The following is a 72,089-nucleotide window of genomic DNA, read 5'->3' as shown; positions in this document are numbered from 1 at the left end:
ATCACCAGAAGGTTTAATTAAACATTTAAATAAGGATATGTTGACCATATAGGGATGACATTGACAAATATGAATAGCTAAATCACTAACTCCATGTGCCACTACCAGGGATATAAATCTTGCACACTAAAACACATGATCAAGTGCAATTGCATATAATATCATAGTCAAAGAAATAAATGCATTAAATACCTAATTTAACCATTTATTTGATTATATTGAAATAATCCATTTACATCACTCATGTTCACATAAAGCATAATGAAACAATAATGAAGTAAATATCCATAGCATAAAATCCATCACATAATAGAATCAAAGATATGTCCAAATACCAGATAGCCAGATATCATCATAGACCTAGTGTCATCTCAAAATGGCATCAACATGCAAATATGATAAACTGAAGATCATAGTAGTGAAACATCTATGATACTAAAATCAAGGTATAACATTCAACCCTCAAATCATCTCAAAAGTAACATAACATGAGTACCAAGTATCTCTCAAATCAAAATATAACAAGGTTCAGACTGCAAACACGAGAGGCGCTAGATGTACATATAATAAACTGAAAATTAAGAAGTTTGGACCGTGCAAGATACTAAAAAGGCATGATTCTAGAAATGTCTATGAAGTAGAGTTGCCTCCTAAACTAAATATTTCACCAATATTTGATTTTTCATATATGATAGAGTATCATGAAGGAGGTGATGGAGATGAAGCTACAAAACTGCAATGGAGTATTCTAGTAGCTACTTCAGCTACAAAGGAGATTGAGGAGATATTGGACAATCATATTAGGAGCACAAGGAACAAAACATATGAAGAGTATTTGGTCAAATGGAAAGGGAGATCCGTAGAAGATTCATCATGACTAGCAAGGGAGGAGGTTAACCATCTTGGTTTTCCTTTGATTGCCTAAGATGTAACAGGTTCACTTCTCAAATTACCCTGGTTGTTTGATATAGGAGCATCTTGAGTGTAGGAGCAATATTGCATAACCCAAAAATATTTCCTTTCTATTTATTGAATAAAGGTTGTCTCAATGTAGAGTTGTTGTTTATGGAGGCTTTCTACTTAGTAAGTCAGTCATACAAGCTTAGAATGTCCTAATTTCAGAGGTGGAGGTTCATCTTGGATATATCAACTTGCCAGTTGAGGCTTAATGACATATAATGAGTATTCGAGATGTTATTGTGGCTTGTTGGTGTGTAATTTTGGTAGAAAAAACTTCAGGCTTAGTTTTCAAGGCCTTAAAGGCTCTAGATGGGCTTTGAAATAAGGTTGCCTGTGAGTCAAGCCCTACAGAACAAAAACTAGAAATTAGGAATTCCATAATGGGGTTATAGTAGCCAATCATATCAACAATTCATAGTTAAAACTATGAACTTCCGAAGCTGTGCCAGCTAAAATTTCAAAAATATATGTCATAATTGATTTCAGCCGACTCTATATGTAATTTTAGAGTTGGTTGGCCTAAAGTTTAAGGTTTTATGTCTAGAAACTTCCTTAGTAGTGTAAAATTGCCTATATAAGAAAGGCCTGTAGATTATCTAGGACAACTTTGGGTGATAGTTTGCAGCTCTATCTTTTGAATTGTTGTAAGGAAGGTGCCTATGTTGGTTTATACATTATATTCAAAAATTTGTAATTTTGCATTTGCAGTGATAATAAGAAGCCCATATTTTGTTCTCATAAATTATTGTTATTTCTTTATTTCTGTTATGTGTTTATGGTATTAAGGAAGGACTCTTCATCATAAATTTGTCAAGTGAAGACATTAAATGCATTCCACATGCCAACTTAATTTGATTGAATAAACTTGGACATGTGAAATTGAAGTCTTTTGATTGGTTGAAGATGAATGGTGCCAACTAAACATGCTTATCTTATAAACTTATTCAATTCAACTTCTCCATCTTCATGAAGAAGGATATGTGTCTTTAACAATATCTCTGATACACAACATTTTTCAATCTTTGTTATAAATGGCCCATATTCCCAAATTTCTTTATCTTCATGAATTTTCTCCATTCTTTTGAAGTTCTTCATTGTGAATTGTTTGAATTTTCCTGTACTTTTGATCTTAAATAATGTTCATGGTCTTTTGAAAGTGATGAGGTGCTTCTTTAAGTTGGATCCTTCAAAATTGAGCTTGGATGTTTGAAGCAAATTGAGTATATAGGAGTGTAGGCTTGTTCATTTTCCTTTTACATGTGTGCCTCTTGAATTCCACATTGATCTTGTTCTTGGTTTTGTATCTCAACTTTGACCTTTGATCTCAAACCACCATCTTGATGAACCATTTGCAAATTTCTAGTGCTTGAAGTGTCATGCTTCCTTTGGTATTGTAGCCTCTCCTTGTTTTTGTCCGACTTGAAATCCTAAGTTGGCAAGTATTCTTTTCACTTGAACTCTTCATGTAAGCATCCTTGCTGCTATCATGGTCCCTCCTTGTCATCAAAATATCCATCCTCTATTTCATGTGGAAAAATAAGAAGGTTCTTGCATTAAAATCATGCCAATGAATACAAATGACATCAAAATATCTCAAAATAATATTCTTAATAAATTTGATGTCAAATTTTGTAGAAATTGTATTTGTTCACCATCCTAATGATACTTACAAATAAACCTTAACTAGTTTAAAATTTGGATTTAAAATAATGATTTTCTAATTGCAATCATCTGATTGTCTATGTATTTTCCCAACAAATGCTTTTAAGTTCCTAGATTTATCATTATCCACTTACCCTTAATGAAAATTTTGGGTCCCTAAAGAGTTTTTCCTTTGATGTAGTGTCCATCTAGGGAGGAAAAATTTGTTTCTATGCTTGAAAATTGACTTTAAACCTTGGGGGAAAAAACCATGGTGATTGGAAATGAGTCAAATAAAGCGGCTTAAATTCATGAGTGGTTGGAAATCAACTTCTAAAAAGAGAGGGAGAAGATTAGAAAGGTGTTGGAAATGTTGGGAGGGGGATTTTTGGTAGTGGGCTAGCATCCCTCGCATGGTTTATGACATGGATTAATTGCCTCATTTGGATTGTATAAGTATAGTGGTTGTATCAAACATTGTTAGTTCAATATTTTGGTACAATGATAACCCTAGCTTGTAACAACTTCTCCTATGAAGCTTCAATAACTCATATCAATTGATGAAAAGTGTAAGATAAAATATTTGAAAGACTTAGATATTCAAAATACAATAGATGACTAAATCCAAAATGAGGATAAACCTCTATCAAATGATAAGGTCATTAAGAATCAATATCTAATCCATAAGAACCTCACAAAGAAATATCTAAGTGATAGATCGAAAAAATCTATTGAGAGAACACCAATCTATTTTGTATAATACATTATCATTCTTACAAGTATTAGTTGTACAGAGAAAACTAGAAAGGTAGAGATATGAGTATATGTTCATGGCTAATGAAGTGGTTATTATTGTAGAAGAAGGTGGAGGTGGTGATGTTGAAGCCCATCACCTACTAGAGAGAGACTACGTTTGTTGGTGCACAAACATAGTTTGTTGATATGATCTAAACATAGATATGATGGATCATCTACGAGCTTGGAAAAATTAGGCTTGCATAAAGATTTTGTAATTTCTTGAAAAAATATTCAATGAAATGTATTGGCCCTCTCACAATTTCATACTAATATCTTTATATTGGTGAGGTGAGAACATAGGTTAATTGGAATGATGATTTACTAGTCATAAGCTACACAATTCTATTATATTTGTAGCCCAAAATATCTAAATAATTAAGTATGTTTTGGTGGCATTACCATCAAGAAACATATTTCAAGGTAACCTAGCAACGAACTACATAGTCATTTACAATTTGAACAATAAAGAAATAAAATATTTTTCTATTTTTAATTCTAGGAATTACAACAAATAGTTGTCCAACAATTTGAAAAAGGGGACATTTTGTCAAATATTTGGAAAGCAAAATTTATAGAATGTAAAATATTTAGAATAGCAATTGTTATAAGTGAGAGTGTAAATGATGAATGAGTGCCCTAAAATGACATAAAACTTTATTTATATAGATCCAACCAATGATAGCTTTATTCTCTATATAGCTCACACAAGAAGTTGCAAAATAAATTATGAATAATTGTACAGGTTACAACCTCCTTCATAAACTATAGTAGGAAGGATGAAAATCCCCATTTGAGATATTTTGTAGCCTCCTATTTATGTGAGTTTTTTTACCACTTCAACATGATGAAACACTTAGTATTCCAAGAAGAAATACCAAATATCGAGTCCTCTCTTTGAAAAGTGACACCACTTTATATTATAAGATGAACAATGTATGCTAAAGGTTGCAAAATGATCATAGAAACAACTCTAAGGTTCCAACTATTGTTGGACATGAATCAACTTTATGATGTGGTTTGCTTGTAGCCATGTGTGGACTTGCACTTCTCGTTTAATGAAACATCAACTTTGCAAATGTGAATGATTTTTAAATTTGAGCTCATCACTACTTCTAGCAAAAAAAATTTGCCAAAGAGAAATGGTTTTAGAGATCTAAGATAATCTATCAATGCACAATAATATTGATGGTGAGGTAAGGCTAAACCAATACTTCACCAAATCAACTATGGAAAAGAGAGTGAAATCTTCTAAGTATGTGTGAATGATTTTCATATTGTTAGCACTCATTCAAATACCCAATGATTGCAAAATCTAGATGAACATTTCCAATTGAAGAATTGCTTGCAATTAGTAAATTAACCAACCTTACATTACTAATTACAATCAACAAGTACCAAAACGTATGAACATAAACTTCACCATAATTCTACCACCTTCTCTGTTATGGTTAATGGTTCTCCAACACCTTTCTTCTGGGCCTCTTGTGGGTTAAGGCAAGGAAATCTGCTATCTCCTATCCTTTTCATTCTTATGGCTGAATGTGTAGGTAGATATGTGGAAAAATGGTTACTTTAGGGGAATTTGTTGGACTCAGACCTTCCTCTAAGAATCTTACTTGCTCTCATCAGCAATTTGTGGATAACTCGATTGTTATGGGAGAAGCTTCTGTGAGAAATGCAAGAAACATTATGAAAGCTCTTGAGAATTATGAGCCGGCTTTTGGTCAGATAATAAACTAGAATAAGAGTGTGATTTATTTTATCAATGTTAATGATAATAGACAAAATAAAATTAAAAGAATTGTTGGTTGTGAGATTGGTACCCTTTCGGGCTCATATCTTGGCTTACCCCTTTGTCTTGACCCTCCTGAGACTTTCTGGGGTTTTTTTATCAAAAAAATCCACTCAAAATTAGTTGGCTAGAAAGGATCCCTCTTAGCTAGGCTGGTAAGGTTATTGTTCTTAAATCTACCTTACAGAATTTGCCTTTGTATGCTTTGAGTGTTTTTAAGATTCCTAGGAAGCTTGCTTTGGTAATTGAGAAATTCATAAACAATTCTTATGGACGGGTATGGAAAAGAAGAAAAGAATGACTTTAATTGCTTGGGATAAAGTTTGCATGCCTATTAACAAATGATGTCTTGATCTTAGAAGGGTAATATCTATGAATGATTCTCTTCTTGCTAAGCTTGTTTGGCAATGACATCAAGAGGAGGGAGAATGGAAAGACATTTGGAACGATAAGTATAATAGGGAGAATCATGGGTTTAAAATCTTCCTTAGTACTGAGGTTTCCCAAGGGGGCTCTGCAATTCGGAAACATGTTTAAAAAAAAAAAGCAAATTATAAATAAAGGGGTCAGATGGAAGGCTGGAAATGGTAGGACTATTCATTTTTGGGATGATATTTGGATTCTTGATCATACCCTCAGTTCTAATCAAAGGTGGAATGGATTTATGGATCAATGCAAGAACTTATTTGGAATCTTTGTTGCTAATTATTGAGAAGAGGAAAAATGGGTTAACCTCAATAGAGTGGATAACAATCTTAATGATCTTAGAAAAATCATGAATGTTGTCTTTTTAGTTCAAGAGGAGGATACTTTAATATGGAAATATAATTCCAATGGTTTGTTTTCTATTTCTTCTTTGTATGCTAATGCTTTTGAGGAATATCAAGCACCTTGCTAGGCTAAAGCTTGGTATAAAAGAATGACCCCTAAAGTTAATGTATTCTTTCTAGATTCTTTTGCAAGATAAAATTCTAGCCACTAATAATTTGATGAAGAAAGGTATGAATTTCCTCAACAGGTGCTATCTTTGCAAGGAAGCGGAAGAGTCAATTAATCATCTAACTATTCATTGTTCTTATACTAGAAGGTTATTGGAAAGGATATGTGGTTTGCTAGATTTGGTTTGGGTCTCCCCCCTTACTATTAAAGAGTTATTTAAAGGATGGAAGCCTCCTACTTGTAATATGTTGATTATGAAGCTATGGGATTTCATCCTCCCTTTTCTTTGTTGGGGTGTGTGGAAGGAAAGAAAAGATAGGGTGTTTAGGGGTAAGGAGACTAACTCTGTCTAGTTGTTCTATGAGGTTAAGCATATGGCGATAGAGAATATTATGACTATTGGGAAAGGGCATCGACCTCAAATTGAATGGGAAGAAAAATTGATTTAGAAATGGAACTTGGAAGGGTTAAGTGTTTCTCAAAATGGGAATAAACTTAGGAATTTGGCTAGGTGGGATTGTCCTCCTTAGGGTTGGTATAAGATTAATTTTAATGGAGCTTCAAAGGGCAACCCAGGGATAACGAGTGGTGTTGTCATCATTAGAAATATGAATGGGGATAGTTTGGGTGTGATGGTAATCCCTATTAGTGAACAAATGAATCATGTGGTAGAAGCTAGTGCTGCTCTCTATGGTCTTAGCTACGCCAAGAGTATGAATTTGGACAAGATTTGGCTAGAGTGAGACTCCCTCAATATTATTAATTATCTTAATAAAATTAACAAACCTTCTTAGACAATTTATAATATTATTTGTAAGGACATTTTTTTAATTAATTCATTTGAGACTTGTGTTATCACTCATAACTATAGAGAAACTAACGATGTTGTTGATTGGGTTGCAAAAGTGATGATAAGTTGATTTAGAATCAGGATGATAATATTTATTTGGAGGAATTATCCTTGATTGAGTATGATAAGGTGAGAAGTAGGGGAAAAAAAGTTTTATTAATGATGAATAAGGCAATAATGATTAATTATGATTTGGGCAGATTTGGGGTTTGGTAAATTATGATTAGATTAGCAGGGACTTTTCATTCATTTCCACATGGATTGGGGGCACATTTATTTATCAATTTCCTTTTCTTTGATATCAACACCGAGCTTTTCTTTCTGAATGTGTATTTTGAGATTGTGAGAACTTGCAACATATTGAAGAAGATGGGAGGAAGTAGAAAGAGGGTCGAACCAACTAGCTGTAAGGACTGGAAAAAGAAGATGAAGATTTGGGAAATTCTAGAATAGGGGAAGTTTACAGGTTTTATGGAGAAGCTTAAAGGTAGAAACCCTTCTATTACTCGCCAACTCATTAAAACATGGAAGGATGGGAGCATTCTAGTGGGTAATTAGAGAATGGAGGTTACTGAGGATATCATTGCAGAAGCTATGGGCCTTGATACAAAGGGAATCAATTTTTACAAAGACAAGAAGCTTTTGGATTGGGAAGTGGAAGAATTTGTGGAAATAGCAAAAGAGCAAAATTGATTGGTTAAAATTGGTAATTCTTATTTTAGCCCTAGCTCTATATCACATCCCTAGAGGTTTGTCATGTTCATTGTTATTGAATACTTAACTTTGGATAGCCACTTTACTAAGTTATTTGGGTACCATTTTATGTTGGTAAACCATTTTAAGCATAGGGTTAGGCTTAATCTTCCCTTATACCTCAGGCAATCATTGGGTAATACAATATTAGCTATTTAGAATGATCTTGAGGGTGACCATGCTTGTCACGAGGGTTTAATGGTGTTGGTTATGAACCTCCTGAAAACAAAACAAAAAAAAAAGGTGGATAAAGCCTGTTAAAATAAGAAAACACTGGAATGTGAGACTGAGGGGAGTGAATAGGATGAGGGATTTGATGAGGATATAGAGGATGAGGTTGCAGAGATTGAGGTTAAGCAGAGGAAAAAGCTTGAGCTTGGAAGATCATCTAGGAAGAAAATAAAGATTAAGGAGATTGATTATGAAATGGATACAAATTATGAAGAGGAGCAATGGGAAAAGTGTCATTGTTGGTAGGGTTTCTAAAAACAAAGGGAAGATTATGGATAGAGTTTCAAGCATACCTTATAATAATGAACCTTTGATTAAGAGGATGGAGGGAAAAGGGAAAAATGCAAATTTTCAAGGGAAGGTGGATGTTAAAGGGCTTGAGGAGACTGATTATGAAAGAGATTGTTAGGATTAAACCACAGACATAAATAAAAATTACATGCAGAAAATAATAGATCACACAAAAAATAACATAAGACACCAAGATTTAATGTGGTTCACCCAATCCCTAGGCTATGTCCACCAAAGAATAAGTTTGATATTATTATGATCCAGTGATTACAACCTGTAATCCCTTACAACTCAATATTGCCACAACAACTAATTTTTGCATCACCACAATGAAACAATCCCTAACCCTAAGCCCTTTTATACAAGTATTAAATCACTTTAGGGTTATAATTAATAATTACATGTTGGCCCAAAATCTCGATAAAATAGGGCCCAATTTTTTTTTCCAAAGAATTTATGAAGTATGTATAATACTTTCCTGATTAGTCACCACAATCTAACAAAGACAATGTAGGTGGGGATGAGGATGACCTTACTCATAACAAGTTCAATGAAGAGCATTGGTTTTTGAAAGGGATCTTTGGTAATTTGGGGCTTATGAAGAAGGACATCAGTAGTTTGCAATAGCGGATGCAGGACATTTCAAGAGAATTTGACTAGCTCAGCAAAACTACTAGAGGGGAGAGAACTCTATGGTGTAGGAGCACCCTTTCAAGGCTCCCACCATTTCATTTTTGTTGTGATTAACTTCTCTTAAGAATTATGTGAATACAATAAGAGCATATAGCTCATGCTTGTGTGTTCAAGCTAGGATAGGTTTGAAAGTTTCCCCCTTCATCTTTGTTGAGAATGATATCTTGACCTTGGGTTGGTATCATTCTTAGTTCTTTGTGTTTCCATGTTGGTGATTGGTTGAGTTAGGAGTTTTTATTACATTTTGGGCATATGTAGGCATTAGAAGACCTCCCAAGGTGGATTATTTGCTTGAAAGGCCAAAATGCTTAGACAATACAATATTTTGCAAAAATTGTCACCGTATGCTGTAGATGGTATTAAGAGCTTGGAGGTGTTAGATGAGGTAATTTGATGGAGTTTTAAAGCCCAATAATTCCTTGGGAAGACCTAGCAATGGTCTTAATAGTGTAGGAACAAAACTTGTTCGGGCAACAAAAAGTTGCTCCAAAGTTGTTAGCAACTTTCAAAGTTGCTAAGCAATTTTTTTCTTAAAAAATGCCTAACTTGTTAAATGGCTCAAATAAAAGCCTTAAACCTATTAAAACACTTAAGGGGAGACTATTTAAGGCTAGAAAAAACCCTAACCACAGGCTAGAAGTTATTTTTTTGTATGACATTGTACTGCTACAATAGACTGTGATTGATTTTAATGCAAATTTACTGGTTTTTGGTGTTGTTTTGGCAACAAATCTTATTGTTATTGTCATTTTGTTGCATGATATAGTTGGTATATTGTATATTATTCATTATCCATGCATTAGATCAAATCTGTAATCAAGTTTTGTAAGGGTTTTGTAAATTTCTTTAAACTTCATTGTTTGTTGTCCAATTGAGTTCTTTACAATGAAAGGTTTGTAGCCATTGTTTCCACCATGAGATTTCCATGGCCTCTTGGATTCTAAGACTATAGACCCTAATGTGTAACATAATGCAAGAAAGGACCCAGAAAATGTGTGCAAGCATTTGTTTGACAAAGCCCTAGGCAAGCTAGGCAATGCCCGTTTAGGAGCAATCAGCAAAGAAGTAGTTCTCAAGAGCAAAGCATGAGGATTCAAGACTTTCCCTTCATAAGGATTCAAGAGGGATATAAGAAGGTTATTTATTGAAGAGGATACATTTCTATGAGTTGAATAAGGTGTTTGAAAGTTGAGGACAACAGGCAGCCCTCAATACCCTCCAAAACCCTCATTTTTTTCATTACTGTTGTACGACCTTTTGGTGGCCTAAAACCTCAAGAATCTTTGAGTATGGACTATGTAAAACAAGGGTTATTAAGTCTAGGTCTGATGAATCTCTAAGTTTAATAAGTTATTAGCCCTACAAATTTGGGTGGAAGCCTAATTAGGGGCTCTTCTGGTAGCCTTTTGTGAAGAAACCAAGAAATCAGGTATGAACCCATTGTTACCATCCATTCAAGCATATTAAAAGTGTTCCGATAACACCTTAAAACTCATCCAAACCTTGGTTAGAGTAGGGATTTATTTAGAACCGTGGTAGACCTACATATGCCTTTTGGAAGAATTCCATTCCTAAGAGGATAATAGAGTCATGGAGCAAGATTTGATCATTTCACCTAGTGGGAAGGTTAGGGCAGGTCATGAGTTGTTCTAAGTTGCAGGAAATCCTATTGACCAAATTAATTGTTAGGAGAACACCAAGATCCTAGTGTGGGTCAGTGGCATAGACCGTTTACTCTACCCTATCTCTCCCATCACTCCGTAATAACATATTGATAAACTTTCTGAGGTGATTGGTAATGTTGAAGGGGTTAAGAATCTTATGAAACATGTTCCACCCTTGGAAGCCAAGAACGTAGTTTGGATCAGCTAATTAAAGATTTCTAGAAAAAGTTGGATGGTCTAGATAATAGAGTGGTTAATATGGAGAAGATGATTAAGAAACTGGTTGATCAAAATTGTTTTATTCTAAAGACTGTGGCAAACAACATTAATACTCTCTTGAATAAATTTAACAAGAGAAAGGTCAAGGCTCCAAGGAAGTGAAAGATGACTAGGGGCCTAGCAATTGCACTAGGGGCAACTCAAAAAAGATAGAGGGTGTCGAAGTCAAAGAAATGGATGACCTGAAGGTCTCTATAGAAAACATGAATATCCTTGTAGACCAGGCAGCGGATCTACTAAAGACCCTATAGCTAGTTTTGTGTTGTCTTTTTGCTTTCTTTTTACTATCTTTTCCTGCTGGTTATTTTTGGCTACTTGTTTTAGCTAGTCCTGTTCTTTGGTGGTGATGCACAATTCTTTTGGGGTTTTTAGCTTTGTTATCTTGCTAATATGTAAAAGGTTTTAGGTCCTTTAAAACCTGTTTTTACTTAATCAAAAAAATATCTTCCATTTATGTACTCAACTACTTTTGTGCAACATAAATAAATTCGTCTCCTAAGTGAGGAAACATAGAAATATACAATATTCCAAAATAACACAAGCATCTACCATAATAACAACAATGATTTAGGAATGATTTTGGTAGTGTTATAGCAACAATTGATGCAAATCCATCCTTTACAAATGAGAAGAACAAGCCTTGCATATTTGTTCTAAATATAATGAATGATTGAAATTAATTCAATGTCAATATATTCTAGTCACCGAAGGAAGATTGTCAACTCTTTATATTCTAGTCCCAGAAGAATTTGACTACTTACATGCACATGTTGTGTCATAGTCTCATACTAACTTGACCTCTCCACGCAATATGACTTAGTAGCTAGTAGATGACTGCTTTGTGATTATTCCTTTTTTAGTCTTCATGTGGATGAGGAAAACATCAACCAAGATCTTCTTTGCTTGGATACCTTTTTTCCAAGCATTGGGTTCCATCATCTAGTGACATGGGACTCTTTGTTATAGACAATGTTTTCTTCACAAGCCCATTTCATTGGGATTACATTAATGAAAATGGATTGACCATGGAATTTTTCTTTAGATTCCTGGGTATTTTTGTTTTTTTTGTTCATACTAATACCGTTGAATTATGGTTGCTTATTTTAACAAGAATAAAAAAAAGCTTCAGTACTAGATTGCAACACTTCCTTTGGATAGTAACTTTAAGGTCTATTCCAAAAACAAAAGTGTGTTGCACATACTAGTTTTTATTCTTGTTGGGTGTCTTCTAAGTCATCCTAATTAAAGGTAGAAAAATAATCTAAGAAAGTTTTAAAAACCTTTTAATTAAGGCCATTAAAGATTTTATTGTGTGGATTGGGAATTTCATTGCTTATGATGTTAGTCGATATAGTTGGGCCCACTTCTTGTTCATTGATATAATTTAGTTCTCTATTTCAAATGGGTAATCTAGGTGCTCAATTGAAATGAAGCCTAACATGTTTTAGCTTGATATTTCTTTCACTCTAGCCTTCCTTGAGGAAATCTATCATGCAAAGGCCCTTACTTTGGAAATATTCAAGACTATGCTAAGTTACTGAAAGGGGAGGGGTGAATCAATAACTTCTAAAACTTTGATAATTTCAATTATTAATCCAATAAATCAATTAGCACTTAGTTCATCATATCTGATCTAATTGCATGCATGTGAAACTGAAAACATGAAAGCATTCATAGCACTTGAACACAAAGATTTGGTGACCCAGAAACCTTCCAAATAGAAAGTAAAACTAGGGTGGCGATGATACCCACAAACTTTAGTACTGTAGCATAAATTTGGCCTGTTAAGGCTTACATTGATCACTTCTGATGATATGCCCTGTTACGAGCAAATAGGACTACTAGGTCCACCTTGTGAGAGGATTTAAAAACACACAATGAAGTATGCACTCGATAAAGAGATTTATAAAAGACTGTTAGGTCTACCTTGTTAAAGAATTTTGAATGGTTCACCTGTTAGGATGAAGCAATAGATCTTTGATTTGCAACTAAGTTTTCTAATAGAGATTCCTTAGTGTATTGATCACCTTTCTATGATAGATTTGTCACTATTGCTCCTTATATTGTTATGGCCTTTATAATTCTTTATTTTTTGCTATCATAACTTGAACTTTTTACATCCACATTACAATACATATGTTCACACATTCACATTCACTCTCCTGCTTACACTTTTTTTGATATGATACAATACATTACGTATATATACCAATCCAAATTACAAAATTACAAAGTCGACCATGACACAAGCTAACACAAATATTACAAATTTGGCCCACATCAAGATACTTGGGTTCTAAAGACTAACTCAGTGAGGTTCTGACACTCGACATCCATTGTTACTACTTGGCATCATCATGCTCTTGGTAGATGTAGAAGCTCAGTTCATACTGATCACTTTCAAGTAGTCTTGAACTTGATCTACACTGGTGACTCAGTAGATATTGTGCAACTCAACAAACATTGAATCACTTGGTTACCATGAAGTAGCTAGGTTAACACTGAATTCATGTCACATGAACTGAGAACTCGGTAGATACTACAATGCTCGGTAACCACTAATAAACTGGGTGAATACTAAAATACATGGTTTGAACTACTGTAGTGCCCGCCCCTAAGTCGCATTTCTATCATCCTTGCCAAACTCTTTTAGGCCAATTTATGTTTGATGATTAGTATTATTATTTTAGAGATTATCAGATGTTTTTTTACACTCAGTTTATTATATGATGAGATTACTTGGTACTCTATATTTCATGCATGTATGATGATTATTCAATGTTTTCAGTTATCGATGATGATTAGTTAGATGGTTTATTATCACACGTGCTTTCTTATGGATACTTACCCCATACTGCATGTGTATGGTGTGCGTGTTTGTTTTTATTTATGTATGGTGTTTCTGATGTGGTTAAGGAAGGGAGTCGTAGTCACCTGCTAGTCGGGATCTACACGATGCATCGCTTCCTGCCATTGTCTGTTTAGCTTAGAATATTGTGTTTGTGCATGCGTGGATTTTATGCAGGTTGCAGGTACCGGGTATCGACTTCCCTGAATTGCCAGGATGAGTGTACCCTATCGCATTGTCTCAATGGTAAGAGAGGGGAGATAAACTCTTAAGTCCAATTCCTAAACCCTTTAGCCAATTGTCCTAATTGATAATTAGGACAAGTATCTGAGTTAAGTACCCTCTGAATGCATCAAAAGATGTAATTTCGTGATTATAACCCTTTTTGTTTTGATTTAGTATATGCTTTTCTATGTAGGATTTTCGTATGTTGTTATATGAGTCCTTGATGTGTTTTCTATTAATTAAGTCTAATTAAAAAGATTAATTAATGATTTAATTTAATAGAGAATTATTATCATATCTTTAATATTTAATTAATTGAGAAATTAATTAAATAAAAGAATTAGATTTGGAGATAAAAGTTTAAGGATAATTTAGAACATTATAATATTTATGTAATTTAATAATAATATATTTAGAGTTCATTTTTAAATAAATGCTAAATATTATTATTAATTGAATTAATAAATATTTTATTAATTAAGTTTCTAAAATGAATTAAGAAGTGGAAAAGATATTAAATTATTAAAAAGATTCTACATTGCATGATGCGTGCATAAGTTTAAAATAAAAGAAATTTATTAAAAAGATTAATTAATGATTTAATTTAATAGAGAATTATTTTGATATCTTTAATATTTAATTAATTGAGAAATTAATTAAATAAAAGAACTAAATTTGGAGATTAAAGTTCAAAGATAAATTTAGAACAAGATAATATTTATTTAATTTAATAATAATATATTTAGAGTTCATTTTTAAATAAATGCTAAATATTATTGTTAATTAAATTAATTAAATATGTTATCAATTAAGTTCTAAAATAAATTAAAAGTTGAAAGATATTAAATTATTAAGAATTCTAGATCGCATGATCTAAGCATGAGTTTAAATATGAGAATTAAATTAAAAGATTAAATAATAGAAATTAATAATGTTATTTTAATTTCATGAAGTGCACATGAGATTAAAGTAATAAATTAATCTAAAATAGAAGTCAAGTAGAATATTAAATAAAGTTATTTAATAAATCAACTTAATGCACATGAAAGATGAATGCAAAATAAAATAAAAGATAAGAAAGGTTAATTGGAGTTAACTGAGTTATGCAATGAGTCTTCTCGGGTGAACGCACAATTAGTGCCCCGATTTGAGGAGAATTTTCTTATCACAACTTTGGGGGTTCATTTTTGAGAGAGACGAATTGGGACACAAATTTGGACAAGGAATTTGGGAAGACAGAAATTTTGAGAGACAACTTTTGGAAGCAAATTTCAGAAGAGGAATTCTAGGAAAAATTTTTAGAGAAAAGTAATTGAAGAGGAGCAAATTCTCTCACAGTTTTTCGGAGGTTCATGTTAGCATCAGGACCAGGTAGGGTCTTGTGCTTTGATTGTTGATTAAATACGTAATTTCTCTTTCCTGTCTTCTTCGTGTTTGTGGATTGTACATTTGAATTCTTTGTGATGAAAGCTTCAATATTTCAATATTGTAAATTATTAAATGCTTGTCAATATATTCGACATATGTAGAGATTAAAAGAGTGATCAGGAATCCTCGTTCGATAGATTAAAGAAATTTAGATTTGAATGGGGAAGGGTTGAATTTTAAATTTAAAAAAAATTAAAATTATAGATTGAAAATTTGAATGGTTAATATTGTTTTCTCTATTAGATTACATATGTGAATGTTTATAAAAAAAAAAAAATTTAAAAAAAAATTTAAAAATTTAAAAAAAAAAATAAATAAATAAATAAATAAAATAAAAATAAAATAAATAATAAATTTTTTTTTTAATATTAATGGGAGGGGGCGGGAATACCCACACCCCCCCTCGTACCTTTTTGGCAGCTCTGCCATCCCTGCCCGCAGAGTACTGCGGCAGTGGCAGTACAGAGTACTGCCGGCGGCCGCAGGCGGCCTTTGTGTATAAGCCGGCGGGCTTAAAAAAAATTACGCAACTTTTTTTTATATATTCGATTTTTAATTAAATTAATGTTATTCAAAAAGGTTTTTATTAATATTTAAAACTTTTATTAATAAATTTTAATATGTTTTTTTATTTAATAATGTTTTAATAATAATCTTTATTAATATTTAATAATTAAATATTAATGCATTTAATATAGTTTTTTTTATGTAAGTATTAATTTATTAATTAATTTTTGGATAAATATTAATAAATTAGTAATTAATGGAGATATTAAAATAAATAATTAAGAACAGTAATTATTGATTAAATTAATTGAAATTAGTTTAATTAAATTTAATTAATAATGAAAATTGTTAATAGAACTGTAGATTTATATAGGATTGATTTTTAGTTAAATTGAAATTTCTTATTTAAAATAATAGGTCATCATTTCAATAATTAAATAAATAAGTTTCTTCTAATTATATTGATTAATTGACTTAGAATCAAAAGTAAAGTAATTGTACAATTTTATTCGAATATCTATATGGGTTATATTTATATGTTAATTATGAGACACATGGGTTAACGAGTAGGTCAAACTATGAACTTATTTTCGTGAAAACATACATTAAACTAGAAACAAAAATATTACACTTAACCTGATTACATACGTTCAAATCAATCTAGCAGTGAGAATATGAACTATATTGTTTTGTTATATTGTCTATGTTTTGAGGTTTGTTCTAGTATTGACCAGTTTAGGTTGTTATCAGAGGCTCGGTGATTGTGAATGTGATGTTATGATGATTTGGTCTCGATCTTTCTTAACCCGACCATGGTAGTGTGATGGAGTGCTCTATGACATGATTGTATTTACTAGTTGTTATTGCTTTCAGTCTTCTTGTGTGAAGCTGAGGTGTATGTTTATGAGATACCTGACTTAACCATTTTCGAGTCTCGATCAGTTATATTTGATAACCATTTTTGAGTCTCGATCAGTTATACTTGGATTTTTTTTTCAGTCGCTTGAGAGGACTGAAGTGTTTGTTATGTTCTTGATGATGTCATGTTTTGACTTGACCATTTTGGAGTCTTCGATCAGTATTGTAATTTACTATTGGGATACTTTCTGGTTGCTCATTGGAGAGCCATTGGATTTTGTGATTTATCATTGATGCCTTCAGTTGCTGATAGAGAACTGTCGTGATCATATGATTATTATTGGATGCTTATCTGTTGCTCATGAAGAACTGATGTAATTTTGTGGCTTATCTTTTATGATGTTTGTCAGTTGCTTGTATAGGACTGAGGTGATTTTATTATGATTCTTGATTTGTGATTTCATGAGCCTAGGGTAGGTTATCTATGTGTAGAGTCAGGAAGTGGCTTGCAATGGGGATCGGGGCCCTAAGAGGCTTCCTGGAGTAAACCATTGTAAGTTGTTTTAATAAGTGAAAACATTTACACTAAATAAGGGAAAATGAACCTAATAAGATAATTGTATGTTCTCTCCCATGCCTTGAGTGCTAGTACAGACTAGGATGGGGTAGAGAGAACGCTTGGTTACGACCTTGCATTCCATAGTATGCCTCGTCAGTATGAGAGGATACTAATGGCCGCAGGGATCAGTAGGGACCCGGGATTCCTAAGGGATTGCTCAGGTAACTTCTACGTGACTTTTGCGATGACACTTTCCCGCTTGCATATTAGGTTTCCTACGTGTCTTGTGGTACCTCTGGGATTTAAATGTCGATCTTTTTAGGAACCCTTGAGTTAGCATACTTATAGGATTTCCTGGACTTAGAGAGTATTTATGATTATAGGTTGTGTTATCCTATTTGGGACTTGAGACTATCTCCTCAGCGCGGTGGGAGTGGACCATTTAGGTTCCACGCGGTCGGGTGGTAATGCTTTTTACTCTTACCATTGAGATCCATTTCGTGGTCACCGTGGCTGGAGATTTCGTGATGGGCATTTACCTTCACTATATTCTTGGATTATTATGATAGATGGTTAGATTTTATGATAGATGTTTTATCATTATGGATGTATGGATGTATCATGTATGGTGAATAGTTTCATATATTTTTATTGTACCTTGTATCATGGATTTGAGGATGTTGTATCTTGATCTTTACATATGTATATTCTTTTAAACCTTTCATACCCTGTGACATGTACAGTGGATGATGGAGCATTCCGAATTAATTTGCCAAGGAGCATTCGGAACAAATGTATATTATGGACATTGGAGTTTCTAATTATTCTTTCTTATCTATGTATTAGTTGTTAGACTTAGAATTTAATTAATTTTAAACGTGACTCAACGTCTTGGGATCTTTAAGAAATGTAACTTGCAATGTATGTTTGTCGATGATTTCATGTTATTGCTTCCGCTACTATGTGTTTGATGTGTATGTTATACATTCTTACTTTAAAAAAAAAAAAATGTTTAGCAAACTTAGTGAAACTTTAGGTTAATTCTTTTGGATCCCTTGGCGGGGCGTTACAACTACTAAACTTCACACTGACTAACTCTACTCGGTAACCACTGGGATTAGTCCAAAAGACTCGATAGCAATTGTAGAGCTCGATGGCTACTGAATTACATGGAAAACACTATAAATTGTTCAATGAGCTCGGTAGTTATACAAATTTTGAATAAGTGTGTGTCACCAATAACAAACTTGACTGATATGTCAACAATCTACCCCTTTGGCATTAGTGACAATAACACTTATTAACCCAAAACTAAATACCTTGTATTCATCACCACGTAATACTAGCTCAATATATTTTTGAAATTTTTCAAAATTGATCTTTGTAAGGTATATACAGAGTAGTTCTCCACCATAGCATATTTCTCCCCCATACTATGTGTTCCTCTATGTACATGTAACTTTTCTCTTATATAATCCCCCTGTAACTTTTCTCCCCCCTTTTTTACAGTAATGCCAAAGATTTATTCAATATATTTACACGAAGACACCAAAATGGAATAAGAATTCAAAGTGTACCTTGAAGGTGATTGCTAAGGTTTTATCCCAATTTTCTTGCAAGATCTTGCATGTATGAATTGCAATTTGCACTTCTGTTGATAGTTCAATCATGTGATCTATAATAGAGAAGTTGTTATCAAGGATCAGAGTCTTTGAATAAACAATGTGTTTTTGCATAGCATCCATGACTAGAAGGATCATGTTTTGTATATCAATCAATGCTGAACGGATCCTTGCTTCTTCTCTTAATAATCCAACTTGCATGTCTGACAAAAATCTGATCTTCTTGAAATGTGTAGAGCTTGAACTAGGGTCAAGTTGCAGCTGCTGAGCACTTGCTTTAGATCTATATCAATTTTGGACAATTTGTACTTTACTTCCTTAGTATACTTAGTGACATCACATAGTTTTGCAAAAAGTGATGACACATTTGAACAAGAAGCATCAAGATTGACCAAAACTATTGAAAGCTCAACTTGATAAATGGCCATTTACCGAGCAATGTGCTCCAACACTTTATTGTTAAATTTCTTTTTAGCCTTTTCAACCAACTTTTCTTGACCTTTAGTGTCCTCATTGAATTTTTGGACTGCCTCTCTAAGTTGATACAAAATAGGTTGAGAAGAATCAACCTCAATTCCTATTGCCTTGGTCAAGATATTCTTGGCATCATCTATAATCTTATACTCTCTGTCTCTCTCCTTTCTCAATCTTTGTTGTTTGGCCTTTTCCTAGAGGAATTCACCAAATATGTGCATTTGGTTTGTAGAAAGATTGTAGATATCCCATTTGGGAAATTACTATTTCCTCATCCAAATCTATATCTTCCTTTATCTATTTTCCTTTCAAAAAATTTGTACTCAATTGAACCTTAGGTTCAACTATCCTCGCACTTATTGCTTTTGTACCTAGAATGGAAACAATAGTGACATACTTAGGTTTGCAGTAAAAACTGATACAATACTGACTGATGGAATACTTATAAAGATGCTTGAAGAATCCAAAATTGATGAAGTCAAAAATTTAGAATCCAAAATTGAAGTAGACAAAAATGGAGAGCTTACCATGGATGAACTCAAAATCAAAGAAGTCAAAATTGTAGAAGTGAAAACTGAAGAACTCAACCTAGTAGATGAAGGAGGAGTCCACAATTCAGTTGATGAAGTGGAAGTCACTTTTGTCAATGATATGATGAGCTGAGTTGGGGCAAAGAGTGATTGGACATTTGATGTATCAGTAGTAGTCACAACTAAACTTATTGAAGTTGTCTCCATACTTGATGTAGTCAATGGTTTTCTCAGGGAGTGAGGCAATGACTACAACAACTATCTTGACTGGGTCAATCTCCTCATCATCTTGCTTTTCTTCCTTGGTAGCTTCTAGACCTTGATCCTCTTCATCTTCTTCATTATCAAAATGATTCACTTCTTTAATGTTTTCCTCCTCATCTTTCTCCTTATCTCCTTCTTCATCAACATCCTTTTCTTCAATTCAAAATTTACTTGGTTTATGAAGCTAATAAATGTTTTTCCAAGTGTTTGTAGCATTTCTAACAACATACTCTATATCTTTAATCAAAACTAAACAAGTATTAAACCTTAGAGTCAATTTTTCTTTATTTTTCTTTAAAGACTCTTTCACCTCAGTATCCGATATGCTCGATAGTAACTACCTCAAGGTTTGTGCATAAATGTCTTTGACTGTCTGAATGGAAAAATCCCATCTTGGCTTTATTTTCTCTAGTAGTTCACTAGAGACTTGAGAGGCAATCTGGTTTGGTGAGTACTTCCACTTACCCATTTTGCTCAACACTAGTTCTTCAACTTGCTTCTACTCTACCTCTATCCTAGTCTCATATTTCAAAGATTTAAAATTTATTATTCCAACTCCTTCTTCCAATTTCTTCAACATTTTTTGGAAGGTGGGTGGAGGTCTGCTAAATTCAATGTCACTTCCTTTCTTCTGTGACCTTGTGAAAACTGTAATGGATGATTTTGCAGGCTTAGTGATGATCACCTTACCCTTTTTCTTCAAAGGTTCTTCTTCTTTCTCAAATTCTTCCTCATCCTCTGCTTGTTCCTCATCCTCACCTTTGCCCTCAATTAACAAGAGAGATGCACTTGATTTCAGTTTAGCTATCCTTCTCTTCCCTTTGTTAACCGCCTATGGGAGCTTTACCTCTAGCTCAATTCTGGCCTTAGCTTATTCATAAGTTCCAAAATGAGGGGCCTTGAGATCAACAGGTTCATTGACAAGGGCTTCAATGATATCCTTGGTCTCATCAATATTCACCTCGTAGCCAATAGGTTTGACCCACACAACTCTAGGCTTAACTGCCTAGATATATACCTTGTCACAATCCACCATGAAACACACATCATCCTTGTAGTCTTTAACTAACTTCTTTAGAATTATGAACCTATTGTTCATCTTCTCTTTGAACACATCCAAGTAGTTGTCCATGATGCTAGCATAGTTCTCACCCATTTTTGCAATATATTGATTTATTTGGTAAAGTACAGGCACATCTTTTCTCCAGACTATAGTGCCTTTGGAAGGGAAGAACTTTTCAACATAAAAGAATAGACAGGTTAATAGTGAACCAAATTTGCACGGGTTGTTCATTGAAGTTCTAATACTTTCCATGTTCTTATTGAATTGCCTCAACAATAACTTGGCAAGGTCATAAGATAGGTTGTTCTTCACCACTTTATATGCCAAATCTACGGCTTCACATGACACACTGTTAAGATGGCTTGAACTATATATCTTATGAGCAATAACATGAATTCCAAATTTCAACTCTGCATCTGTGGCACTACATATTTTCATACCTCTGCCATCCCACTCGGCTAGGGTTTTCTTCTCCAACTCTGCCCAACCTAGGGTTTTAGTTGTCTTGGCTTTGGCAAGCATGGGAAGGCCAGCGATTTGATGAATCATTTTCTTTGTTATTAGAATTGGCTGCTCTAACCACAACTGTCCATTATGCACTCGGCTAAGGATATACGTAATCCATTTAATTTGAAATTATTGGGGCATATGGGGAATATGTGTTAATCCTTTTGCTTCCAAATGTTGATGCTTGGGTTTCAGGGTTCCATCAACACATAACTGACCTAGGGCATCATCCATTTCCAGAGTACCAATTTCTTGAATTGCACATTTAAAATGAGTACAAATGTCATTAACATGAAGTATGTTGGGAGGGATTTGGGATTGAGCTCGACTTGGGTCAAGGGTTTTAGCAATTGTGGGCGCAAGCTTGAAATCTGGCGCTTTCCAGTCAACTCCTCAAACCAACATGTTAGACCCTTTCTTTACCTTGTTGTTGTTGGATGCCATTTTAACTCAGTAGCTTGAGAGAACTTCAAAAAAATTTTGCAAGAAATTCACTCAAGTCACTTGATCGCATAGAAAATAGCTCTTCACAATAGCACTCATAAATTCACGATAAGAAATGAATTTGATTCCATGCTTTTTGTTAAAACTTTGTCATTAATGTTCGATACAGAGGTAGATAAGTTGACATTATGCTGATAGTCCGTCATCCACTATTTGCCATTGATCACTTGACGACATCTCTATGATTCAGTAACCATGAGTACCTTTGTTACTCCTGACCTTGCTTAGTAGAGTCTATGACCCGACCTAACTCAATAGAGAAGGTAACTCGGTAATAACTGATACCATTCTTGCTCAGTGATCCCTTTGTATCTTGTATATGGATTTAGATCTTTGTTACCTTTCAACTGGAACTAATTCAGATGTCTTCTTTGATAGCCTGGTTTCAATTCTTCCTTGAGAACTTAATTAGGAATGGTAGAGTCACTCAATTCTTGAGTGACTTGACCATCATTACTTAGATAAGTATCCTCAGCAGACTTAGGAATCCATTAGTGTCTCATCTATTTTTGGAAGTTATTAGCCGTTGCCTTCCTTTCATCTTCAATTTTACCAGTGTTCATTCAATTCTTAGCAAGATGACCAAGATTTGTATAAATGAAACATCTTTTAGTGGTATCTCTTTTCCTCGTATGATGTTTAACACAATTCATACCAATATGTCCAAATTCTCCATAGTAATGACATCTACACCAACTATTGTAATCCCAACCAAATATTGCTTTCACAATTTGTTCTGCAGGGTTCAATGTCTTTGTTTTGCATTTTGATGCCTTATGTCCATGTTTCTTATATTTACGATAGTTGCCTTCAAATCTTGGTTTTTCTTTGCATTCATTAGCCCTGCAACCGTGTTGATTGCAATTTTAGCATTTTCCATTGAATTTTGCTTTTCCATTACTCCAACATTTGTTTGATGTATGATCTATCTTACCACAGTGATTACAAGTAGGTCTTTGATTCTTTTGAGCACCTTGTTTGGAGGATTCACCTTCTTCTTTGTATCCAATTCCTACTTTTCCTTTTTGCCTATAGAGGTTTTGCTCATTCAGATCCATGTTTGCTTAAGATTTCATCATTCTTTCATTGATTTGTTTTTCAATGTTTAGGTCATCTCTCAATATTTCACTTTTTTTTTTTCCAGATCTTAGCTCATTTTTTATTCTTTCATTGATTTGTCTTTCAAAATTTAGATCATTCCTTATTCTTTCATTTTCAAATCTTAGGCTCATGATTTCCTCATTTGCATTGGAAAGTTGATCAATAAGATCTGCTTACTGAAGGGATTGATTTTGGATTTCATTGTTCCTTCCATCCATCTCTTCTTTTATCTTGTTTCTCTATTCCAAAACTTCACATAACCTTACTGACTGAATTTCTTATTCTCTTTTCAACTTTCTTACTTTTTCTTGTAGGGAGCCATTCTTCTCTAGGAGTTCCTTGATTGCATCATTTGCTTCATCTGAACTGCTTGAAGGGTGAAAGTATTCAATTCTTTCTTCAATGTAGAGATGATCATTCATTTGATTTGTAAGTTCCTTTCTTCTTTTCAGGGATTGCAAAAGTTGCTCCTTAGCTTTCTTGAGTTGGGCAATGGCCATTACCATATCCAACTTTTTATTTTCAATAGTTTTGTCAAGTCTGAATATCTCCATATCCTTAATCTTTGCTCAAGTTGTTAAAATTTCTCCTGAGAACCACAAAGCTCTAATACCAATTGTTGGAAATATTCAAGACTATGCTGAGTTATTAAGAGGGGAGGGGTGAATCAGTAACTTCTAAAAGTTTGATAATTTCAATTCTTAATCCAATAAATCAATTAGCACTTAGTTCATCACATATGATCTAATTGCATGCATAAGAAACTGAAAACATGAAAGCATTCATAACACTTGAACACAAAGATTTGGTGACCCAAAAACCTTCCAAATAGAAAGTAAAACTGGGGTGGGGATGATATCCACAAACTTTAGTACTGCAACATAAAGTTGGCCTATTAAGGCTTACATTGATCACTTCTGATGATCTACCCTGTTAGGAGAAAATAGGACTGCTAGGTCCACCTTGTGAGAGGATTTACAAACACACAATGAAGTATGCACTTGGTAAAGAGATTTATAAAAGACTATTAGGTCTACCTTGTTAAAGGATTATGACTGGTTCACCTGTTAGGATGAAGCAATAGATCTCTGATTTGCAACTAAGTTTGCTGATAGAGATTCCTTAGTGTACTGATCACCTTTTTGTGATAGATTTGTCATTGCTGCTCCTTATTCTATTATGGCCTTTATAATTCTTTATCTGCTGCTATTGTAACTTGAACTTTTCGCATCCACATTATAATACATATGTTCACACATTCACATTCACTCTCTTGCTTACACTTTTTTTGATATGATACAATACATTACACATATATACCAATCCAAATTACAAAATTACAAAGTCAACCATGACACAAGTTAACACAAATATTACAAAGTTGGCACACATGAAGATACTCAGGTTTTGAAGACTAACTTGGTGAGGTTTTGATACTCGACATCCACTGTCACTAGTTGGCATCATCATGCTCTTGGTAGACGTAGAAGCTCAGTTCATACTGGTCACTTTCAAGTAGTCTTGAACTCATTTTGCACTAGTGACTTGATAGATATTGTGCGACTTGACAAACATTGAATCACTTGGTTACCATGAAGTAGCTCGGTTAACACTGACTTCGCATTACATGAACTGAGAACTCGATAGATATTGCAATGCTCAGTAACCACTGATAAACTTGGTGAATACTGAAATACATAGTTTGAACTGTTGAACTTCACACTGATTGAATCTACTTGGTAACCACTAGGATTAGTCCAAAAGACTCGGTAACAACTATAGAGCTCGATGGCTACTGAATTATATGGCAAACATTGTAAACTATTCAATGAGCTTGGTAGCTGTATAGATTTTGAATAAGTGTGTGTCACTAATAACAAACTTGACTGATATGTCAACATTTATTGTGTGGATTGGGAATTTTTTTGCTTATGATGCGAGTCGATATGGTTGGGCCCACTTCTTGTTCATTGATATAATTTGGTTCTCTATGTCAAATGGATAATCTAGGTGCTCAATTGAAATGAAGCCTAAAATGTTTTAGCTTGTTATTTCTTTCACTCTAGCCCTCCTCGAGGAAATCTATCATGCAAAGGCCTTTAATTTGGAATAATTATCGCGATGAAATAATTTATTTAAATCCAAGGTACTTTGTCATCATGAGCATTCAAAAGCCTACAAGATACTTAAGTGCAAGCTAATTGGAATGGAGATGACTTTTGTATTGGGTTTTCTATCAATCATTGCTCTATTATTTGGTCCTAAACTCTTTAGCATTCAATGGAGGCATTCAACCCTTTTCCCTTGGACTAAAGCATTACAATTTTCAAAGAAGAGGTATAATGTATTAAATGGATTTTATCCATCTCGTCACCAAGATTTTTTTCTCCTAGCTTGATTTTAAGGCTAGTTTCAAGTTTGCAGCTCAAGACTACCATACTCACTAGTTGCTTGTTGGCTATATTCCTCCATTAAGCCTCCATAGACTAGAAGCTCAAAGTATTAAGACATCGTGGAAAGATTATAAACAATATACAAAAACTCCTTTTTGGAGCTGCAAACATTTCAAGGGTCATTGTCAACTCTTTTCTCACCTATAACAAGGAGCCAACTCAATTCTTCCTAGTATTTGTAATCCTCTCAAGTGATATAGGAAAATGGTTTCAAGGAGTTTGGGAGGCTACTCTTGAACCTAAATTAACACATTTTGCTTACTGTCTCTTATATCAAGGTCTTCCTATGGGGACACACTTAACTAACATGAGCATTCCTCCTCCCAAGTGCCCATTTTATGACCAAATTGAGACATTGAACTAGTTAATGACTTCTTCAAGCCATTTCATCTCAATCCCTTCTCGTGTCCTCTTGCCATCTTTTTGATTCACTAACAACTACTATAAAAAATTTGTATTAGCCTACTGATGATGTTACCCAGAGATGTTTAAGGGATGTTTAAAAGAACCAGATAATAATGGTCCTCTAGACCTTCAAGAATGACTTTAACTACATGATTTGTTCTAGGTTAAACCCATTTGTTAAACTAAAACTAAACCCTCTTGCTAAAACTCTTGCGAGTGTACCTTTCTACTTTTCTTACTTTTTTTTTAATATCATACTAGTTTAACTTTATCAATACAAATTTAAATAAGATTTATTCATTAAAAAAATTTACAATAGCAAATAAGAATAGTTGATAAAAATACGATGAAGATACTCTTTTAGGTTTGAAAAAAGCATACAAAACATTAATAAAAATTGAAACCTTTAAAAAGGTCATTAGGTCAAGACAACTTCTAGAGAAGCATTGAAAATTGAAAACCAATAATAAGGGGCTTTCCAGTATTTAAAAGCGAAAAATCCCAGGAACACAATATCCACGAAAATTAATGCTTCAAAATCATAATTTCATAATAATAATAATAATTATTCTCATTATTAATAAAAGATTTGATTTAGCAAAACATGAAAAGAAGACGTGGAATACATGCAATGTCTGGATTCATGACACGTAAGAAGATATGCCACGTAACAAGGTCCTTAACCACCCATCTGTGAAATCCGAGGGACATCAATCAGCGAAAGTAAAGCAACAATTTTTGTTTCTTAAAAGCGACCGAGAAAATTTCTCGACTAGACAGGTGACTATTTTGTATTTTTGCTCGTGTGTTTTTTATTTTCTATTCACAAAACACAAGGAGAAGAAAAAGAATTTCTGTTCTGTGCACTTCTGAATCAATCTCTACCATTACCCATAGTCATTCATATCAGGAGAGAAGAAGAATAAGTTGTAGAAAAATCTATACAAACATTTTTGCCTGTTCCATTTCTCAAAATCTACACCAGCAAAGAGGCACTCAAATCGAGTTGTTTAAGGAGGAATTTTCCAAGGTGAAAAATTTGATGCAGGTTACACATTATTCTATGGCCGAGATGTTGTAACTAATTTTAACCCTAAAGTGGCAAAAATACTTGTATAAAATGGGCTTAGGGCTAGGGATTTTTCATGAGGTGTGATTCGATAATTGCTTCTTTCAGTGGTATTGAGTTGTAAGGGAATACAAATTGTAATCATGTTGTAATCATTGGATAGTAATAATATTGGACTCGTTGTTTGGTGGACATAGCCTAGGAATTGGGTGAACCATGTTAAATCTTGGTATCTTGTGTTCTCTTCTGTGTGATTTATTATTTTCTGATATTGGTTATTTTTCCATGTAATTTTTATTTTTATTTGTGCTTAATCCTAACAATAATTAATGAGGTCCATGATCTATCCAAATGCCAATTGCCTTTCTCAATCACCCTAATCAAATTGATAACTTTCAAACTTGGGTGTAGGGAAAGAAATGACCTGGTGCATATCATATTTGAATAGAACTTGGTGGTGATCATCGACAACTTCGGGAGGTCAAAGTTGATTTTGTATCCTTCCACCTCCATCAACATTGAACTCATGTGTGAACAATGTAGGATCAATCTAGAACCTAGGTCCATCAAATTTGTCCTCCATTTTTTCATATTTATGTCATCCAAACCATGCATCCTTGTGTATCTTTGTTTTCATATCTTTAAAATCAAGGATTGTTTAATGAGATGATCTCTAAATATCTTCATGAGTTGGTCATCAAATGCAATCTCAAGTGGCAATGCATTAGGAGGTTGAAATCAATGATGGATCACGCTTTTTACAAGAACTATTTTGTCCTAAAATGCCTTTGGTAATGACTCCTTTTGTGCTAATTCTATGAAATCTTTCAACACCCTTCCAAAAAGCATTGTGGTGATGATTTTGTTGGCATCATCAGTTAAATATTAAGCTTAAGATTATATTTGGCATGTCCTTCATCTTGAAATATTTTATATAGAGCCCGGTGAAGCTTAGTTTTATGGAGAAAACTAGAAAGATAGAGAAATGAGTATATGTTCATGGCTAACGAAGTGGTTATTAGTTGTAGAAGAAGGTGGAGGTGGTGACATTGGAGCCCATCACCTACTAGAGAGAGACTGTGTTTGTTGGTGCAGAACCATAGATAGGATGGATCATATACGAGCTTGGAAAAATAAGGCATGCACAAAGATTTTGTAATTTCTTGAAAAAATATTCAATGAAATGCACTGGCCCTCTCACAATTTCATACTAATATCTTTATGTTGGTGAGTGAGAACATAGGTTGACGGGAATGTTGATTTATTGGTGGTAACTTATATAATTCTATAATATTTGTAACCCAAAATATCTAAATAATTAAGTATGTCTTGGTGGCATTACCATCAAGATTCATATTTCAAGGTAACCTAGCAATGAACTACATAGGCATTTACAATTTGAATGATAAAGCAATAATTTTTTTTTCTATTTTCAATTCTAAGAATTACAACAAATAGTTGTCCAACAATTTGGAAAAAGGGAAAGTCAAATATTTGGAAAGCAAAATTTATAGAATATAAAATATTTAGAATAGTAATTGTTATAAGTGAGAGTGTAAATGATGAACAAGTGCCCCAAAATGACATAAAACTTTATATATAGAGAGTCAACCAATGATGACTTTATTTTATGTATAGCTCACACGAGAAGTTGCAAAATAAATTATGAATAATTGTACGAGTTACAACCTCCTTCATAAACTATACTTGGAAGAATGAAAATCCCCATCTAAGATACTTTACAACCTCCTATTTACGTGAGTTTTGTGACCACTCCAACATGATGAAACACTTAGTATTCCAAGATGAAATACCAAATATCGAGTCTTCTCTTGAAAAATAACACCACTTTTTATTATAAGATGAACAATGTGTGCTAGAGGTTGCAAAATGATCATAGAAGAAACTCTAAGGTTCCAATTATTGTTGGACACAAATCAATTTTATGATGTGGTTTTCTTGTAACCATGTGGTGACTTACACTTCTCGTTTAATGAAACATCAACTTTGCAAATGTGAATGATTTATCACTACTTCTAGCAAAAAAAAATTGCAAAAGAGAAATGGTTTTAGAGATCTAAGCTAATCTATCAATGCATAATAATATTGATGGTGAGGTGAGGCTAAACCATTGCTTCATCAAATCAACTATGGAAAAGAGAGTGCAATCTTCTAAGTATGTGTGAATGATTTTCATATAGTTAACACTCATTCAAATACCCAATGATTGCAAAATCCAAATGAAAATTTCCAATTGAAGAATTGCTTGCAATTAGTATTGATCAACCTTACATTGCTAATTACAATCAACAAGTACCAAAAGGTGTGAACATAAACTTTGCCATAATTCACCAACAACAATATCTTCCATTTATGCACTCAACTACTTTTATGCAACATAAATAAATTCTTCTCCTAAGTGAGGAAACATAGAAATACAATACTCCAAAATAACACAAGTGTTTACCATAATAACAACAATGATTTAGGAATGATTTTAGTAGTGTTAAAGCAACAATCACCACAAATCCATCCTTTACAGATGAGAAGAACAAGCCTTATATATTTGTTCTAAATATAATGAATGATTGAAATTAATTCAATGTCAATATATTCTAGTCATCGAAGGAAGATTGTCAATTCTTTATATTCTAGTCCCAAAAGGATTTGACTATTTACATGCACATGTTGTGTCATAGTCTCATATTAACTTGAGCTCTCTACGCAATACAACTTAGTAGCTTGTAGATGACCGCTTCATGATTATTCCTTTTTTAGTCTTCATGTGGATGAGGAAAACATCAACCAAGCTCTTCTTTGCTTGTATACCTTTTTTCCAAGCCTTGGGTTCCATCATCTAGTGATAGGAGACTCTTTGTTATAGACAATGTTTTTTTCCCAAGCTTGTTTTGTTGGGATTACATTAATGAAAATGGATTGACCATGGATTTTTTTTTAGATTCTTGGGTGTTTTTGTTTTTTTTTGTTCATGCCAATACCGTTGAATTATGGTTGCTTGTTTTAACAAGAATAAAAAAAGCTTTGGTATTAGATTGCATCACTTCCTTTGGCTAGTAACTTTAAGGTCTATTCCAAAAACATTAGTTTGGTGCACATACTAGTTTTCATTCTTGTTGGGTGTCTTCTAAGTCATCCTGATTAAAGGTAGAAAAATAGTCTAAGTGATTTTAAGAAAGCTTCTAAGGCCATTAAAGATTTTATTGTGTGGATTGGGAATTTTGTTGCTTATGGTGCGACTCGATATGCTCGGGCCTACTTCTTGTTCATTGGTAGAATTTGGTTCTCTATGTCAAATGGATAATCTAGGTGCTCAATTGAAATGAAGCCTAAAATGTTTTAGCTTTCTATTTCTTTCACTCTAGCCTTTCTTGAGGAAATCTATCATGCAAAGGCCTTTAGTTTGGAATGATTATCGCCATGAAATAATTTATTTAAATCCAAGGTACTTTGTCATCACAAGCATTCAAAAGCCTATAAGATGCTTAAGTGCAAGGTAATTTGGAATGGATATGGCTTTTGTATTGGGGTTTCTATCAATCATTGCTCTATTATTTGGTCCTAAACTCTTTAGCATTCAATGGAGGCCTTTGACCCATTTCCCTTGGACTAATGCATTGTAATTTTTAAAGAAGAGGTATAATGTATTAAATGGATTTTATCCATCCTGTCACCAAGGTTTTTTTCTCCTAGCTTGATTTCAGGGCTAGTTTCAAGCTTGTAGCTCAAGACCACCCTACTCACTAGTTGCTTGTTGGCTATATTCCTCCATTAAGCCTCCACAAACTAGAAGCTCAAAGTATTAAGACATGGTGGAAAGATTATAAACAATATACAAACACTCCTTTTTGGAGCTGCAAACATTTCAAGGGTCATTGCCAACTCTTTTCTCATCTATAATGAGGAGCCAACTCAATTCTTGCTAGTACTTGCAATCCTCTCAAGTGACATAAGAAAAAGGTTTCAAGGAGTTTGAGAGGTTACTCTTGAACCTAAATTAACTCATTTTGCTTAGTGTCTCTTATATCAAGGTCTTCCTATGGGGACATACTTAACTCACGCGAGCATCCCTCCTCCCAAGTGCCCATTTTATGGCCAAATTGAGACATTGAACTAGTTCATGACTTCTTCAAGCCATTTCATCCCAATCCCTTATCGTGTCCTCTTGCCATCTTTCTGATTCACTAGCAACTACTATGAAAATGAAAATGCTATAGATGAAGCTTTCAATCTCTATTACCCTACTTATGATGTACCTAGGGATGATTAAAAGAACCGGATAATAATGGTCCTCTACACCTTCAAGAATGACTTTAACTACATGATTTGTTTTAGGTTAAACCCATTTGTAATACTAAAACTAAACCCTCTTACTAAAACTCTTGTGAGAGGCAAGAGCCTACAACACAATGGTAAATTGTGAACCTCTTATATGGGAGGTCATGAGTTCAAATCTACTTGAATTTAATAAATAATAATAATTAACCAAAATACATAATAATAGAACTCTTGTGTGTACCTTTCTACTTTTCTTACCTTTTTAAAATATCATAATAGTTTAACTTTATCAATACAAATTTAAATAAGATTTATTCATTAAAAAAATTTACAATAGCAAATAAGAATAGTTGATAAAAATACGATGAAGATACTCTTTTAGGTTTGAAAAAAGCATACAAAACATTAATAAAAATTGAAAGCGTTAAAAAGGTCATTAGGTCAAGACAGCTACTAGAGAAGCATCGAAAATTGAAAACCAATAATAAGGGGCTTTCCAGTATTTAAAAGGGAAGAATCCCAGGAACGCAATATCCGTGGAAATTAATGCTTCAAAATCATAATTTCATAATAATAATAATAATAATTATTCTCATTATTAATAAAAGATTTGATTTAGCAAAACATGAAAAGCAGACGTGGAATACATGCAACGTCTGGATTCATGACACGTAAGAAGAAGTGCCACGTAACAAGGTCCTTAACCGCCCATCTGTGAAATCCGAGGGACATCAATCAGCGAAAGTAAAACAACAATTTTTGTTTCTTAAAAGCGGCCGGGAAAATTTCTCGGCTAGACAGGCGACTATTTTGTATTTCCGCTCGTGGGTTTTTGATTTTCTATTCACAAAACAGAAGGAGAGGAAAAAGAATTTCTGTTCTCTGCGCTTCTGAATCAATCTCTACCGTTACCCATAGTCATTCATAGCAGGAGAGAAGAAGAATAAGTTGTAGAAAAATCTATACAAACATTTTTGCCCGTTCCATTTCTCAGAATCTACGCCAGCAAAGAGGCACTTAAACCGCGTTGTTTGAGGAGGAATTTTCCAAGGCGAAAAATTTGATGCAGGTTACACATCATTCTAACCCTAGAACACTTCATAAAGGTTCCTCGTCCTCCAAGATAAAATTTGGCTTATGATAGGGTGCATACTAATTGTAATTATGTCACAAGTCACAGTTTCGAAGTTGATTTTGGCTTTTTACACTACACAATTATAGTTTGTTCAGGTAATTTTTGAGTCCGACAATACAACACAAATTGAGAGATCGTAGATTACATTTAGTTCACAGCGTTGTGTACGACGCAGTGGCTTTCAACGGTGAGGTTTGGGCAACCGCCGCTAGGGTTTGGTGGGGCACAATGGTTTTTTTGTTTTCTAGCGTCGATGATTTGATTTTCAAGGGCTTGTTTAATCGGCCCTAAAGCACTACAGTTGTTGGAGAATTTTTTTTTTTCATAAGGGTTTTCCATTACAGGGAAATTGTTGAACGAAGGGCGAATAAATCTTAGGGTTTTGCATCATAATATTGCAGTTGTCGCTGAAAGCAGTTTGCCTTCTCTCAGGGTTTTACGACATTAATTGTTGAAGCAAGGTGGAAAAGAGTCTTAGGGTTTTGCACATGATTGCAAATGTGAAGAAGCGGAAACAATTAAGGGTTTGCAGCATAGAATTGAGACTGATCAGTGGCCAAGCTTGATTGTATGTAAGCTATGGCGGCGGAGTCTTGATTGAGATCACTTTCAGTTATTCGACGACGTCCTGGAATTCTTTGGTAACTTGTTACAGAAAGGTGTTAATTCTTGTGTATCCATGTTGTCAGCATTCAGCTGTTTGCCGCATTGAGGGGTTTCACAGTGAGATTTCTGTCGCGGGAGAATGTTGTAATCTGTTGAAGCGAAGCTTAAATGCAGTATTTTATTTGGTAGAAAAAATAGCAAGGATGCAGATTATTGATTTTCATGCCAATGCCTTTTTCAGAGGTCTACTAGAACAGTAAAACGAGTATATACCTGTGAATAAGCTGGACTAGTATAGATATTTTTGGTCCTACCTTGTACAGTTGGTGCTTTTTTCAGAACATTTTTTGTCTAATTTATACGGCATCTAACTGCAGATTTTTTTTGTGGGATTTCTTAAGCCTAGTGAAGTTTTGAAAATAAAGCTTAAATCAACTTGATTGGTTGAATTTCTTAAGATTGCTTCCAAAGGTCTCTGAGAAAAAGTACACTTGTTATAAAATGTTGGAAGTTGATCCGCGAACAGGTTCAGGTGTGTTATCTGTAAGAGGGGTATGTGTAAATTTGAATAATCTATAATTCTATAATTATGGCGAACAGGAAGGGTCTGAAGTGAAATACAATAAAAAGGAGGCGTTTTGCAGTGAAATTCAATAAAAAGGAAGGATTCGTCTCGAAGGATATAAGAAACGTTATATTTACATTTGAAAGGAAGTTCTACAGCTTGGTTACATGTTTGCAAACAAAAGGGGTGTATGGTGAAGGGTGCAAGGCAGGCCATGAATACAGTTAATAGAGAGGGTTTACAGTAGGGAAACGGTCGTGGAAGATGTTGGTTTTGTAATTAGGGGAAAGCATTAGGATTGCATCATTACTAGTTTAGCAGATGGTGGAATTCATTCAAGAAATTTATCATGGTATATAGCAGTTATGGATAAAAATGAGCCCGCTTTGGTTCCACAATGGCTGAGAGGTACTGGTGGATTCGGAAGTGGGTCAACATCTCATAGTTCCTCTTCTTCTATATTCTCAGGTTTGTTGTGCTTTTCAATCACTTCTGTATTTATGCCCGAATCTTCCTTTCAAATCAATACTTATTTTCTTTCGTTTATTTCTTTGAGTGCAGATGATTGCGACTTCCAAGTTTCAGCCACTAAATATAGAAATTTTCTGCATTCAAACTCTTTTGGATCACGTCATAGTGACTATGACTCTCCACGCAACTCCGCTTTGGCAGACAGAGCTCCTTCTTCGTCTTCTCGAAGAGGCCTCAGCTCCAATGGAGGAATAAGTGATCGGGCAAACTGGGACAGAGCTTATTCTAGTTTTAATCGGAATCCATCGTTCCGTGGTGAACGAGATAGGGATCTGCAACGTATTGATAAAGAAAGGGATTGGGAACGTGAGCTTGACTTTCGAGACAGAGAGAAAGCATTTGGAGGAGATTACAAGGATAAAAGCCAGGAGCGATACGATAGTCATGTATGGTCTAACTCATCTTTTTCAAGCAAATATGAATCAGAAGCATCCTTGAAACGCTCCCCATCACTGATCTTGAACAAGAGGATAGAGAATGGGACAAAGAAATCTGCAAATGAATTGGGAAGTTTAACTACATCCCTTCCTGTGGGAAATGCAGTTGGTAACATAAACAAAGCTGCGTTTGATAGGAACTTCCCATCTCTTGGATCTGATGATAGACAAGCTGGCAACCACTCAAATGTGACATCAAATTCAAGTTCAAATTCAATTTGGCATGGCCAAGGGACTGTTGGGTTACCTGATAATAATATTGTTAGGGCGTCTTCCCCAAACTTGACTATTGGTACAGGATCAAGTCAAGGCTTATCTGTAAATGTATTAGCTTTTGGAGCGGATGGATGGAGTTCTGCACTTGCAGATGCCCCTGTTTCAAATGGAGGTAGCAGTGGGCCATTTACATCTTCTCAGCAAACCAGTACAGGATTGTCTGTTTCTTCAGTTACTTCTGCAATAGCGTCTTCAAGTGGGCTCAATATGGCAGAGGCATTAGTGCAGAACCCTCCTCGAGTTCGTACTCCTCCTCAGGTCAGAATTAATTCATAGTGTTCTGCGTAATTTTATTTATTTGCTTGACAGCCTGGAATACATAGTAGTTTTTTTATCTCTTCTGCAGTTATCTATTGAAAACCAAAGGTTAGAGGAATTGGCCTTGAAGCAATCACGGCAACTGATACCTATGACACCTTCAATGCCAAAGACTACGGTATATAATCATTTCCCTTTTAAGCTTTTTTTCTGTTTCAAGAAAATGCATTTTGGCAATATTTTGTATTTCTCTTTAGTCTTATTTATGAAACTGTATGCTATCCTGAGCATCCAGCGCCATTTGTTCAGTGCACAATTTCTTGAATTTCCAATGGAAAACAAGTTTTGCACTTTCGTCTACTACTTTGCATAATATACTCAGCCTATGTGAGGTCATTCTGCTAAAATACAGACAAGAAGGAAGGAAAATTAATGATATATTGCAGCATTAAATTCTACCAAGCGTCTGTCTAAATTTTATATACTTTGTTCTTCTCGTGCACTTAATAACCCTGCTTAATTTGATTAGCTGAAGTGTTCGAGTCGGATGCTATTTGTTTCTCTTATGCCTTGTGTGGCTTTCTTTAGAAGGGACCAATTGTAGTGTCCCTTTTCTAATTTGCCCTGGAACTTTGCCCCAAAATCACAATTGCACAAGATTGTGACATAGAATACATTTATAATCGTAATGCCACAGGTAGATTTCTTTTAGTTAGAAATAAAAATACATGAGAGATCTAAATTGAACCAATGGATTGCTACAATTAATTTCAATGACATTAACCATAGAGGTGATAAGATGGATAAATGAGGTGTCCTAGAAACCTCCTACCCTAGGTCCAAGAGTGGATATACTATCCCTCTTGGCCTCATGTGGCCTGTGCCATACATATGATGTGGTGCATATTGCCGTTTTCCTCCATGTCATGACCCCTAACTTATCTCCAATGATTGAACATACATTTCTCGTTATGGGGATTGTGAGGGGTCTTCACAGCAGGTTGTCCTGAAAGTCTATCCTTGCTAAGCCCAAAGGCAGTCCACTTTGCCCCCCCTTGGTGGCACGAGGACTCCCTGTCCCAACCAAGAGGTGGGGCGCTTAGAAGGTGACCTCATCGTTGTTTCCCTAAATTAGAAATCTTTACTTCTTCCATCATGGTCAATTACAGCTATCAGAGATAAAACACATGGTATTTTATCAAATCCCACATTCTATATATATTCATATATTAACTAAGTCATAGGCAACGACTCCGCAAAGCATTTATTGTGCTATAGATACAACCAACAACCTATTTAGTGTATATCACTGCATATCAGTATGCAATATTTGCATTCATTTGTAATTGAACTGTATGAACATATTTCATTATTAAGCAGAGACAGATAGATTCATGATGGTGTGTATACATATTCAATTGGTGTATGGATATAGATTCCTGGATATATGAATGTGCTCATGTAACCTGTCTTCTAACCATGCTTGTCCTTTTTTCTTATTCGCTGATGCAGAGAGGAGGGATTCAACCCGCTTAAATATCTTTACTATTGAAGGGTTGTGTTGTTTGAGAGTCCAGACTCATGCCCACTAGTAGACCACACTTATTCATTATATAGGTCGATCACATCATTTCATAATTCAACATTAGTCCAGTCGCAGCATTTGTGTCCATCATGTCTTTTCACTTAAGAGTCTTACTTAATCGATCTGTATGAATTAGCGAGTCATTGGTCATTGATTATCTAATTGTTGGCTAGGAATTAATAATAATTGTTGTTAGCCAACTGTATGGTTTTGTCTTTCAACTGGTTCTTATCATTATTTATTGTGTCATTTGCTTAATTTATTATCAGTAGTCATTACCAGTTTGATCGTACATAATGTTTGATTAGATTAATTATTGTTCTATGTTGCTTTTATTATCCACTTTTCCTTTATATTATTGTCAGCCAGTCCTTACTGCCTAGTTGACAGATTAATGATGACATCCAATTATTTTTCCTTATATTTATCTTGCATTAATAGATTGCTGATTTCCAACCAAGGTATATATCTTTGGTGGTGTTTTGTGACCACGTCCTCTATTGTGAACAGATATGGTGATGTTAGTCTATGGACATGATATTGGAAACCAGATAGTTGCTGTTTATGAAGCTCTCTAGCGGATGTATGTGTTTGATGGAGGGTACTTGGTGTTGATATATTCCTTGCAGCTGTGAATATTGATTTGGAGTCTTTAATTGTAGTGTGATACTAGCACGAGCCAATAATGACTTTTCTTTTGGTATGTCAATGGGTAGTATTAATATGTCTGTCTTTACTTATCTCAGCTGTTTGACACAATGACTTGTACAAATTATATGAGCCTAAATTCAGTGAACATTGAGCCACATAAATACCGTAGTTGGTATAGAGTAACATTAATGACTTTTTGATTCCTTTTACAATTTTGTCTCTTCTAATACCTTCTGCAATTTTGTCTCTTCTAGAGACTTCACAAATATATATACTGTAGTTGGTATAAAGTAATATTTATGACTTTTTGATTCCTTTCACAAATTTGTCTCTTCTAATACCTTTTGAAATTTTGTCTCTTCTAGAGACCTCACAAATTTTGGAGATAGAAGTCATCCACACTTCTACACTCCTTTAGAATGCCTCTATGCGTAGTAGTCATTCACTTCTTGGGTTTGATATTTGTAGAATAATGCAGTGTTATGGGAACAATGATTTTCTGATGTTTGTATAGGTACCATATGTTGTGGACATGTCACTAATGTGCTCTTATGCATCTCTGTCATTGTCTTAAGCTTGACAATGACAATGGAGATTGCAAATTATTTACTCGGTGACATGGCATCTATATCATCAAACTGGTAGCAAAACCTTGAATTCTTGGGCATGATTAGTCCCAAAATCAGATTTGGGAATGAAATGCCTGAAGAATTGCGCAGGGTATGTATTTTGTAGTTCAAATTATTTAGAGTTGTCAATTCACGTTCTTGGGTATTTCCAGGCTAGATTCTGTGTTTACAAAGGTGTTCAAGGCATCACCTGTTAAAAGTAAACTTGAGATTATCTTTATCATGTCCTTCATCTTGACAGATTTCATACAGAGCATGGTGCAGCTCAGTTGTATGGAGAAAACTAGAAAAGTAGAGATAGGAGTACATGTTCATGGCTGATGAAGTGGTTATTTGCTGCAAAAGAAGGTGGAGGTGGTGGCGTTGGAGCCCATCACCTACTGGAGAGAGACTGTGTTTTTTAGTGCAGAACCATAGTTAGTTGATATGATACAAACTTAGATAGGATGGTTTATCTGCGGGCTTGGAAAAATAAAGCTTTCAAAAAGCGTTTGTAATTTCTTGAACAAATATTTAACGAAATGCATTAACCCTCTCACAATTTCATTACTAATATCTTTATGTTGGTTGGGTGAGAGCACAGGTTGATTGGAATGCTTATTTACTGGTGGCAAGCTGTACAATTCTACAGTATCTATAGTACAAAATATTTAAATAATTAAGTATGTCTTGGTAGCATTGCCATCGAGATTCATATTTCAAGGTAATCTAGCAGTGAACTACATAGGCATTTACAATTTGAATGATAAAGCAATTAAATATTTTTCTATTTTCAATTCTGGGAATTATAACAAATAGTTAGACAATTTGGAAAAAAAGAACATTTTGTCAAATATTTGGGAAGCAAATTTTGTAGAATGTAAAATATATAGAATAGTAGCTGTTGTAACTGAGAGTATAAATGATGAACAAGTGCAGCAAAATGATAGAATTATATTATTTATATAGATCCAGCCAATGATAGCTTTATTCTCTGTATAGCTGATACAGGAAGTTGCAAAATAAAATCGGAATCATTGTTATGGGTTACAACCTTCTTCATAAACTATAGCAGGTTTAATGAAAATTCCCATCTGAGACACTTTGTAGCCTTCTGTTTATGTGAGTTTTGTGACCACTCCAACATGATGAAACACTTATTATTCCAAGATGAAATTCCAAATATTGAGTCCTCTCTTGAAAAAAGACACCACTTTCTATGACAAGATGAATAATGTATGCTTAAGGTTGCAAAAAAATCATTGAGGTGACTCTTAAGGTTCCAATTTTTGTTGGACACAACTCAATTCTATGATGTGGTTTTCTTGTAACCATGGAGGGACTTACATAATCATTTAATGCAACATCAACTTTGCAAATGTGAATAATTTTTCAATTTGAGGTCATAAACTACTTCTAGCAAAGAAATTGCAAGAGAGAACTGGGTTTAGAGATCTAAGCTAATCTATCAAGCATAACAATGTTGATAACGAAGTGAGGCTAAACCACTGCTTCTCTAAATTAACTATGGAAAAGAGGATGCAATCTTCTAAGGATGGGTGAATGATTTTTATATTGTCAACACTCATTCAAATGCCGAATGATGGCAAAATCCAAATGAAAATTTCCAATTGAAGAAGTGCATGCATTTAGTATTGACCAACCTTACATTGCTAATTGCAATCAACAAGTACCAAAAGGACCAAGGTATGAACATAAGCTTCACCATAATTCACCAACAAGAAATCTTCCATCTATGTACTCAACTTTTTTATTCAACATAAATAAATTCTACTTTGCCGTGAGGAAACGTAGAAAACATAACTCCAAAGTAACAGAAGTATTCACCATAATAACAACAATGAATTAGGAATTATTTTGGTAGTGTTATAGCAGCAGTTGCTGCCAATCTATTCTTTACAGATGAGAAGAGCAAGCCTTATATATTGGTTCTAAATATAATGAATGATCACGATTTATTTGATATCAATGGCCAAGATTTTTCCAACATAGCCCTAGTAAGACTACCAACTACAAACTTTAAAGGCCTATCTAATTACAATAGGGCACCAACACATAGGCCAATGAGAAAATTATATTGCTTTAAGAACCAATGAGGAATTTCGTTAAGTGAAGACATTAAATGCATTCCACATGCCAACTTAATTTGATTGAATGAACTTGGACATGTGAAACTGAAGTCTTCTGATTGGTTGAAGATGAATGGTGCCACCTCAACATGCTTATCTTATAAACTTATTCAATTCAACTTCCCCATCTTCATTAAGAAGTCTTTGCTTCTCTAGCAATATATATTGTTGCTCAACGTTTTTCAATCTTCAATAGATGGCTCGTGTTCCCAAATTGTTTTATTTTCATGAACTTTCTATGCTTTTTTGACGTTCTTCATTGTGAATTGCTTGAATTTGCATATACTTGAAATCTTGATATATTGGCCAATGTCCTTCAGAAGTAACGAGGTGCTTCTTGTAGTTGGATCCTTCAAATCGAGCTTGGATTTTTGAAGGAAATTTGAGTATGTAGGTGTTGGCTTGTTCATTTTACTTTTAATCCTGCGCCTCTTGAATTCCATTTTGATCTTGTTCTTAGGTTTGCATCTCATCTTTGACCTTTGATCTTGGATCACCATCTTGATGAACCATTTGTAACTTGTTGGTGCTTGAAGTATCATGCTTCCTTTGGTATTGTAGCTCCCCCTTGTTTTCATCTCACTTGAAATCCTGAGTTGGCAAGGCTTCCTTTCACTTGAACTCCTCATGCAAGCATCCTTGGTCCTCCTTGTCCAAAATTTCCATTCTCCATTTATCATAGCAAAATAGGAAGGATCTTGCATTAAAATTATGCCAGTGAATACAAATAACATCAAAATATTATTCTTCACAAATGTGATTTTTAACTTTTGTAGAAATCGTACCTTTTCACCATCCTAATGATACTTATGAATAAACCTTGGCTACTTTCAACTTCAGATTTAAAATAATGGCTTTCTGATTGCAATCAACTGATTATTTATGTATTTGCCCAACAAATGCTCTTAAGTTCGTGCATTTATCATTATCCACTTACCCTTATTGAAATTTCAGGGTCCCTAAAGAGTTTTGCCTCTGGTGTTGCTAATTCCTAGTGGCCATCTAGGGAGGGTGGAATTTTCACTATGCTTGAAAATTATCTCTAAACCTTGGGCAAAAACCCCATGGTGATTGGAAATCAGTCAAACAGAGGGGCATAAATTCATGAGTGGTTGGAAATTAACTTGGCAGAGATTAGTGAGGTGTTGGAAATGCTGGGAGGGGCATTGTTGGCAGTGGGCCAGCATCCCTCACAGGGATTGCGACATGGCTTAACCTCCTCTTGTGGATTTCATAAGTCTAGTGGTTGTCTCAGGCATTGACAGGTCGATCTTTTGGTGCAATGGCAACCCTAGCTTGTGACAACTTCTCCTACGAAACTTACAATAAACAATTGATTAAATGTGTAAGATATGGTATTTGAAAGGCTTAGATGTTCTAAATACAACAGCTGACTTAATCTAAATTGAGGACAAATCCTAATCAAAGAATAAGGTTAGTAGGAATCAATCTCCAATCCATGAGAATCTCACAGAGAGATATCTAAGAGATAAACCGAACAATCTATCAAGAGAACACCAAAGTGTGCTGTATAATACATTACCTTTCTTACACCTTGGGATCCCACTTAACTAAACTAGCCAGAGCTACAACATTTAAACTAAAAGAAACTAAATGACAAAGTTACTAAACCTCCTGGGTCAAACATCTCAAGGCAATTCTAGAATCTGATCCTAAATCAAGCCAAACTGACGACTAGAACTGAACCTCCATGCAATTGTAAGTTGAAGGACTGAAGGCAAACTAACAATGTAGCTGGACAAGACAACTAAACTGAAGCAAACAGAAAGAGAAACTGTGCTACTTCTTGAGCCAAATGGTTCAAGAAAAGACACGTAACATGGTTTCTCATAATGTTAGTAATAGAAAGGCATTGGTGATAGTTATCAATTTTGCAAATTTATACTTGTATTTTGAAAAGAATTTTACAAACTCACATTCGAATTCAGGAAATTAATTGTGTAAAACCAACAACTGAGGTAATTAATGAGGTCAATGATCTATGCAAATGCAAGTTGTCCTTCTCAAATCACCATAATCAAATTGATAACTTTCAAACTTGAGAGCAGGGAAAGAAACAAGCTGGTGCATATCATCTTTGAATAGAACTGGGTGGTGATCATCTACAACTTCAGTAGATCAAAGTTGATAATGTATCCTCCCACCTGCATCAACATTGAACTCATGTGTGAACAATGTAGGATCAATATAGACCCTAGGTCCATCGAATTTGTCCTCCATTTTTTCATCTTTATGTCATCCAAACCATGCATCCTTGTGTAGCTTTGTAAGCATATTTTCAAAGTCAAGGATTGTTTAATGAGATTATCTTTAAATATCTTCATGAGTTGTTCATCAAATGCAATCTGAAGTGGCAATGCATTAGGAGGTTGGAATTGATGATGGATCATACTTCTTGCAACAACTCTTCTGTCCTGAAACGCCTTTGGTTATGACTCCTTTTGTATCAATTCCATGGAATCTCTCATCGCCCTTCCAAAAGCATTGTATTGATGATGTCTTTTAGCGCTTCCTTGTATTCTTTTCATACCGAGGCTGATTTATGATAGCTTGTAGTTCTTTATTCAACCTGTCTACTTGATTGCGTTCCTCTCTAGGGATATTTGAAAGTCCATAGTTCCAAGAATCACGATGATTCATGCGATTCGACAATTTGATTCAAGCCAAACGATTTTTTTGTGAATCAGTGAATCGAATCAGCGATAAAGGGTTTATGAAATAATTTGCTCGCTAAATTTCAAGGGTCTTTTTAATTTGGCGATTCATGGGTGATTCGATTCTGATTCATGGCTGATTCATGATTCGATTCAGCCTTGCCGATTCCGATCCGATTCTGATTCTTGTTACTTTGCTTGAAACTTCTTGCAACCGATTCTTAAGAATCTCCTTTTGTAGCATGAATGATAATCCACCAAGGAGTTCCCTCTCTTGAGACATATTGGAATCACCCTCTCCTCACATGATAATTCTTGTACTTCAAATCTTTGATGACCTTCCATTGTGGGATCAACTTGTGACTCCTCATTCTTACACATTTTTCAAAGATTGACCTGAACTTGCTATAATTTCGCTTGAATATTTTCTCCAATGGGTCTTCTTTTTGTGATGCTTAACAAATGCACTTGAATGTTTGGATCATAATGCCCAATCATGCTAATTTTTTTAAGCTTCTTTTCTTCACCTTTGGAATGTTTTGATTCAAAACCATTTGTTCAAGGCATGCACTCCGAATTTTGTCTATGCTTTGTTGCTCGGAGCTGAACCATCTCGTCTCACACTAGGCTTGCTTGATGACATCTTGTCAGTTGAAATGGACTGACATGGCAGTTGAAAGGGAGAAGATTGGGATCCTTCTTTATATAGTTGTGCCAATCCCTTGTCTCACTTTCATATGGCAACTTGTCACTATGAATGCTGCAATTTATTTTTTAAGAAGGTTCAACCTGAATGCTACAAATTCTTTTCAAAATAGGTTCAACCTCGTTTTGAAGTATGACAACCCAAGTGACCTTATAAATAATGAAAACTATTCAACCTCCGACAATCCCGATGACCCTTCAAATTACAACGATGACCCTTTAAATCTCAATCCTTTAAATTTTGAATATCTTCATGTGCTGGTTCGATACTATGTATGACTCCTTCAATAAGACCTTCCAGCATCCAATTTAGTCAATATAAATATAGTATGTCAATCCTTTTTTGATCTCAATGACAAATATAGAACTACCAGCATAGGATCGAACTAGAAAATTTTCATTTAAATACTTCCCATCACTTTATACAGAAATGATGATCTGATGCCTTCCACAACTGAAATAAATATCATTGAGTATATATCAATTTGGAATATATTCTATAAAATCCACGAACAACCAAAATATCAGGATCTGGAAAACAACAAACCAATTGGAATTTGGAAATCCTTTGCTTTTCTGCACAACTCCAGAAAAGGTTTAAATGCTACTGAAATGATCTTTGCACACATATGCAACCCGAGGATAGAATCACTTTTCAGGGATGTGAGGGTTTTTGTCCCCATATCCAATCTGAAAACCAAGGGCTTTTTCCTCATCTCTGAAACAGATGAATATCAAACACTTAATCTTTGGGATAAAGGGGCTTTCGGCAACGAACAATAAATACTTTTCTCAAGCACAACTCCTTTTGTAATTGTTTGTTTGCAAATTTTAGCTTCCTCGAGAAGCCTGTAGATATTTTTTGACTTTCTATTCTTTTTGAGTTAATATACCAATTTTCTCCATTATCCTAGATCCTAATGACATTTTTGATAACAACTTAACTTCATAGAATCATTTTTGGACACTTAATAATTTAATAATGAAATTGAAGTTGCCTTCTATGAGATTAAGGTTACCTTGTTTGTTTAATTCGAAAAAGGGGCATGATAGATTTGTAACTTGTGGGTTTGGTAGATGGGAATGAAAACCTTGAAGCTTTTCAGATTTGCAGGTGGTCATGCAGGTTGGGAAGATAGACTTTAAATCATAGTAACGAGAATCGCGGTGATTCACACAATTCAGCAATTTGATTCAAGCCAAACGATTTTTTGTGAATCGGTGAATCGAATCAGTGATAAAGGGTTTATTAAATAAGTTACTAAATTTGAAGGGTGTTTTTAATTTGACGATTCGTGGCTGATTCGATTCCAATTCATGGCTGATTCGCGATCCGATTCAGCCTTGCCAATTTCGATATGTTTCCGATTCTCGTTACTTTTCAGTCTAAATTAAATTAGAAAAAAAAAACTACTAATGATTTGTAGACTGTAATGTCATGTGGGTCATAGGTCAAGACTTTGCAAAGAAGCTGATGACCATTCTGTGGATTTTAAGGGTGTCTGGCTTTTGAGGTGTTTGGCTCTGCAGAATGAACAGGGAAAGGGTTGGAGCTTTCTTGACTTCTTTTTTGGGCTGGGAGGGTGGTCGGGTGTACAGAGTTTTTCACATGAGGCTGATGAGTAGTTATATATTCATGGCAGTTTATATATCACTGATAACAATATAAACGTTTAACGCTGATTACTAATTAAGAATCATTCAATTTTATGTATGTTTTGTATGGAATTACCCACAATGTACCTTAGTAGCCAAAATGTTTGCCATACTTGCATGCTGTACCACTGTATCCTAGCTTTTTCTTATTTGGCAACATATCCCAGGATGCTTTGCTAGAAACTTTAACTTTATCTGATGGCTGCGGCTGTGGGAAATGGGAATTGTAGAGGTTTACTCAGAATGTCGTTCTTCAGTAATTATATCTGGCTCCCATTGACTTGCCATCTGATTTTCTTACTACCCAGTCTAAAAAACCATTTCTTGTTGTAGTTACGTTCCACCAAGTTTCTACAGTGGCAATGGCATAAATGGGTATACAGCAGGTAGTTCCTACGATGGCAGATGATAGGAAGCTTTTTCTTGGGGGACAGCAGGTGATGAGTAAAACAATTAGTTAAGTTAAAATATATAGAGAATTTAAAAAGTTCAGATAGTCATATGATAATGCATTCATCATATTAGGTATTTACCTATATTTATTTGTATGAAATATTTAAAATATATAGAGAATTAAAAATGTTTAGATAGTAATATGATAATGCTTCATCATATTAGGTATTTATGCATATTTATTGTTATGAAATATTATAGCTGATATGAGAATTAACATGATTTGACAGTCAAATTAACAAAATGTCTATGTTTAATTCTTTTTCATTACCAATGTGCATATGGAACAAAATGAAACTACAGACAACTAGATGTACTGGTGTTATTCCTCCTGCCTTATGTCCATGTCAATCAAAAAGACTCTGGTACTGCAACACGAGGACTCCCTCTAGTTTAGCTGCATCACATATTACTTACTCCTCACTTGATCTTTAGCCATTTATACAGTCAAAACCTACTAACAGAAAATCTCCAAACTTGTGACATCAAGGGTCTCTGTATCTAGTTTCTTCCACACCTGGACTTTTTAGCTTGCTGTGCACACATACAAGACTATGATGCATGATTATAGCACAAGTTAAATTGTGGCTCTTGCATACATCATCTACTAAGTGTCACACTATGTAGAAACTAAGGGGATAGAGAATTCTTACAATTACTATCCTCATTATTCTCATGCACCATCCACCATGACCATCAATGATGCTAGTGTAAAATAGTGTTCTATGTAATTGTCTTTGTGCTCTTCAGAACATATGCACTAAACAATATCTTTGTAGTATTCCTTTGTTTGAGTTGGGTAATGGTGGGGGGATTCCTCTTAGGTTTCTCAAATCCTTGGAGTGTCCCTAGTATGGGGGTACACGTTAAAAAGGGTGACGGAAATACCCCTGGGTTTTACTAGTTTAAGTAGTGTCCTTTGGCATGTGTTTGACATAATCATGGATAGGGTTGATCCCACAATAGTGCCTTCCATTTGTTGGCATAAGTGCGAGAATGAATTCAACATATTTAGCTGAATTTTCACTAGCAGAAAGCAAACCATGAAAAATTTGAAGATGAACTAGTGATTTTTGAAACAATGTAGATTTTTATAAAAAATAAAAAAATAATTCTCTTCATTTTAAAAGCTTATCTTAATGACATGTTTTTAATACTCTATGAGTCTATAGTATGTAATAACACAAACTTTTTTAAGAAATAAGATAAGCCCATACTTAAAAAATATATATTTTATTATTACTAGCATTGTTATCAAGTAGATGCACATTTTTAAATTTTTTGGTTGCAGATTTTTTACCATTGATTTCTAAATCATATTTGATATAACTTATAGTAATTCAATGGCACAACACAACTTTTAGTTCTTATTTGTAGGTGCCCAAATAAACTATTTTTTCATTTAAACAATTACAGCAATATTTAGTGCAGATATATATTTTAGAATTTTAATGGTGTGTTTTTTGTTTTTTGTTAAATATTTACTGGGTTGCAAATTCTTGGTGTTTGAAGGTTTATTTAATTACTGGCTAAGAGGCCTGCTTTAAATGGAGATTAAGTTGCTGCTAAATTGAGTGTTCCAATGGGTTTATGTGAAGGGGGGGACTTAGTTGTAAGGATGGCAAATATTTTCTCTTGGTGGTGATTTTTCTAGGCCTGTAGTGGCTGATATGCCTTGCACGCATGATTCTATGTTGTTGCATGTTCCTTTGGTCCTCATTATCTTTTGTGGTGTTGAAGGGCTTGAACTGGCATGGATTTTATTTTGTTGCGGTGTGGTCTCCTGAAAATTCAATTGTATTGGAGCATTATGAATTATCTTTGTTGTATGTGTTTTTTATGGGCGTCAGGTGGCTTGTCTGTTTACATTGTGGAGGGTTAGCATCCTATTGCAGTTGAGGCTGTGGTTTCAATTAAAATTGTGAAGGCCTATTAATGCTTGTAGTGGTTTGTATCAGTCCATGGCAATGTCTGTGTCTTTGCAGTGCATAATTTCATGGTGGCTGTGGGTTCAAGATATTGGCAAGGTTTGTGCTTACAAACTCAACAGATTTCTTCGTACCTATGCTAGATATATCATTTATTCTATGTGTTTTGTTTAGTTCTTTACTTGGTAACTGCATATGCTTTGCATTGGCGATAAATGACCTTTAAGCCATTCCTTTGACTTTCATGGCTGCCATCCCTTGGTCTGCCTGCATTTCTCATGAATGTTGGTGGTCTGTGCCATGTTCTGGTTGTGTACCGGTGGTCCGTAGTCCCTTGCTTCTCTGCATGCATATGTTTGTCCCCTTGTATCAATGTATAGCTTAGTTGGATAAATACATATTTATTACTCATCTATATATATATATATATATAGACGAGTAATAAATATTTACTTATCCGACTAAGCTATACATTAGTGTTAATGTGTAGCTTAGTCAGATAAGTAAATATTTATTACTTACACACACACACACACACTATATATATATATATATATATATTTTAGAAATCTGTGCAAATAATAATGAGACCGACTATTCTAATCCTGCCGCGATACATTATTAAGTCACTGACCACTTCATTGTCGGGATTGATTAATATTGGTTATAGACATGACTAGGAGCCACATCGCGATAGGATGCGACTCCTGATCAGGTCACTCCTATTGCGTGTGACTCCCAAGTAACCTACTTAATAACGCCAAGGTCTTTTGATAAACACAGTGAACAAATAATTGAAGCAGTCTTTCAGATTTAATTGCAGGGCACAAGCACAGTTAAATTACTAACGGCACTAGCACAGTTAAATTACTAACTCAAAAATATTCTGGTTTCATTGAAAGCAAAAGAAGTCTGATCTAACATTGAACACTCAGCCATATTGTGGATAGATATTGGATATAATATCTTGAAATATATATATTCATTCTTGTGTGTGTTTCTGGCTTGGATGCCAAAAAATTCATACACAGTCTAAGCCAGAAACACATACAAGAATTCTAATGGATTGTGGAAATCTGATGGTTTTAATATATATTCATATTTTTATAAAAGAAGACCAGAAGTATTATAATTTTATCACTGTCAGGAAGTCTGATTTTAATATGTTATCAGAGGAAGTCTGAGGGAAGTCTGATTTTAACATGTTATCAGAGCAGGTCTGAGAGACAATTCTGATCAGACTTACCTATCTAGTGCACTCAAATATTCTTAAAATTCTATATCTATCAAAATGATAAGGTATGATACTAGAGGACAGACTCGAAGGTGACCCAAATTTTGTGGGATGGAAATAGCAAATGAGGTTACTTTGAAAGAAAATGGTCTAAAACAATTCATTGAAAAGTCTGATCAATTATCGAAGGGGAGTGATGAAGTGGATAAATGGGAAAATGATAACACTAGAGCCATGAAACTAATTGTGGACGGTGTTAAGGATTATCGACTTCCCATAATCACAGAGCTAGACACAACACATGAAATGTTCAAAGCTTTGGAAGAGATGTTTGAGATTAACAATACCACAAGAATTGTCACATTAAGAGAAACTCTCCAACATCAAGATGTTTTAGAGCTTGCCCACTCTGACTTATGCAGGCCAATGTCTGTCCCTTAGGAGGATTCTTGTACTACATCATCTTTGTTGATGACCTCTCCAGTAAAAACATGGATTTATATCCTCAAATATAAAGAGTCTGAAGAGATTTTGACAAAGTTTAAAGAATTCAAAGCTCTTGTAGAAAACATATCAGGAAAGAAAATTAAAATTCTAATAACTGATAATGGTAGATAATATACTTCAGAGATCTTTCTTAACTATTGCAAAAGTGTTGGGATCAAGAGGGGGTTTTCAGTTCCTTACAATCCCCAACAAAATGGGGTAGTAGAAGGAAGGAATAGAACTATAGTTGAAGCCGCTAAAGCCATGCTGCATGATCAAAACTTAGAAACTTACCTTTGGGGTGAAGCCTCTAACAGTGCTGTTTTTGTTCAGAATAGATGTCCCCACTCACATCTAAAACATAAAACCCCCGAAGAAGCCTTTTCTAGAAAGAAACCTAATCTTAGTCATCTAAGAATATTTGGGTGCGGACTGTTTATATTCACATTCCTAAAGAGAAAGGAACTAAACTAGAACCTTCAGGGAAAAGCGCAGTTTTCATAGGATACAATGAAACATCTAAGACATATCATATATGCATCCCTAGACAAAGAAACATTGAATTGGGTTGAGATGTAATAGTTGATGAAGACACTGCGTAGAAGAGATTCAAAGTTGAAAATGAATCAAATAATGAAGAAACCCAAGAAGAATCAATTCCTGAGATTTAGAGGGAGAATCAAACTAAAGAAAATAACTCCTTAGAACCTATGGATATGACATATATATCTAGAGAAAATAAGAAGAGACCTCTATGAGCCAAAAAGATAATTGAAGAATTTGAAAATATTGCAGCTCCTTCTGAATCTATTAGAGAAAGAAAAAGACCAAATATATTCTCTAGCTATATTGCACTCATGAGTGAAATCTCAAGTTTTGAACCTTCAAATGTTGAAGAAGCCATGAAATAACAAAACTGGAAGGATGCCATGACAAAGTGTTAATGTTTCGTAGCTTCAGTCTAATAAACTCTAGTGAAGATAGGTATATATATATTTAATATATAAGAGATGTACATAAACATATACATACATATATATTTATATATATTATTTATATATTAGAGAAAGAGATATTTTATAATGATTAATATTATGAATAGACATGTCCGTGAAGAGACATGTCTATTCAGAACTCATTCTCCATATAAATATATTGATAGCTCCATTTTGAAAAACATATACCACAAAAAAAGGCAATGCAACTACATTTGCAGCAATCTTGAGAACATTAACACAAACGAATATAACTCAATCATCAAGAATGACATTTGGGATATTGTTCCTAGACCCAAAAATAAATCAGTCGTATCCTCTAAATGGTTATTTAAAATCAAGCATGCCTCGGATGGAAGTATTGATAAATACAAAGCTAGATTTGTTGCAAAGGGTTTCTCTCAAAAGGAAGGAATCGACTATGAAGAAACTTTTGCTCCAGTTGCTAGACATACCTCTGTTAGAACTGTAATAGCCATTGCTGCTTCTAAAGGATGGAAAATACATCAATTGGATGTTAAGACCACCTTTTTGAATGGAGTAATAGAAGACCTTGAGCAACTTGAAGGGTTTGTGGTACATAATAAGCAATCTCATGTATGCAAATTGAAGAAGGCATTGTATGGGCTAAAACAAGCTCCTTGAGCTTGGTATGAACGGATAGAGCATCACTTAACTAAACTTTGTTTCTCAAAAAATAGTGCAAATCCTAACTAGTATTTTAAAATACAACAAGGGGATATGTTGATTCTGGTACTATATGTTGATGGTCTATTGATTATAGGAGAAGATCACCTAATTGTCAAGTGTAAACAAGATCTGGCATCCGAATTTGATATGAAGGATCTAGGATTACTACACTACTTTTTGGGACTAGAAGTATGGCAACATGCTAATGAGATTATTTTAAAACAAGGTAAGTGTACATTGGATATACTAAAATCATTTGGAATGATGGAAAGCAAACCTATGAAGACTCCAATGGAAACATATCTACAGAAACTAAAAGAAGCAACTAAAGATCCTGGAAATGCTGATCCTAACTCTCTACCAACAAATTATTGGGTCCTACAATTATGAACAACATATTGCAATGAAGGGGAGCGGGCAGGGGAGAGATCGGGAAGTGCATGTTCAAATTTCAAACCTGGCGCCGGGCGAGAAATCTCTGGGGGGTGGGTCTTGGAAACCAGGTACGTAGGATGGGATCTAGGCTGACTGTGGAGAGGTGGAGTCTGGGGATGGGGACCCACGTGCAAACGGTGGAACCCAACAAATGCCAGAAATACAATCCAAGGTGGACAAACGAGGAATCTCCCAGTGAAATGGGCCTCACGCTTTGGTGTTAAGCCTTCGGGTAAGTCCTCTTTCCCTTCGGTTAAGGTTGTGTTAGGTCTGGATAAGGGATCGTGCACGATTGCCATTCCAGACAAAATTGTTGACCACAGTATTGCTTCGATGGCTTCCACACTTGTGGGGAAGTTTATGGGTTAGGGATCGAACATCGATGTTGTTCGGTCGTTCACATCGAAGAAATGGAGTATGAAAGGGCAGGTCAGTGTTATTGCTATGGCAAAGGGATTTCTTTCTTTTGAATTCACTTGTAAAGAGGATATGGCCGACATCCTGTGTAAAGGACCTTGGATCATTGGAAGGGCTACCCTGATGTTGCCAAAATGGTCTTCTAAATTGGACTTAAACAAATCTTTCTATCAGCAAGCTCCAGTATGGGTAAGACTCCCTGAGCTGACCTTGGAATTTTGGAGTGAGGGTGTTTTTATGGGTGTGGCCAGTTCTTTTGGAGAGCTTCTCTCCATAAACCCAACTACTGCTTCTAAGAGCAGGTTGACCTATGCAAGGATCTGTATAGGGGTAAGGGAAGGGGATGATATGCCTGAAGTGGTGTACTTTTAGTCAAAACTTGGCACGCATATTCAGCAGTGGGATTATGAGAATGTCTCTTTTGGATGTTTTCATTGTTTTAAGACAGGCCATAAGGCTTTTCAATGCTCGAAAGCAAAGTCAGTTCAGAGGAAGAAGAATCCCTCTGCTGCTTCTCTCTTACGGTCAAGAAAGTATTGAAAATAAAGACCACCAACCAGGGCCATAAGGGTCCTCTTTTGGCGAATCAGAAGGTAGTTGAAGATTCAAAGAAGGTAAATCAATTGCAACCCTTTGATTCCACTCTACCTTTGGGCACGGATGGAAAGTCTGTTTCTCAGGTTGAGCTGTTAGATACAGCCCCGAACTCCTCTCTTGTCATTAGGGAGCGGCAAATGATTAATGTCCAACCCCAACTGACTGATGGTGCTCTGGCTGAGGGAAGATTGGATCCTCAAGTGATTTCAGGTGATGAGGAAGGCAAGGATGCCCCACAGCAGGCTGTTCAGGAGGCTGTGATGTTAAGCTCACCACTTTCTATGGGTAGGCTTGACCTGGCTTCCATTGAGGTGGAGAAGGATAGAGTTAATAGGGCTATTGTCATCTATCAAGACCCAGAGGAAAATCTTGTTTCCTCTATTGTTGGAGGGACCAGCTCAGGTAAGTTGAATGTTTTGGTGAAGGAACTGGACTAGTGGGAGGATCTTCCAACCAACCCAAAGATTGCTCTTAAGGCTTCTAGGTCGTGGAATTTTGGCATGGAGAGTGAATTTCTTCTATCCCCTAAGCCCAGGAAGAAAAATGTGAGAGAACCTTCTTTGGCCTCTTCGGTGAAGACTAGAAGCAGCTGCAAACAGGATGTGGGCTCAACGGCCAAAAGAGGTAGAAAATAAAGAAGGAAGCCAGAGAGGAGGAGACCAGAAGAAGCTTGGCGAATGGGCGCTAGAGAACTCTTTAGGAGTGTTCCAAGAATTAATCATGAAGATCATATCATGGAATATTAGGGGCCTTAATGGAGCCCATAAGCAAGAAATTATCAAGAACTTGATTAGAGATTAGAGACCAGACATTTTGATGATCCAGGAAACTAAGATGAAAAAAGACTTTTTGGGGAAGATTAAGTTTAGCAACTTGATGAGTGGGGAGGCTTCGGACTTTGATGGTGCCTCTGGGGGACTGCTGACCCTTTTTAACACCAAAATTTTTAGAATGGAATCTGCTTACAATGAAGGTAATATTCTTTTGTGTAAAGTTCTTCATATCCCTTCCAATGATAGCAAGTTCTTGCTGAATTTATATGCTCCCAACAATAAGAGAGAGAAAGAATTACTGGACTAGAGCTCGGAGTCTGGTGTAGAGCAGCAATTTAAAGAAAGGAATAATTATGGGTTACTTTAACACTCCTCTGTTGGATGAGGAGAAGAAGGGAGGTCTGCCTCCGGAGTGGGAAAGTAAAAATGACCTTTCAAACTTCATTAATGGTCTGGCTTTTTTGGATATGGACCTCATGGGGGGTACCTTTACTTGGTCAAATAAACGCATTGGTTAGGAATGTATTCAGGTCAAATTGGACAGAGCTCTTATCGCTCCCGACTGGCTGCAATCTTCCTCTTGCAAATTAGCTCTTTTGCCCAGAGTGGGTTCTAACCATTCCCCTATTTCCTTGTCGGTTGTTCCTTTAGGCCCCAAAAGGCCTCCCCCTTTTTGTTTTGAAAAAATGTGGACCTCCCACCCTAATCTTTTAGACAAGATTAAGCTCTGGTGGAGTATTGATGTGGAAGGCACAACTATGTACAAGGTAGCCAGAAAACTTAGCAACATTAAAAGGATGGTTAAAGCTTGGAACAAGTCAGATTTTGGCCACATATTTTTTTGAGAAGGAAGTCCTATCTGACAATCTTTCTTCTATCCAAGCCTCAAATCAGGGGGATGGGTATGACGAGCTAAACAGGGAGGCTGAGTTGTCTATCCTTTCAGATTTACACAATATTATCAGTAAAGAGGAGAAGTTTTGGAGACAAAGATCAAGGGTTAACTGGCTCAAAGAGGGAGATCAGAATACAAAGTTTTTTCATCTTACTACTCTTAAACATCGTGCTAATAACAAAATCACAGGTTTAAAGAAAGGTCAGGGAACGCTAACCAAGGATGAGGATATCTCAATTGAGGCTGTTTCTTTCTTCTCCTCCCTGTTGTCTTGGGATCCTATGCTATCCAAAGTGGATGAGGATGACATTGTTTCCTGCATCGGAGCATCCTCCCTCACCATAATAAACTGCTTCGAGCCATTCCCTCTGCTTCGGAAGTTGAAGAAGCTCTCTTCTCTCTGTCGACAGATAAATCTCGTGGCCTTGATGGTTTACTTCTTTGTTTTTCCAATTGTTTTGGTCTGTTTTGAAGAAGGATGTGGTGAAGGCTGTTCAGGAATTCTTTGGGGCTAGAAGTATTCTCAAGGAGATTAACTCTACCTTTTTAGTTCTCATTCCTAAAGTTTTTGGAGCCAATTCCTTGGACAAGTTTAGACCTATTAGTCTTTGCAATCCTTTTTACAAGATCATTTCGAAGGTTCTTACCTCTAGGTTGCTCAAACTCCTCCCTTTGATAATTTCTCGACAACAAACTGGTTTTGTCCCGGGCAAACAAATTTTAGACTCCATAATGATGGTGCATGAAGTGATTCACTCTATGGAAGCTGGAAAAAGGGAAGGGATGTTACTTAAACTGGACCTCTCAAAAGCCTATGATAGGGTTGACTGGTCTTTCCTAGATATGGTGCTTAAGGCTTTTGGGTTTGATGACAAAACTTGTAAGCTAATTTCTCAGCTGGTTACTACTTCCTCACTTGCTGTCTTAGTCAATGGATCCCCCTCCGATTTTTTCAAACCTTCTCGTGGTCTTTGTCAGGGGGATCCTCTCTCGCATATTCTATTCATAATCTTGGCGGAATGCTTAGGCAGACTTATAGAGAAGAATAAGAAGGAAGGGAGAATTAAAGGTTTTAAACCTTCCTCTAAAAGTGCCCCTTTTACGCATCAACAATTTGTTGATGATACTATAATGGGAGGGGAGTCTTCTGTTAAGGAGGCAAAGGCAATGAAGGACATCTTGGATATCTACTCCAGAGGGTCGGGACAGTCCATCAACTGGGAAAAGAGTTCTATTTTCTTTATCAACACTCTTGAGGACAGAGAGAAGAAAATCTCCAGAATTCTGGGTTGTAGTGTGGGGAAGCTTCCCTCTACCTATCTTGGGCTTCCTTTGGGCACGAATCCTCCTGATTCTTTCTGGAACGACATTATGGACAGATTCAATAAGAAGCTGGTTGGTTGGAAAGGGGCCTGTCTTAGCCAAGCTGGAAAATGTCAACTGGTAAAATCCACCTTTTAGAACTTGCCTGTTTATGCTTTGAGCCTTTTGGTGATCCCTGGGAAATTTGTTGAGAGGATGGAAAAAATTTAGAGAGACTTCTTATGGACGGGGGCTGAAAAGAATAAAAGGTATCCTCTTGTTGCTTGGGAAAAAGTCTGCCTCCCCAAGAAATATGGAGGTCTAGGCATCAGGAAGCTTACTCACCTCAACAAGGCTCTTTTGGCTAAGCAAATATGGCGTATCTTTAGTAGCACAGGGGAATGGAGAGACATTATGGAAAACAAGTATATAAAGAGGCCCTCTAAACAGTTTACCCTCTTCAGGGAAGATATCCCAAGAGGTTCTGCTGTTTGGAATGGTTTTTTAAAAGCCAGGGACCTGGCAAATTCTAGAGCCTCTTGGAAATTGGGAAATGGGGAGGATATCCAGTTCTGGTCCGATAGTTGGTTTATTCAGGGCCCTCTTATGAATAACCCCAGCTATGAGGCTTGGGTGAATGATTGCATCAACCTTTTTGGGCAGAAAGTTAGTAACTATAGGAACGACCAGGGATGGATAGGCCTTTTCGTCATCTTTGAAGATCTTAATCCTATCATGATAATGCTAAACTCTATGGCCCTAAATAACAACAAGGATGAATTGGTTTGGGGAGATAATGCCAATGGGCTATATACTGCTGCCTCTGGGTATTCGGCCTTTTGGAGATTAAATGAGATTCCTCCTTGGTCGAGGGCTTGGCTTCCTGGCCTCATTCCAAAAATTAATATGTTCTATTGGCTGGCTCTTCAGGACAAAATCCTCACCTAGGATAACCTCATTAAAATAGGTCATATTATGCCCAACAGATGTGAGTTATGTAAAGATCAGACAGAGATTGGCAATCATTTGTTCATTCATTGCTCTTTCTCCACGAAGGTTTGGGTTTTCCTAACCCAGGACTTGGGCTTCAGCTGGTGTGTGCCTTTTAACCTTTTGGATTTCTTCTGTCAATGGAAATGTATGTTCAATAGGTTTGATTTGCAGGAATTAAGTTCCTAGATCTTGCCTCATTTTTGTTGGAGCATCTGGAAGGAGAGAAATAATAGAATCTTCAGAGATAAAGAGGAGCCGGCTATAGTGATAGGAAAGAAAATATTTGCAAACATTAAGGAAAACTATTCAGTAAGGAAAGGGGGAGATATAGAATTAGGTGGCAGAAAAAAGAAGGCAAAAGACAAAAAGATGAAAAGACAGGAAGCTAAATGGCTTCTCCCCCCGGAAGGATGGCATAAAGCCAACTTCGACGGAGCGTCCAAGGGAAATCTTGGCTCCTCGGGAAGTGGAGGCATAATAAGGAATGAAAATGGCGATGGTATTGCGGCTTTTTCCCTACCGCTGGGATTTCAAACCAACCATTTTGCAGAAGCAAATGCTGCGTGTAATGCTGTCAAACTGGCGTTTGAAATTGGAGTTACTAACCTTTGGCTTGAAGGGGATTCAAACATTATAAATTGTATTAATGGCAATGCTCAGCCATCATGGTCGATTGCAAATCTTATTGATGAGACTCTTGCCAAATTCGGTAGAGTCCATGTCATGCATATTTTCTGGGAAGCTAACTCGGTTGTTGACAAGTTTGCAAATATAGGGGTCGGCACAAACCAAATTATGACATGGCATCCCGGAAATATTTTGCCGGCGGATGTCAAAAGCATGATCAAACTGGACAAGATCCAAGGAAGTACAGAGAAGATCAATGTGCAATTATGAGTATGAATGGATCAAGGGGAAAGGGTACTTCTCAAAAAGGTAGCATGGGAAATTGTAATAGCTGTAATTTATTACAGACTTTTCGATACGCTTTTTGGGTCTTTTTTTGCATTTGCAATAGGAGCAACAGAAAGGTTATTTCTTTCTGTATTCAGCTCAACCAAAGGGGATCCTTTCAGTCTTAGTGCGAGGTGCATATGAGAATTGAGGGTGCGCAGAGTGCAGATATGGTTGGTGAAAGGTGCAGAAAGGAGCCTTTTGGTGAAACAGAGAAATGGAGGAGTAGGGAAAAAGTTTGGGAGTAGCTGGATCAGGGCGGGATCACTAGATTCATTGCGAAATTGCATGGTTTTGATCAGGAGGTGACTAATAGTATGGTGGGTTCATCGAAGGACGACAAAGTTAAGGTGAACGGGGTTTCTTTCATGATCACTGAGGAGGTGATATCGATCGTCTCTGAAATTTGGATTGAAGGTTTTAAGTTTTTCAGGGACAAGAAGTTCTCGGCTAATGCTGTGCGGGATTTTGTGAAGGACACAGAGGAACTGAAATCCCTGAAGAAGATTGACACGTACTATGTTCCTGATACCATGAAGAAACTGTGGAGGTATGTTCTGAGAGCTGTAATCGAGTACATTACTCTGGACCCTAGGTTTGATTGGGCTCGTACCCACCATTTTGTTCTTTTGAATCATTTTCGGCACAACTATAAAATTTCTTTTCCTTTTTACTTGTTAACTTCCATGAGCAAGGCAGTGGTTAGCTTCAAAAAGAAGCCCACTGATAACCCCGCTTTGCATGAGGGGCACATGTTGCTCATTTATGAGCACTTTAAGGCTTAGACTATAAGCAATGCCCCCCCTCAGACAGAGAATGTGCCCTCTGGAAGCTCCAACTTCTCTTCAGACTTGGATGATATTCGGAGCTTTAGCTCTGAGGATGGCGGGATTTCTTCCGTTGATAAAATTGTCACCCTTCAGGTCAAGAATTCGCCTTCTTCCATTACCCCTAGTAGGAAAAGCCCTAGGGCTCATGGGCAGAAGCAACCTATGAAGGATGTGAAGGTTGACATCGATGACGAGGAGAATGTGGAGACGAAAGAGGAGGAAAAGGAGATATAGGAGGATAATAAGGAAGACCGGGGAGGGAAGAAACGCAAGAGGGAGGGTCTGGAGGATGAGAGATTGCAGCAAGAACGAGATATGTCTTCGTTGCCTCTTTCTCATATCCATACTCAAGCCCAACCAGAGGAGCAAAAAATGGGTTTGAGAGTGAGGCTAGGGAGGTGCAGGTTAAAGACAGGAGGAAAGCTTGGAAAAACTTTAATGTTAGGACCTTGAAAATGGGCATTTTTAGAGAGGCCATGAACTTGCAGGTCCTTGTGGAAAACCAAGAAGAGGAGCAACTTGAAGAACTCATAGACCTGACGGTTGTGGCTATTTCGAATAATGCAAGGGAATTTGGGTTGAACCTCTTGAACAATGCCCACAACAGTATGATTGATAACTTGAGATCAATCAAGTGGCTTTTCCATGCGCTGGAGGAGGTCAAAGAGCAGGTGGGTCATATGGAGGATAACAGGAATGGAGCAGAATCTGATAATAGAGGCGGCAATGGTGAGAGGCTCAGCCTGGCAGAGAGAAGGATTAACAACCCCGAAATCTACAATCATAATCTCTCGAACCAGATGATTTCGCTACTAAGCTCCATTAACAACAACATTATGTCTTTAATTGGCTGGATCAAAGATAGAGTTATGAAGGAAGAAGAGGAAGGAAAAGATAGGGAAAAAGCCAAACTGGAGGTCGACACTACAAAGGACAACATCAACAATGGTCAGGACCAGGAGGATCAAAGGGCGCACCAGCAAGAGGCCGAGGAGAACCAGATGGCCTATGAGGCTGCTCAGGTCATGCAAGACCTAGAGAGAAAGAACGAGGACTAATCCACTGCTTGTTCTTTTGTCTCAATTTGTTTTGTGGCTTTTTGTCAGGGCTTTTGCCTTTGTTGTTTCTGTTCCTGGTCTTTTCTTTGATCTTTGTATTTAGGTTGGGCCTTGGGCTTATTATCAGCCTTTGAACTTGAAATCTTTTGGCTGGGCTTTTCACGCTTATTATCAGCCTTGTTATTGTTTTAACCCTTGGGTTTCAAGGTCCCTGTAAAACCTTTTTATCTAATCAAAAACAAATTATTGGGTCCTTTATGTATTTAGCAAATTGAAGACTTGACATTTGTTATGCAGTAAATGCACTAAGTCAATTCATGTGTGATCCTAAAAAGTTCATCTAGTAGCAACAAAACACATTCTCAGATATCTTCGTGGCACAGTTAAATATGGCTCAAGAAACTCAAATGTTGAATTAAGTATAAGTGTTTATACAAACTTTGATTGGGCAGGAAATTCTTTAGATCGGAAGAGTACATCAAGATGTTATACCTTGAGATCAACAATAATATCATGGTTCAGTAGAAAACAATCATCAGTAGCTCAGATCTCCACTGAAACATAATATATAGTAGCATCCATGGGAGCTGGAGAAACCGTATGGTTGAGGAAGCTTCTAGTTGGGTTGTTTGGAAAGGCACTAGCATCCACAACTACCTATTGTGATAACCATAGCTGCATCAAACTCTCCTTGAATCCAATATTTCATAATAGGTCAAAACACATTGGGATACTATATCACTGTATACGAGACATGGTTGATTTGAAATATATTAGTACAAAGAATCATATTGCAGAGATTCTTACCAAATCACTTGCCAAAACAAAGGTGGAACACTTTCATAAGGAACTTGGTATGATTGTAATTTCTGAGAAAATGTCTTCGAACAATTAATTATTGTACATTATATATTATAAATGTTATGAATTTATGATCTTCACTTGTACTTTCAAAAGTTATTGGAAGGTGACGACCTTACAATAATTTAAATCATGATATACATTTTATGTAAATGTTGAAATAGATCATGAAAGGCCATATCTTGTAAACCAACAATTAAGTGTTAGATGTCATTCAATTGACGGTCTATGAGTTGTTTGTATAAAAATATGATAGTTATTTGGTGAATATCATGCCTTGATAGTTTGATATGCCATTATCTAATTGAGTACTTGGTGAATATCATGTATTGATGTTTTGATAGGCCATTACTCATAGTTATTGGTGAATATCATGTGTTGATATTCTGACAGGCCAATGTTCATGTTACCTAATATGATATGAACATAGTATTTGGTGGATATCATGTGTTGATATTATGATAGGCCAATACTCATATGATATCATATAATGGAAGTCTTTTGATCGAAGATTTCCTTGATGTGTCATTTCTGAATATTGCCAATGATGTACTATTTATTATTTACTTATGTCTTTATCCTTCTAATCTAAGTGGGAGTGTTAATGTATAGCTTAGTGGGATAAATAAATATTATTTATTTATATGTATTTGCGCATTAAAATATGGTACATATTTTTTTGTTTTTTCAATTACTTTTATATATATATATATATATATATATATATGCAAATAAATAAATAAAAATTCAAATAGAAATCTGTGCAAATAATAGTGAGACCAACTATTCTAATCCCCCTGAGATACATTATTAAGTCACTGACCACTTCTTGTCGGGATTGATTAATATTGGTTAGACATGACTAGGAGCCACGTCATGATAGGACGTGACTCCTGATCGGGTCACACCTATCGTGTATGACTTCCAGGTCACCTACTTAACATCGCTCAGGTCTATCAATAAACACAGTGAACACATAATTGAAGCAGTCTTCAAGTGTTAATTGCAGGGCACAAGCACAATCAAATTACTAACTCTTTAATTCTGGTTTCATTGGAAGTAAAAAAAGTCTGATCTAGTACTGAACACTCAAGCCATATTCTGGATGGATATTGGATATAATATCTTGAAATATATATATTCATATTTTTATAAAAGAATAGATCAGAAGTATTATAATTTCATCACTGTCCGGAAGTCTGATTTTAACACCTTGATCATCTTATTGATTTAATACCGATGAGTAAGTGATTTTAATAAGAGCTGTCTGCTTGAGATGAAGGTGCCAAGTAATATCAATCAACCTTTTGTTAAAGAGCTTGCCTCAGGGAGATATGAAAAAACATGTTATTAAGTGCCTTGATTTTGCACTCGAGCAAAAGAATTAATACTGAAGGAGAGAGAAGAAGATGGATGCATAGAAAGTGGGGATATTTGTGGCAGGCAACTCTTGTTTAGTGGAAGATTCCTCTCAATAATGTAATGCCCCCTTCTGGGATTACCCTATTTCTAGCTTTTAAACACAAATTGAATAAAATCATGGTAATATAGTTAGAGATATGACTTTATGGTTTACTCAGATTGTAGACGCTAGATAGATCCTGCAATCTTGTTGAAAAATAATTTAAGATACTACTAGGATCATCTCAAGCGTATAAGTTATGCAACTTAATATTTGGGTTCTGTCATATTTGGGCTTGGATAAGGAGACATGATAGGGTGCCTGAAGCGATCCTCTACCTTAGCTCAAGAGTGGATATATCCTTCCATCATGAGGTGGTGTACATAGTGAGAAAGCTTGTACCTGTCCTTCCTATTCATGCCTGTATTAGTAAGTAATTTAAACATTATCACGCTGCATACGTCAAGCATATGTATTAAACATATATTTGTGCACGCCACAAGTGAACAAGAATGCTACTACCTGCAATAAATAACAATTTCTGATATGATCCTGATTGCTGATATATACTCTGTTGATATACTCTTGTGTTGTTGAATGTTTGTTTGGTTGAATAATTTCCTTTTTATTTGATGATTTGAGGTACTGGTGAGTTATAAGTAATTTTGGATTAGATGATTGAAAAGTGATGATATATATTAAATGATTGTTGATTTGATAGAATGATGCTTGATTGCTGAATTGTATGTTTTCTAGATCCCAAGATGAGGTGATTAGCGCTGCAGATTCGATGATTGTGTGCTTGATCTTGCTGATTGATTGTTTGTTTGATTTCTTGACGGATAAATAATTGATGGATGAAGGATTTGTTTGGATGGATTCAGGAGTTAGAATTGATATAAGTCCTCCTTTAATGCTTGGAATGAAAGCTCCTTTATTGGTGAAAGAGTCACCACCTTTCATAAGATTGAGTTACCACTTTTTATTGTTTCTTTTGAGAATAATATACTACACCCAAAATTGATCCTCGTGATGATGTCCTCAATCTCCCCTTTATTTCATGTTTGCCCTTTACAGTCACAACCTTTTGCAATTACTAGCTTTTTGAAGAGTCACAGCCTTCCAAGATTGTCAGTCATTGAAAGAGTCGCAACCCTTCATCACTGCTGCCTTTTGAGAGAGTCATAATCTTATTTTCTCTTCCATTAATTGAAATTCTTTCTTGAATCACCCCTTCCCTTTTCTCTTCTTTCCTCTCTCCTCACTTTCAAATGAAGATCTCTTCTCCATTTTATATCTCATGTTTGATGGAGTCTCAACATGCCTTTTTGACCATTGGCATTCATTAAAATTAACTTAGTTACTTATGTTTTATTTTTTATTTTTTATTTTTTACATTTTTAATTGATTGTTTTTAATATTATTTTTTTAAATATTAGAATTGTCTTATTATTGCTTATTTTTTAAGCCTGTCTCAAAAAGGAAACATTTCACAGAAAAATATTCTCATAAGTTTCTGCGATCCTTAGAATTTTTTGTTTAAGTAGAAGGGGGATGAGTATCGAATATGTATATGAATTTGATCATTTATAACAAATCTCCATGGTGTTCTAAAAACAAAAATATCTGCAAATATGTTGCATGACAGTAGTACTGATTCATTGTTAATTCGATTTGGTTAACAGTACTAGCATTTATCTTGTAGGAGTTATTACCTCAGTTGTGATTAGTTGAAAATTTCATCCATTAGTTCTTTCCGATAGTCTTTGTGGTATCATATGCGGTTTGAGCTTTGTTCCTGGGGATTAGAAAAGTGTTTTTATTTATTTATTTCCTGTATTGCTTTAGCTACAAATTATTCCGTTTTATCCTGGCTGTCATTATTTTGATCTTATTGCAGAAGCTTTTCATGTGTTTGTTTTTAAAAGCCTGGGTGCAGGTTGTAACTGCACAAGTGTTTCAAACTTTCTGAAATTACAGGTTTAGCTTTATAGATAGTGATGTACCCACTCAACTTGCTCTACAATTGATTTCTTTTGGCTTGTTTAAAATATTTTTCCATGGAAATACATGAATCATGTGGGATGTTTACCGAAATGTTCACCATAGTAAATTTTTTATCTTGATTGTAATGTTGGTTGGTAAAGGAAAATCTTTTTTCTGCCTCGTAATTTTATTTTTATTGTAATGTTGGTTGGGTCAGTGTGAAATATCTTTTTACTGTCTCATTTATTTGGACGTTTTAGGAACTCTTGTATGTTTTGCACAATTGCTTGCTTGTGAATTGCTTCCTTTTTGGGATAGGATATAGTTACATATCTTCATTTTCTGTTTGCAGGGGTTTGGGCCGTCTGAGAAGTTGAAGCCAAAAATGCTTAGGACTGACACTGCTACATCTGCTGTTAAGGTTGGACAGCAGGTTGTTTCTCCAAACAGAGCAACTGGGCGAACTGAACCTCCCAAGATGCCTCAGGTGGGGAAGCTTCTCGTTTTGAAGTCAGCTAGAGAGAAGAATGGAGTTTCTAGGCCTGTGATGTCAGATAGCTTGACCCCCCCGATGGGAGGGATTGTCAACAACATAACTGCTGGCTCCCTAACTGCAGGTGGTGGTGCAGTTGGAAATTCTAGTGTGACAGGTCACAGGAATTCAAAATCTTTTTTGGATCGGAAATCAGCATGTGTATCGACTGGACTTGACCATGGGGCATCACAGCGCTCTAAAGATAATAACTTAATGAATGAGGAGAAAAAACCACTTTCCCAAGCTCAGAATCGGACTGATTTTTTCAATACTTTGAGGAGGAAGGCTTCGGGGTCATTGACAGAACAGAAAGCTGCTGAACAAAATGCTAATGTTGCCCCAAGTAGTGAGACTACTATAGTAGTAAAAGAAAATGGTAATTTGGATAGTGTATGTGAGAGCTCTGGCAATGCAGAGCCTGCAATTCAAGTAGCATGCAATTTGGTGAATGTTATAAATGCTTCAAGTGGTAATGTCCAAGCAGAAACTGATACTGCGGTGGAGTCCAGTGAAACTGGTAGTCCGGCATCTGCGAACATGTATTCTTTTATTTGTGGATCTGAGGAAGAGGAAGCTGCCTTTCTTCGATCTCTTGGGTGGGAGGAAAATGCAGGAGAGGAAGAAGCACTAACAGAGGAGGAAATCAATGCATTTTATCAACAGGTAGCTGATCCAGAATTCTCCTGTCTCAAGATTCATCTATAATATGTTCAATTGTAATTTTAAATTCAGCAAAAAAAGCTTTCCAACAAGATTTTATCATTTGATACCTTGATCAGAAGAAAATGTTTATATTTTTCTATTTTAATGATCAGTTGGTGCTATACAGCAGATGAAGTCAAGGACAATCTCTGCTAAATTTAGCAGGGCTTGTAAGTTTCCAAATGTGGCAGTGGACATGCATGCTGGCAGCTTGGGAAGTATGTCATCCGAGCTAAGTTCATCAGATTCTGAGCCTGATTGTGATTCCTAGGCATAGTGGTAATTCTAGTCAATTCATTTAGCTTTGTCAGGATTTGTTTTGAAAACGGTGCATGATTATCATGCAATGAATTTGTAGGATTTTTTTTGTCATGGAAATCTGTGAAATGGGATTGATTGTGACATCAAGATTAGTCACTCGATCACCTACCAGCTGCTTAAGTGTGAATATAGAGTATTTTGAGTAGCAAAGAAGTTTCTTATTATAGTCAGCTGTTTTGACAAGTGGTTGCTGTTTGGAAACGATTTTACAGCAACCAAATCTGTAGGATTCAATTACTTAGCAAGTGAGCAAAATAAGTTTTTGACTTGAGCTGCAAATATTCATGAATGCAGCCTTATCCTTGAATTGGCTGCAGCAGCAGACCATCTCTTCCTATTCCTGTGGCAGGTTCATTTCGTTTCCTGGCATTTTGACGAGGGTTAAATTTTCACAGAGTTTGTAACTTTGGCTGCTAGCAGCAACATTGATTATACAAGTTAAATTACCAAAACAACCCCCTTTTTGCCACTAAATCGATAATTTCTATATTTAAGATTGGTGTAATTGTTATATTAGTTTGAATAACTTGTTCTGTGCATCTTTTAAGCAAATTAGTTTTGCTTGCATAATCTTCTGAATTCAAACTAATCAAAATCATTGTTTCAAGTTTGCTTTGCACATCTTAACAATACAACGTGACAATGAAAATTTGCAAGCGAGTTAATTCAATATTCATAAATCTGCATTCTCCAATGTAAATTTGAGAATGCAAATCTTTGTAAATGCTGATAACTGAGGCGCTACAAAAACAACCACTACCGTGGTAATGAGAGTTCAGTTGTTTACACAAGTTTCTATGGTAATGTCATTTTAATGGAGGTTGAGAAGACTTAGAAACCGTATTAAGATATTTGAAAACACCTCAATATCCGCACTTCACATTTCTTATAATGAATGGTGGTGTTTTGTCAATGTCTGATTTCTGGAGGTGTAAATTTTGCAATCGTCCATTTAGATTGGAGAGAGCAAATAGAGAGGATTGCGCCCTGCCATCTTGGCAAAGTGATCAATTATTCTCAACTTCGTTACACCGGACATATCCATTAGATCACATTTGCATGCAATACATACACCTTCATTAGCCATTCCTTTGAGGATAGTGTCTATTGATAGGGCCTGAGTTTAGATGCATTGCATCTATTAGTAATTGCAAATATCCCATTTTTTATTTCTCTAATTTTATACATGGGATGCTACACCATTTAGAAAGCTGATACGCAAACCCCTTTTCTTATTCTTTTTTATATAATTGTGTGCATGATGGCACAATCTGTGATTGGTCAGTTCCCTTGTATGCATACAGTTCAATTCATAGATAAGATTGGCGATCCGGTTCCTTGATTCAACTATTATTTAAATTCACAATCCCTTTGTAGGTGCAAAGTAACTTGGCTAATAGTTGTGCTTCTATAGCAATATTTCATAATAATAATAATCCAAGTCACTTCGAATGCTTGATCTATCATTTTTGCATGTTTTGAGTGATTTTGATTCGAGTTGATAAGTATGACTACATCCAGATATTGCAACATGCTCGTTAGAATGCTCGACTTTGAGATCACAAACTTCCAAATGTGAGGTAATTACTGATTGGTCAAGGCAGGTGAGTCATAATGACCTAATTAGAAATGAGATTGGCACAACTCTGAGCTCTGTAAAGACCCATGATTTACTCAATTTTGAAGGTCCTTAGATGTAGTAGGACATCTAACCACATTTCGGAAAAATTGCTGCTTTGTATTGCATAGCGCAGTGGCTCCTACGAAATTATACCCGAGTTGCAAAAGGTACAAAATTCTTTCCTCCCAAGCCTTTTTAAGCCTTTTCCAATGCCTGGTCTCACTGCGGAGCTGATGCGGGTTAGTCCTCAATGGAGCAATGAAAAGTTTAGCTTTCCAAGCAATATTAGCCGAATTTAAGGCTTTTGAAGTTTGTCACCAGTGGGATTAAACTTGTTGATGCAATACCTTTTCTTCTTGCTTATCCCTCTACCCCAGTTCTTATAAAATTTATCCAAAACAAAGGTCTTAATTGCTTCGCTATTAGTGGGACAAGTTGAAATGAATGTTCCATTTGCTCATCCAATTGATATTTTGCCGCATCCACGTTCTCTTCACACAACATAGTTAAAGACAATCTTAGACCATTTACTATTTTCCATTTGTTGTTTTCTTTTATAGCTTTAGAGACTGATCATAGCAGTAGCCTCAATGGGGGCAGCCCCGGTTTCACTTAGCATGATATCATATGGGACCATGACCGTGCTCTTGATTTTGAACTTGCTAGTGATCAAACGCTTTTGAATACCTCCGATTTTATTCCATTGGGAAATCGAGGTGCTGCTAGCCCACACCTCACACCCATAAAGGACAACTGACATGGTTCAAGTAGTCTTCCAATTCCAAACCTTAGCCTCCCTACATCTGTTTTCAAGAGCAAAATAGTCCTTCCAGCCAACCAAATTTTTTTTTCCTTGCAGCTTTCCCATCTTAGATGCTTGTTGAAGTCCATGCCTAAGTATTTGTACTCCATAACCTCCTTAGGAGTGTGCCATTAAAATAGAACTGATGCTGATTCTTCTTTTGGCCGGTGTATAATACCATGATTTTAGTTTTGCTGATGTTGACTTGCATTCCCAACTTAGTGCAAAAACGCTTAAGGGTTTATAGATGCTCCTGCAAACCCTGGGTAGAATTAGCAATCAAAATAAGATCATCTGTGTATAGGAGTAATCTAATAACAAATTTCCCCAAATGTGCACCCTCGCCACCTTGCGTGTTTAGAACTTTAACCACTCTTCCAACTTGTCAATATGAATCCCAAACGAAGTATGTGATAAGGGACAACCATGTTTGACCCCGATATCACTCCTAAAGCATTCAAAAGTACCAACAGAGGTCCTGATTTTGACTTTGATCTCATCATACAATCTATGAACAACATCTCTAAGGTGCGGGGGAACCCCAAACTCTTCCGTCTTGAGACACAATTTGTCCGTAGGGACTGTGCCAAAAGCCTTCTTGAAATCAATGAAGCAGCAAAATAATTTACCCTTAACTTTCTTGCGTTTTTCAATAATGTGCAAAGTCATGCAATGATCAGTAGTGGAATGTTAGGGTCTGAAACCAGCTTGCCCTTTAGCCCTCTTATGCTGCCCTTGTGCCCGCTTGCTCATCCTGTTTTCAATCATGCTCCCAAAAAGTTTAGTGAACAAAGGCTGATCATGATCGTCCTGTAATTAGACAGATTATTTAACTCCCCACTCTTAAAGAGAGGGATTGCTAAACTAGTAGTTCACTCCTTTGAAAAGTCCTATTGGTTGATGCCATTGAAGATATTCGTAATATGAGGTGCGAGTACATTTATGCCCCACTTGAGATATTCAACCTACAACACGCCTAAATCTTTGGCTTCACCGCCTCCCAACTTCTTAATGCCTATCTCGACTTCTTGGACTTCTCTACTGTTAACCATGGGTGGGGGGTCCACCGCACAATCTTGTTTATAAAGATGCCTTGCATACTCACAGCTCTGCGAATTTGAAATGTTATTGACAGTTTGCTTTTTTCTTTCATGAAGCTCCTTCCAAAAAGCTTCGGATTATTTTTGCCAAGAAAGTTAAGATCTTCCTTCCTTGAAACCAAATAATCAACTTTTTTCCTCTTCAAAATTTGCTTATAAGCTTGTATTTCGAAGTCCTTTTTGTTTGACTTTCTTAAATGCTTCCTTGCCATTTTGCATTCCTCATCGAACCAAGCATTCACAGGAAAGCAACAAGAATCAGACTTGCTTCCCCTTGACCTTTTACACTTGGAGAGGGCCCCATCGATCAAATCTGTTAACTCATGACTGTTTAGAACACGTAAAGAGTGCGATCCTGAAAGTAGTACCATTTTTTTTACTTAAAAAATTTTGCCCTGTGAAATAGATTGATGGGTACTCTTTGTTTCCCTTGTAACCTGCTCTTTATCTGTCCACATGAAATTGATATAAATAGGTTTGTGATCTGACCTCAAATCCCATATTTGGTGCCCAATTGTGATTCTTTCAATTCTCTCATACAAATCTTGAGAACAAATAGCATAATCAACCACACTTGCCCCATTGTTAAGTGTTGCAAGGGAAAAAGAACCCAAATTTGCCCACTTATCTAAGCCATTGCAAATAATTAGATCAAAAGTGCAACAAAGACTAATCAACTCCTCCCCAGAATGATTACAGCGCTTCACATCCTGAGAAATCTTGTTCCATTGTTGCCTTGGGTCCTCCGTGAGCCAAATGGGATCAAAATAATCAATTATTCTAGATAACACTAGCCTGTTCACTTGCTGTCCCAGCATTAAAATCTCCAACACGAAGAACTTCACCCTGCTGCGAACACATAAACCGACCTTTTCAACGCTGCAAAAGGGTCTTTATCGTCTAACCCATACTACTTACATATTTTTGAGACTTGAGGCGCAAAGTAACAAGCAACAATTCTGTTCATTGCTGTCCTCATTTTCCAATTGAATGATACACACAACTATTTCTTTCACTAAAAGCACGATACCACCATAGCCTTCCCCATTACTAGCCACTTCCTTGCGAGGGCTTTCAATTCGTCACGCCGGAAGAAATTAAAAACATGTGTCCAGAATCTTCATACCCTATAAATTTTAGGGATTGCAAAAAGGTAAAATTTTAAATACTATTTAGGTTCTACACAAAGGTATCCTATTTACGGGTGGTTGCCCTTATAATCATTAATATGTTTGTTTGAAGTAAGTACACTAATATTAAATTATAAGATTTTGTTTGAAATTTATGTAAAATTTATTAAAATTTATATATTTATACAAGATTACAATGTTTTGGATTTGAAAAAAAACAATTCTTTCTTTTTAAAATTAATCGTTAAAAAGACATAAAAGTAAGTTTTAAAATTTTAGAAAATAGTCTCAAGCTAAAATTTAAAAATATTAAAATAAATAAAATAATTCTACATTTATCTTTATATGTTTTTAGCATTATAAAAATAAAACGTATTTTCACAAGTTTCTTGGTATTTAAAATTATTGAGTAGTGGATAGGCTATTGTTGGATTGGACTTCTTATTATTATTGGCTAGGTTATTGTTGGATTGGATTAGTTGCTTGAGAGTACATGATACAAAGAGGGGATAATGATTTATCTTCCAAGCTTTTTTTAAAAACTAAATTTAATTTTTTTATTGTTCTTCCATGCTTTTAAAAATAATAATAATAAAAATACAATTTTATGTCTGGTTGGGTGTGTATCTTATAAAAATTTCCATTATTTTTGTGGGGGCTAAATCATAAATCTCGAGAATCTTTTTAATGCATATTTGTTTAAAAAGATATGGATTTCACTTTAAAACAAAAACAAAAAAAAATGTTTATTACGTCGAAGGTGTACTTATTGTAAGGTTAACGAGCTCATTTTTCAAATCAAAGGTTGAGAACTCATAATCAGCAGTGCAAGACGATTCAGATTTGTGAATGATGCTGCAGGTGTCAAAAAAGGCAGATGGAAAGAGGTGGCAGCAAAGGAAGCGTCCACTAAACAACCAAAAATGTCGTATGTGCAGTGGGGCGAGAGGGATAAAGATTATGCATTGAGGATGACGCTTTGACCTGCGATGTCGTGAAGGTACATCTGCTCTGCAGATTAATGACAGGAACCGACACAACAGAGTTTCTTCTTGCCTACGTACGATAAGAGCCAAACCATAACTTTCATAGCCGATCTCCAATGACAACCTCAAATAACTTTTCAGTCACAATCAAATCACAGATTTTCCACTCTCATTGTGTAAGAGTAGGGTTGTCGAAGTGGACCTTCCAGCTAGGCCTTTCCACACGATCTCCAGCCTCCTCAACGCATACTGCATGTGCGGATCCATTTACACGGATCTATCTCCCATCGAAATTTCTTTAAGCTTCGTCGAGTGCTTCTTATCGTTCTCATGGTACAATATATTGTGGTTGGTTTTTCTTCCTCTTTTCATGTTCGCCACTGAGCGGTTCCATCGTGTCATTCGCCTTTCCCAGGAAATTCGCTATTTTTATTCTGGATATCTCACATTCCCCTACATATGGAGAACCTTGGTTAGCTTCCCTTATTTTTCATGCACACTCTTCAAAGCCATATTCCTTATTCCCATTTTGTTCACCATGGCATATGCAGATTCGACATTTTTCATTTGCCTTGTATAGACTTTTTAATTGTGAGTTGGATGAATATTGTTTTTTCTTTTCAGCTGTAGTAAATATTTTTATTTGAGTTTCTCTAGGTTTTTGTTATGTTCTTTTTGTTTTGTTCCTCAAGGTTGTTTGATCATATAATTGATGATTTGTTTTAAATTGGAACATAGAAGCATCCTAGTGATTTGCTAACCCTAATCCTCTTTTCGGTAGATGTCTTTTCATGTAGGGTTATTATCTCCAAATTCACAGTAAAGGTGCTGTTAAACCATTTGTTGAAAGGTTAATAAATTGTAGTGAATGAAGAGTAACATAAGTAAATTGTTAGCAACTTGAACATTGTTGTTAGTGTTGGCTTTTGATTTGATAGAATTTAAACCACCTTTTAAAGGCTGAGAATACCCAGGAGTTAGCTAGAAACCATAATGGACATTCTAAGAAACAACTTAAAAGGACCAACTGACAATGTGATGTCTTCTCCACTTTGAACTCTACAAAATTCAGGCGGGTTTACCTAGGAAGTTACTCTTTATCTCTTCAAATTTCAAAATCTCAACATCAATTCCTTTATAGCAGATAATTTGACCTTATTT

At 35.5% G+C, this 72,089-nt stretch overlaps 1 protein-coding gene across 3 annotated transcripts; it reads left to right on the top strand.

The window, feature by feature from the left end:
- Positions 1–32,399: 32,399 nt before the first annotated feature.
- On the top strand, positions 32,400–65,763 carry LOC149535216 (uncharacterized). Of its 3 annotated transcripts, none has more exons than XM_089803133.1 (5): positions 32,400–34,378; positions 34,472–35,412; positions 35,501–35,590; positions 64,084–64,929; positions 65,099–65,763. In XM_089803133.1, exons 1-5 carry the CDS (start codon positions 34,276–34,278, stop codon positions 65,237–65,239), a joined length of 2,121 nt encoding a protein of 706 aa, XP_089659259.1. In that variant the 5' UTR covers positions 32,400–34,275; the 3' UTR covers positions 65,240–65,763. The 3 variants fall into 3 exon arrangements, with proteins under 3 accessions (XP_089659259.1, XP_089659258.1, XP_089659260.1); XM_089803132.1 differs by having other exon boundaries at positions 32,447–34,378; positions 65,096–65,763; XM_089803134.1 differs by having other exon boundaries at positions 32,447–34,378; positions 65,082–65,763.
- Positions 65,764–72,089: the final 6,326 nt, after the last annotated feature.

Source organism: Cupressus sempervirens, chromosome 10 (genome assembly GCF_028749045.1).
Source record: "Cupressus sempervirens isolate cs-2001-9-10 chromosome 10, ASM2874904v1, whole genome shotgun sequence".
Lineage (NCBI taxonomy): Eukaryota > Viridiplantae > Streptophyta > Pinopsida > Cupressales > Cupressaceae > Cupressus > Cupressus sempervirens.
This window is presented reverse-complemented; position numbering and strand designations above follow the sequence as displayed.

Coding starts and splice junctions, on each gene's coding strand:
- LOC149535216 (XM_089803132.1), top strand. CDS start 34,276: ATGGATAAAAATGAGCCCGCTTTGGTTCCACAATGGCTGAGAGGTACT. Junction 35,413..35,500: donor GAGTTCGTACTCCTCCTCAG/GTCAGAATTAAT, acceptor TCTCTTCTGCAG/TTATCTATTGAAAACCAAAG. Junction 64,930..65,095: donor TCAATGCATTTTATCAACAG/GTAGCTGATCCA, acceptor GGTGCTATACAG/CAGATGAAGTCAAGGACAAT.